Here is a 72,089-nt window from a genome sequence, read left to right on the forward strand (position 1 = left end):
TCCCCCCCCCCCTTGGTGGCCGCAAGGAGCAGATAAAAAAACAAAGAAGAGTTTTTACTAATATGTTTATTCAATCATCACAGCGAGAGAGAAAGGAATGCAGTCTGCCTCCTGATTAATGGCGTTGCTCCAACTGAGCTCCTCCCTTCCTAGCAACAGCACTTCCCCTTACGGTGGCCTCCAGGGGCCAATTGTCTCTGGGTCCTTTGCTCTTGCACCCTCAATGAACGCCGAGTTCTGGGAGAAGGAGTGAGGGTCAGAAATACTCTCCAGTGATGGCATGTCAGCTGGCGGCTCTGTCTCTTCTCTCAGCTCATCCCAGCTCTTCCGTTCGTCTGTCTCTGAGCTGTGACTTTCCTCAACTCCCTGCTGTAATTCAATACTGCCTTCCTCTCCTCTGAAAGTGTCAGGAGAAGGGGGGGTGACCTCCGCCATTCCTCCTCCTCCTCAATATCATTCCCTTTCACCCAGGCCCTGACAGTTTCTTTGTTTGTTTGGTCAATAGTTTGTTTTTTATTGAACCCTACTGGAATATTATACATATGCCAATAAAGGGATGAGAATCTGAGAATGTGAGACATTGTCTGAAACCCTGAGAGCCACAGCTAATCAGAGTAGACAAAATTGAGCTAAATGGACCAATAGTCTGACAATCCAGTTCTATACATGTCTAACCAGAAGTCAGTCCCACCAAGCTCAGTAGAGATTACTCCCAATTAAGTGCACATAGGTGAAAGCGTCTTAGGCTGCAATCCTCTCTTTTTCAGTCATGACGATCAGCTACACATTTCATACCTCCAAGGTAATTACATGCCAGAAATTATTCTGTTACAGGTTTGTCTGTTTGTTAGCAATTAAAAAGCTTGCATAGGAGAATGTCTATATGACTGAAAGCTCATTTGCATAAACACATTAACTGTAGCTTGATTCTTGACACATTTACCGGGGGAAAATTCTCACTGAGCAGTAAAGAAACATCATACAGAGTATCTAATATGTATAAGCCCCAAGGAGAAAAAGCACTAGGGGACTATTTATTGGTCCGCCCTGAGGTTATCCCTCTGGGGTTTTCTATGAGGACCAGCAAACAACCACAAGAATGCTTCATCTCTAACTAGGTAATAAAGCCTGGTACCAACTGCCTAAATCCTATCTTTCCATGATAATACAATTTTGAGTATTCTTTTACAGTGGTACCTCAGGTTACAAACACCTCGGGTTACAATCACTTCGGGTTACAGACTCCGCTAACCCAGAAGCAGTACCTCAGGTTAAGAACTTTACCTCAGATTGAGAGCAGAAATTGTGCGGTGGCGGTGCAGTGACAGTGGGAGACCCCATTAGCTAAAGTGGTGCTTCAGGTTAAGAATGGTTTCAGGTTAAGAACAAACCTCCGGAACGAATTAAGTTTGTAATCAGAGGTACCACTGTATGAGGGTTTCCAAATATTATGCCTCCACCTACTAATCTCTCATATGCAAATTCAAAAGAAGGCATGTGAAATTGTTAGTTCCCTTAAGTAGCGGGAAAACCAGAGCAAAAAGATGTAAAGGACTGAAAGAAGAAAGAAAACAGCAGCTTTGGAAAGTTTGGTCCATTGTTTAAATGCTGTTAGAGGATGTATGCCAAAACGTACAGTTAAGAAAAGCTCTTACGAAACAAAATCCATTTGCTTTGATTTCCTTACAAGTTAATCAATAATCTGTTTAGGTTTTGTGCCCGCCTTATAATACGTGGCAAAATGGATAATCTATTCTGCCTTCCTCAAATACTTTGGATATCTTTATAACAATGTTGAAGATGAGAAAGATATGTATTGCAAGAGAAGGTTATGGCAAGACAAACTAGAATCAGGAGAGAATGGACCATCCCTGGGTAGCGGGTGAGAAGACAGACAGTGTGGTAAATACTTCGTGGCAAACTGACTCCAGATATTGGGACAAATTGCCTTGAAATATCTGTTGTCTTCCACTGTGGCAAATCTCAAATGGGAGAGATTATGGGAATTTAAGATGGAGACTACAGATACCCTGCTGTAAAAGTGCAAGCGATGCTTGGTTTATGGCAGATGATCATGGGGTGAGCTGCCTCAGGCTTGAATTGAAATGCTAAGCTAAGATGGACTTGATATGGAACATTACTGCACCAGTTCATTTTGAAGCCATATTGTTCCAAACCAGGTGTGTTGCACTCTCAATGGTGTCCCTACCTCTAACTGCACACCCACTGGGGCTGCCAATCCCCTTTCGAGCCCTCCCTGGTGCCTTTCCTCATAATTTACCTGGCAACAGCTGCAAGACAAATGACTGTGGTGGCTTTACTGCAACTACCACTTCCCCAGTGCCAGGCTACCCAGGGGGTTGAATCTCCCAGAACTTCTCTTGTGTGAATCCAGGAGTCCCGAAAAACAGCAGTTCCCAGAGATCCTGGGATACGAGGTGCAGCTGGCTGCTGAATACCAAGATTTCTGGGAAATGTAATATTTTAGTATTCCCGGGTCTTTGCTCAGAACCCAGAATCCCTGGGAAACCACATTTCCTAGGAGTCTTGCTACTCACAATGTGACTCTGGTGTCTAATGAAAATTGTACTTTCAACCCTTTTCATTGTTTAGGTGTCCAGCCACCATGGTTGTCTCCACCATGAGTGATCACATCTATATAGATTTCTGCATCTGATCTCCAGGAAGGACTGGGAGATACCCCAGCTGAAACCTTAGAAAGCCACTGCCACACTTTGTGGCTTAACTGAGATAATGGACCAATAATCTGACTTGGAACATGACTTGGAACCATGTTCCTGTGCTTGCAAGTGCTGTTCCTCCAAAGGGGTGAAACATCACTGGCATAGCATGCTGAGCTCACCATCTGGGCAGACATTCTTACTCAGATCCAGCCACAACAGCAACTGAGTTGGTCAGAACACATGTGCAAAGCAGTGGTGATAGGGGCTGGGTTTCCCCCACAAGGGTTCTGGCCAAACCATGAGATTTCCACTGCATATATCATTGTTGGGAGGTGGGCTTCCAACCAGACAGATGCTTTCCCCAACCCCTTGTGGCGATCACACAGGGTCTCCAGATGTTTCACCGTCTATTGATCCCTGTGCCACCACTTTATTTCTCACTGCCACAACCCTGCCCTACCTGGCACAATACTGAGTCCAGTCAGGGTTAAATCGGAACATAAACTTTTGTTTATTTATTGCAGTTTAACAAGCGTGTGGTTTCATAAACAGTATCGGTCAATTACAAACATGGGGTGCCTATCCAGACCTATAACTTCCGCTACCTGCTCTCACTCACTAAACCACCTCTCAGATTTTTACTTGTCTTCCTAGCCCCTACTATTCCTGACTCAGCTTATTTCGCTACACTAACTCAACCTACCCACAGACTCTATCCCAATTCACTCCCACTCCAACCAACCACCCAACTTCCAATGAACTCCTACCTTTGCCCCTCCCAGAGCTGGTTTTATAATCCCTCTGACTCCACCCCTGGGTCCTGATTGGGTAACCTGTTTAACTATTTCACCTCCAGCACTCTCACATGTTAACATCACACCCCTGTAGCCACATTGCCAAGGTCACTCATGCATACAGATACACTCCCATGTAAACATTGAGCACAAGACATTTAGTATCAAGAGAAAAGAGATGTTCAGAAGTCTCTCATTTACATATCCCTACACTGACAAAAAAAATGTTCCTGGTTGTTGTTTGCATCACGGTCTTCCTTGCCAGTGCACTTGCCGTGCATTTTCAGCTGTTTTTATTTATCTGTAGAAGGCGAGCATTAAAATGGGAATAATTTACATGTATTTCATCTCACATTTGAATCTGAAATATAATGAAAGTTGGGAAGTCATAGAATTCTCAGCAAGACACACAACAAGCTCTTAAGCTTTAGTTATGGAAAGCAATTCAGGTAGGACATCGAAATGCTCAGTTTTGTTTTGTTTTTAAAAATAAAAAAACCCAAAAACCCAACCCACATACTTTCAGCGTCAGTGAAGAAGAGCTTTTATACCAAAAAGCAGGCAAGGTCAGGCATGCTATTCCTCTTATTATGCAAGTTTCGAAGGTGAAAGAAGACCTCCCACGTTGATAAATTGGCTGTTTAGAACTTTGTAAGAGAAGTGACAAAACCTTTCAAAAGTTTAGGGAGAATATAATGTGTGACTCAGTGGAGAACAACAGGTCTGGTTTGTCTGTTCACTTCAGGAATGGGGTACCTGTGGCCTCCAACTCCCATAATCTCTGACCATTGGCCATGGTCCGGGAGTGGCTGATGGAAGTTATAATCCAACAATGTCTGGTTTTGGACCACAGGTTCCGTGGAAGGAAGGTGGTCTGGTACTAATAAGCTGCTGGCATGCAGATTACACCTCCAGAAAGTTGTATCTGATTTTTGCCAGTCCTGACTGCAAAACAGCTGTCCAGAAGTGGTAAAAGGGGTGTCTGAAGTAACATGTTGCAGTCTGCAAACACGAATTGCCTTGCTTCTCAGAGTATACAGCTCCACTCCAGCAGCGTCCAGAGCAAAGGAAGTAATAATACAGTGGTACCTCAGGTTACATACGCTTCAGGTTACATACGCTTCAGGTTACATACTCTGCTAACCCAGAAATAGTGCTTCAGGTTAAGAACTTTGCTTCAGCAAGAAAATTGGCTTCCAGGTGGAAAAATCAAAATTAGAAACAGAACTGTTAGAACCCAAAACTAAGATTTTGTCAAAGATGTATAACTTGCTGTTGAAATGGAATACTCAGGATGAAACGGTGAAATCTGCTATGATTAAATGGGCACAAGATGTTGGACATAACATTATGTTTGCTGACTGGGAACAGTTATGGACCACAGGTATGAAGTTTACGGCATGCAATGCCTTAAGAGAGAATATTATGGAGATGATATACAGGTGGTACATGACACCAGTCAAGCTTGCAAAAATCTATCATTTGCCCGATAATAAATGTTGGAAATGTAAAGAAACTGAAGGTACATTCTTTCACCTTTGGTGGACGTGCCCAAGGATTAAGGCTTTCTGGGAAATGATCTATAATGAAATGAAAAAGGTATTTAAATATACCTTCCTGAAGAAACCAGAGGCCTTTCTTCTGGGCATAGTCGGCCAATTGGTGCCAAAGAAGGACAGAACTTTTTTTATGTACGCTACAACAGCAGCAAGAATACTCATTGCAAAGTATTGGAAGACACAAGATCTACCCACTTTGGAAGAATGGCAGACGAAGGTGATGGACTATATGGGATTGGCAGAAATGACTGGCAGAATCCGAGACCAGGGAGAAGAGTCGGTGGAAGAAGATTGGAAGAAATTTAAAGACTATCTACAGAAATATTGTAAAATTAATGAATGTTAGAATGATGTTGGATAGAAATTAAGTGGTTTCCAGCTGTAATGCTTTAAGAGAATATGAAAAAAGTGTTATAAATAGGTAAAAATCTAATGGTAAGGATTTGCTGAACCAACCATTTGAAGTGGAATACAAAAAAGGGAGGTATGAGGAGGTCCGGGAAACAAGCTAAAGGAAAATAAGCAATGGAAAATCTGTGTGTTTTTAACTATTTTTATTTTGTATTTTTGTTATTTTTTCATTTTTATTGTAATACTTTAAAAAATCTTAATAAATATCTTATTTTTAAAAAAAAGAACTTTGCTTCAGGATGAGAACACAAATCGTTCTCCGGCGGCGCGGTGACAGCAGGAGGCTAAAGTGGTGCTTCAGGTTAAGAACAGTTTCAGGTTAAGAACGGACCTCCGAAACGAATTAAGTACTTAACACGAGGTACCACTCTATTCTGCCTTGCTCAGATCACACCTGAAATACTGTGTCCCATTCTGGGCAACACAATTTAAGAAGGATGCTGATAAGCTGGAACATGTATGATATGAATGACATGATATGAAGATACATACAGAGAAAAGATTGATAGAAGAGGTCTGTGTGAGAGGCAGAGTAGAGTGGTTTTTCTCAGGGTGTAGGGCAGAAAAAGATGGGAGTGGTCCCAGGTGGGAGCTGGGAAAATGTGGAACTTTGTGAACTAAAGATTAAGATAGAAGATTGACAGAATATAAAATTTTGTGTTTGTTTGGGTGTATTTCTTTTTGTCTTTGTTTCTCCTCTCCATTTTCTTTTCTTTATTAGTATTTTGTTCTCTTTAGACATTAGCTTTGTTTGGTTTTTATTGTATTATACGTTGAAAACCTTTAATAATATTGGTTAATGTTGTTGTTGTTGTTGTTTAAAAAAGAATGAGCAGAGAGGAAGGGGGGAATTCATTGTGACTGACAGGACCAGCTATTTTACCTGACCTTTCCCATTCTAGTCCTCTGGGGGAGAAAAGTGAACCCCTCTTCTCTTCTCCTGATCAACTTTAAGCATGCTTCTTTAACAAAAATCTTTTTTCAAGGGTGCCCAGCACACACAAAAACACTTAGACCAATTTGCCCACGATTTGACAAATTTGATCCACTCTGGAGGGGCTAGCATGCCTGTACATTCATCCACTTCTGTCAAGGGGGGGGGGGACCTTAGAGTTTGTTTTTGTTTCCCAATACTAGACTCGGCCTCAGGCTTGAAGCCAAAGTGCATTGATCCAAGGTAGGTGGTTTTCCGAAGCTTTCAAACCAAAGTCCAAACCGATTCTTCTGATCTGGGCAAACCTCTGGTTCTTGGTGTTAAAAAAGGACCTGAGAAGTATAAAGCAAAACTGTGGTTTGTGTTTGGGAATGGATCAAGCTGTGTATTGATAAAATAAGGTGGGGGGGGTGGAAATGATGTGGTCTCGAGAAAGAATGAAGAATGCCAGGATGGCATGTGTGCAGAATATCGATATACGGTAGAAGTCTGAGAAGAATGAGCAATGAAAACAGTTGGTGACTGTCTGCAAAAATGACATCTAAGTGTTCACAACTGTTGTATGAGAGAAAGAAGTGTTACAGACCAAATGACAAGCCAATTGCTGAGACAGGGCAAAAATATAGCAATGATAAGTGACAGTGATATAAGACAATTCTCCATAGGGAGGAATAAAAATGGGGACAGAGATGAGCATTTTAAAAGAAATAAAGACAAAAATATTGTACACTGAAATAAATAAATAAAACAAAACAGAAAAATATACATAAAGCATCCAAAATTTTGAGAGGACAAAAATATGCAGTTTTCCTCTCAGAATTCAATTCAAATCGATATATTTCTATTTAGTTTCCTCCTAGTTAATTTATGTTTCTTTTACCTGGAAATGCAAATAAAATAATAGGGAGAGATGAAATATAAATATATGAAATAGAACTTTTAAAATATGCTGACAGCAGTGTTTGCAGCAAAGAAAAAGGAAACTTGCCAGTGTTGAAAGTTAATAGACTTAAAAAGCACAAAAAGGAACTCACACTCATTCAGAAGGGTAATCTATGAAACAAAAGCAGAGAGAAGAAAAAAATATTTTGAATCTAAGTTCAAGTTTCCACTGCTAATACTGATAATAGACCAATAAAATCAGATCTATAGGTGGGGAAGGGGAAAATGGAGGAACTGCGGGGAGAATCTCTTGAATATTTCTAAAATAGAAAAATCGGAGTACAATGGTACTTGGGTTATATATGCTTCAGGTTACATACGCTTCAGGTTACAGACTCCGCTAACCCAGAAATAGTACCTCAGGTTAAGAACTTTGCCTCAGGATGAGAACAGAAATATCGCGGCGGCGGCAGGAGGCCCCATTAGCTAAAGTGGTGCTTCAGGTTAAGAACAGTTTCAGGTTAAGAACGGACCTCCGGAACAAATTAAGTACTTAACCCGAGGTACCACTGTATGTTGTAAGTCAGACAAAAACAAAATCCACCATAGACTGTTCATAAAGCAAAGTTAACTGATCCAGAAGGAAGCATTGCATAAATATAGCATGAAAAGAGATGTGGAGGAAACTATAAGCAGTTCTGCAAAGCAATGCCAAAGTAGGTCTCACCACACACAAAAAAGGAGAGAGCAGAAGGACATTTTTGAGGAGAAAATAACATCAGACGTACTTCAAGTTAAGATACTAGGCATTAATAACACCCCAAGCAAAGTGACATAAAGGGGTATGGGAATATATATATATAAACAAAGGTGAAGGGCTTGAAGGAATGTTTCGAAAATAGAGCAAAGAAAAACTTTTGTCACATAGACGATAAAGATGAATAGCTTTATACAATGGACTGAGGGCAGCTGAGGGAGTTAGGATGGCATATATAAATAAATCAGAGCTAAAAGGAAGCACAACTAAGGTATGTATATGTACATATATGAATAAGCAGAATACAATAGAGGAAGCTTGTGAAAGAAAGGGGAAATGTTTTCTTTGCAAGAACAGCAGAACAGATGTGTATTTATTACATAAATACCAGAAACAATATCTAGGGCAATATTCAGCATTAGTTATAATCTGAGTGGGAAACATCCCCCCCCCCCAAATAAACAGAAACCCATAGAAAACAGCAGTGTCAGAGTTATAATTAGACATGTCTTTGAGGTGCTGAAGACAAGCAAGCAAACAAAACCGGAATTTTTCAGATCGCACAAACACATGGTGAATTTTCAGATAGGCGTATATTTACAAGTGCGTGTCGCTATTGCTCAGCCAAATATTTGCAGGGTGAGAAAAATAGGGACCACTGCAGGAAAAAAAGAGTAGTTTTTATGATTGCCAACCAACTAGAAAATTACAAGCGAGCCCATTGGGGGTTCTTCCCCTCCACCACTACCCATGCTGGGTAAAAAAGATGTGGGAGTCAATTATCCTACTATCCTAGGGCTTTTTGTTTTTATCTTAAACATTTTGCATATGCATGCAGAACATGCACACTACGGACCCATCTGCACTTCACACTTAAAGTTGGGTTGATACAGGAACAGGGTGTTGCCATTGGTTAGACTGACAATGCAACCAAAGAGCGAAGCAGACCTAAACATGTATCCCAAAGCTTAAGTAACAGCCTAATGAAGACAGGAGGTATTGTAACACTCTACAAATGGGAATAATAGCACATGATGTCAGACCCTCCAAATGTCCCTGTTTTCCAGGGGCTCTCCCAGATTTACAGGAGCCATCACGGTTTCTGATTTGGTCCTGGAATGTCCTTCTTTTCCTTAGGACGTCCCTACTTTCATTGGAGAAATGTTGGGGTGTCCCGATTTTCATGGTAGAAACGTTGGAGGTTATGGTAGGGTGGGACATCCCTGTTTTCATCAAAGAAATGTTGAAGAGCCTGGAATAGGAAATCCTTATTTTCATCATTGAAATGTTGGAGGATATGGTGGGTGTCAGGGAATGGTCTGAAGCAGAGGAGGGGGGGAATGCAGTCTCAGACAGATCAGCTTCCCTCAGAAGAGGAGATGGAGGGGGAAGATTTGCCCTCCTCATTTCCAGAGGTCTCAGAAGCAGACACAGACACTTCTTCTTTTCTTCTTTGGCGATCACTCATAGCCGAGTAAGATTGTCTTCTTATGGTTTTAATGACGAGTCCGTAAGTGACTATAGAGGCCAATTCTGGACCACACATCCTTCCACAGTGGGGACACTGGCTCCCAGGCGGGAGTTGATCACGGTGTGGATTTGCCAAGCATGCCTTCCTCTTAGCACTTTTTCCCTTTGCATTCTAAGTTTGAGTGTCTTCAAAGTCCATGACACCTTTGATAAAGGCTGTCCTCCAACTGGAGCGCTCTCAGGCCAGTATTTCCCAGTTGTCTGTGTTTATACTACATTTTTAAAGATTTGCCTTGAGACAGTCTTTAAACCTCTTTTGTTGACCACCAGGATTGCATTGTTAGGCGTTATTAGCCATGGTAATCTGGTACCTATGGAAAATGTTGAAGGTGAAATTGGAACCAAATTAAAATTTATGAGTATGCACATGGTATTGGTAGTGGAGCAAATGAAAGGGTAGAAGAAGAAATTATTATAAATACCAAAGCGTCTTGGATTAAGAGTTAGTAAAGAAAAACAAAAGCATGAGGATGTAAATCAAATTCAGTGAGTGCAAATATCTTGGGTCTCTTCTAACTGAGTGTAATAAAAAGAATACAGAAATAAAAGCTCATTTACAAGGCAGTAATCAATCCTATTATGCCCTGCAGATATTTTTTGCCATTAAAAATTCTTAACAAGGAGAATAAAACTGCAATCTATTTTGCTAGTATTTTGCCAGCACTTGTTTGGCAGAAAAATGTTGGACAACAGCACGGAAACAGAGTGGATTCACTGAGAATTGAAAATTCGTGATATTCACATTTGATTAAAAAGAGGGGTTTTTTATTCAATATTTTCCAAGCATGATTTCCCAGCAAATAGTGACATGAACCCTCCAGACCCCTGCACTTCCCCTCCTCAAATTTCATTAGGATCACAAATTACAAGCTCCCTCCAAAAACATTTCTCCAAAATTCACAATGTATCGGTGTGGGCCATAGTCAGGCGTAGCACTTTTCGTTTGGGTCGTCTCCCAGGGAATGCCATGGTGGAGCTACTGCTCTACCACAAGTGAGCCATGTCAAGGCTGCACAAAGCCACTTTCTTTTTGAGACGTGAGGGTGTGCCTGGGTACACCCACAATACCCTCTACGCAACCCCTCTGGTATATGCATATTCTCACAGTACCATTTGGGTAGCATGGCTTAAGCAACTGTGTGGCATGCCTGTGTTCATATATCCTGATGCCTTAAATTTGGATTGGTTGCCTAAATACAGAACAAGAACGAGAGCCAGTAAGTCCAATGGCATTAGTGGCAGCAGTCTCTAGATCACGAGTGGAGAATCCTTGGCCCTCATGATGTTGCTGAACTACAACTCCCATCATCCCTACCAAGCATGGCCAATACCCAAGGATGATGGGGGTTGTAGTTCAACAACTTATCCAAATGTCCATGAACTACTACAATATGTAATAAAGAAGCCATCATTTGAGCAGGTACTTATGTACCTGTTATACACATTGACGGTATGTACAACTTCTGGATTTTTCAATACTTAATAATATTTGTGTACCATATTTTTCAGTAACGATACAGCAGATATCTTATTCATTATTATTGTGCCTTGGATACCGAATTTTGTATTACCATGCATTCATATTTATATTGTACAGATCTAACATCAGCTAAGGAAGCTCTTTGGGGTGAAACAGGGGAGATATCTGGAAACCTTGTTCTGCCCAACTTAGCAGTTTGCACCATCTTTCCTGAGTCAGCAGTCTCTGCCCGGGTTAGCAGCCTGCACCAGCCAGCTTGTGCCAGTCAGCTATGTTGTTCTCGATCCCTTGGGGACTTTTCTATTCTTACCTAAGGATTGTGTTATACAGGAACGTACAAGGAGAAGCAGTAAGAAAAGATAAGAAATGTATTAATATTGTAATTAGCCCCATAGGTTATGCACCGTACATATGAACTGCATGTGTTGCACATACTGGACTAGACCTTTACAATAGGAAATAACCAGTAAAATTTTCACAGGTATTATCATTCAATATGTTGCGCTTTGTGTATTGTGTGAACTACAACTCCCATCATCCCTAGCAAGCATGGCCAATAGCCAGGGATGGTGGGGGTTGTAGTTCAACAACTTATCCAAATGTCCATGAACTACTACGATATGTAATAAAGAAGCCATCATTTGAGCAGTTGCTCGTGATTGCACATGATTGAGTTGCTCAATAGTGCCAGCTTCTCAGTCATGTTGAAGTCAGTGTGCAAGCAGTTGCTTATGTATAAGCTTTTTCACTGAGGACCATCACATGAATGCACAGACCTCTGGAGGCAGATGTGCAAAGTCCTCAGTGGTAGGGGAAGTCCGCGAGTGCAGCTCTGCTCCCCAGTGATTATTGAGATTTCCATTCCACCTTAAGGAGCAGACATGGAACTGTTGAGTGTTAAATGTCTGTTTACATTCCAGCACAGCTTGCTGGGAACTTCCGTTGTGTGTCTGGCTTTTGCTTTTCCCGGTCTCTCTGAGAAGAAGAAGAAGAAGAAGAAGAAGAAGAAGAAGAAGAAGAAGAAGAAGAAGAAGAAGAGAGACGACATGTTTCTTTGTCCTGATTTATGATTAATAAATCTGTAGTTGTAGTATGCTTTCACAAGCCTCACGCCTATTCTGTGTGCGTAGTTCGATCTGCTTATAGTGTGCCCTGGCTTTGAAGCCTGGGTCACTGGGTCAGAGCAGAGGCTGATGGGTCTTCGCAGTGGGACAGCTGGAAGGAGACGGCCCAGCTGGGGCTAGCCAGCTGGCCTCCCAGCCCTCTGCATGTCGACAGTGATTGCATGTCCATAATGTGTACAGTGGGCTAAAAAATGGACTGAAAGGGGACTACAGTGGTACCTCTGGATGTGCACACCTCTTGTTGCATATCCTGCAGGATGCAAACGGATCAAACCCAGAAATATTTTTCCAAGTTTCGCCATGTGTGCATGCGCAGAAGCGCTCTACCTCGCCACGCGCATGCGCAGAACAGGCACCTCTGGTTGCTAATTCCTCGGGATCCAACCAGAGCTCCAGAATGGATCCCATGCGCAACCAGAGGTACCACTGTATCAGGAAGCAAGGACTGTTGTTCATGAAGACCAAGTATTGGGTTGATGTCATTAAACTCTGAATATGCACTAACGGTGCCAATTGTTTTAGATGTTTACCCCCATGGCATGAAAATGAGGGTGATATCTGTTTACATACCAAAGACACTCAATGAGTTGGCCTTGAGACTTATTGGTAAATATCAAAAATGCTTCTGCCATTATACTTTTTTTTAGAGCAGACATTTACGGATGGCTCACAGTAAATGTTGATGTTGTGTTGATATTTGACATTGTTAGCTATTCTGCCCTGAAAGCTACGTTTGAGTAAAGGCAAGGTTTAGAGATTCTTTTATTAAATGAAAATGATTAAAATAATATTTTCAGGAGTTATCCCTTTTTTCATAAATAGCCACAAACCAAAATATGATATTCCAGAAGTTTTGTGGCTGTAATTTTCAGGCACAAGTGCATAGTATGTGCTTTGAGTTTACTTTTTCAGTTGGGAAAATAGGAAATTTCCTTAATACAGCGGTACCTCGGGTTAAGTACTTAATTCGTTCCGGAGGTCCATTCTTAACCTGAAACTGTTCTTAACCTGAAGCACCACTTTAGCTAATGGGGCCTCCTGCTGCCGCCACGCCGCCGGAGCACGATTTCCATTCTCATCCTGAAGCAAAGTTCTTAACCCGAGGTAATATTTCTGGGTTAGCAGAGTCTGTAACCTGAAGCATATGTAACCCGAGGTACCACTGTACATGGATTACAAAATTGCACACAAGGGATGGTTTGAAAGCACATGAGGCAGCCACCTTGCTGAACCCAAGTATGGATGGGTGTAACTGAAATGATCAAGGGGGGGCACAACCCCCTATGAGGAACGGTTGCTGCATTTGGGACTCCTTAGTGGTTAAGATTCTGTAGTGGTTAAGAGCGGTGGACTCGTAATCTGGTCAACCGGGTTCGCGTCTCCGCTTCTCCACATGCAGCTGCTGGGTGACCTTGGGCTAGTCACACTTCTCTGAAGTCTCTCAGCCCCACTCACCTCACAGAGTGTCTGTTGTGGGGGAGGAAGGGAAAGGAGAATGTTAGCCGCTTTGAGACTCCTTCGGGTAGTGATAAAGCGGGATATCAAATCCAAACTCTTCTTCTTCTTCTTCTTCTTCTTTAGTAAGAGAAAATGTAAAAGGTGACATGAAAGAAGCTTATAAAATATGGCACAGTGTGGAGCATAGGAGCTAACGCCTAAGAGTTGATGCCTCTTCAGCCCCCCCCCCCCGCAATAATATGTTTGAGGGGGTCAGCCCCCCCCCAAGTGGATTGGCATTGCCATTCAAATGGTGCAATGTGCTGCATCTTGTGATTGATTATGCAGGACGGAACATACCTCCCCCCCCCCATTTTATTCAAGTTGGTAACCCTGGTATGGAGAAAATAGATAGAGAAAAGTGTCTTGTTTTTCCATTCTTCAGTTCTTATACATTTTCAGATCAGTTTGCCTTTTTTTAAAATAAAAAAGGCCCACATGAAAATTCATCAGCATCTTAGTGTGAATTTTTCTTACTATACATGTCTGTGTGCCTAATGTATTTATTTATTTATTTATACATACATACATACATACATACATACATACATACATACTCCGCCCATCTGGCTGGGTTTCCCCAGCCACTCTGGGCAGCTTCCAACAAAATATTAAAATACAATAGTCTGTTAAACATTAAAAGCTTCCCTAAATAGGGCTGCCTTCAGATGTCTAATATACCGTCTGCCAAAGAATTTATCCAATATAATGCATTTTATATATGCATTTTTGTGTGTACTTCACCTCTGTACATTGATTTTTCTGCACACTGCTTGGCTGGAGAACTTCACTGAAAAATTCAGAGAAGTGTGAATGTCAAAGGGCAGCCGTGTTTCACTTGTATTCTTTTAAAAAGTCTGAATCGGGTAGGTTCACCTTTAGATGCAAATTGAATCAAATTTCCCCCTCAGCCCTGTCGCTGAAGCATGGTGCTTCTCCTTTCAGGATCTCTGGTGCTTTGCAGTATTTTGGTCATTTTAAAAGTAGGTTGTTTTTAAAAAAAGAAGTCTCACTTTGAAGTTCAAGTAACTGAACTTAGAAATGCTTTAGGCTTTATTCTTTTCATGCTTCAAAAAACAGAATTTAGAAGATTTGTGAAAGGCATGTCACTCTCCTAAGATATTTAAGTTTAAAAAATTAGAAAGAAAGTGCCGTTTCATTTGTTACACCACCATATCAAGGTAAATCAACATTTCATATTCTAAATACTTTTTTTGACTATTCCATTATAACTTTTTAGTCGCTGGGATGTAGAAGAGAGCTTAGCAAAATGATTTGGGAAGAGCTCCCTCTTCACATTGCAACAATTCTCAAGAGTACTGAGAGTACACATAATAACCACATATTTCTGGAACAATCTGCAGAAAAAAAACTTTTGCTTTCTCCTTGCTTGCAAAAGAAAATAAAACAGCAAAAAGAAAACCAAAGGTTGTGGTATACAGAGCATTTCAATTATTGCAGAAAATACGTTTTTGTGACAGAACCTGCACAAATAAATAGAGAAGCCTTTAGAATAATGGCAGTCACTAAATAAGAAACAGTACAATGGAATGAAGTAGAGAAGGCAATGTCCATCAAAGGGACTCTCTTTTGGGGACTTCTATGGTAGAGCTGGGAGAAAAGGGCCCCCCCTCCAATATGTGTCTAGTATTTGTGCAATTGCTATTGTTGATTAAAAAAAAAAATTGCAAAATCTTTTGTGTTCATAATTAACTCCCTCAGGTGCTTTTTTTATCCATTTTGTCCTTTGTCTGTTTTCATTTGTGTCGTGCTGAACGGAGACATGCTATGATATGGCTTTCTGACCGTAGAGTAGCATCAGACAGTCACAGCTGACTCATATGCTTGTTCTGAGGCGCTGAAGCTCTCACACCCGGTTATCCCCTGAGAGAAAAATGCTAGTTTTGCAGAAGTTTTCTCCCTGTTGAAACTTTAACCCTTTTCGGACGAATGCTCATGTGACAAACGCCCCCCTCTCTCTGTGTATGCTTGTTTTGATACCTGAAGCAAGCCAAAGATGTCAGCGCACAGTCTCTTGTCATGTGCCGCAGCTCAATGGTAGAGCATCTGCAGAAAATGCAATATTCTTTATTGATTTTCATTTACATACTCCACATACACATATTGTATTACATTTTACATTTACCGTTTTTTTTGCCCTATAGGACGCACCTTTCCCCCTCCAAAAATGAAGGGGAAATGTGTGTGTATCCTATGGGGCGAATGCAGGCTTTCGCTGAAGCCTGGAGAGCAAGAGGGGTCGCTGCACACCGACCCCTCCCACTCTCCAGGCTTCAGGAAGCTATCCGCAAGCCTTGGGAGCCCGGCGGGCTTTGGGCAGATATCCGCAAGCCTGGGGAGCCTGGCGGGAGTTCCCACCGGGCTCCCTAGGCTTGTGGATAGCAGCCTGTTCTGAGGGCTGGGGTCCGGGGAAGCTCGGGCTTCCCCCGCCCCAGCCCCGTGCCTGGGGGGGAAATAATTTTTTTTCTTTATTCCCCCTCCCCAAAAAAAAACCTAGGTGCGCCCTATGGGCTGGTGCGCCCTATAGGGCGCAAAAATACGGTATATTTGCTCCTAAGAGCTGACTTCCTTCCTTCTTCTGGCTTTTTATATCACATCTAAATTTTTCACATTGTTTTCATCCACTTTGTATATTATTGTTCTTCTTTCATATTTGTCTATAGCCAAATAAATCCTCCTGTATATGCAATTCTTATTGTCTGACTGTATTCATTTACAACTACCATTGGTTAGATTAATCACATTATACATTTTACTTTTTATTATTTTCTTTATCCAGAAATTTTCTTTGTATTTCACATTATGAGGTTTATTTCAGTTCTAATAGTGAAACCAGGAGAACAGAAGTTTCAGTGCCCAGCATCGCCAAGCACCGCCTTGTCTAAAATCCTAGAGAGTCCCTGCCAATCAGGGACAATACTGAGCTAAATGGATCAACGGTCCAATTCAGTAGAACACAGGTTCCTGTGTTCCTCAATGAACGTGTATTGGTCAAAGACAGGGACAGCCACCAAGATGCCTCCCACCAGCCAAGGCATGTTCCTTCTACATGGAACAAACGTCCAAAAGTCCGTTTTCCCCATTGCAAGGGTGAACTCTCCACTTGGGAATTTTCTTCTGACTACCATGCCTTCCTGTTGTCTTTGTCCATGGAGTTTTCTTGGCAGGGATACTAGAGTGGCTTGCCGGTTCCTCCTCCAGGTGGATCACGTTTGGTCAAAACTCTCCACTATGACCTGTTCATCTTGGGTGCCCTGCTCGGCATAGCTCATAGCTTCTCTGAGTTATTCAAGCCCCTTCACCACTACAAGGCAGTGATCCATGAACGGGTTTTCCCAGTAGTGATGTATGGAAGTGAAAGCTGGACCATAAAGAAGGCTGATTGGCAAAGAATTGATGCTTTTGAATTATGGTGCTGGAGGAGACTCTTGAGAGTCCCATGGACTGCAAGAAGATCAAACCTATCCATTCTGAAGGAAATCAGCCCTGAGTGCTCACTGGAAGGACAGATCCTGAAGCTGAGACTCCAATACTTTGGCCACCTCATGAGAAGAGAAGACTCCCTGGAAAAGACCCTGATGTTGGGAAAGATGGAGGGCACAAGGAGAAGGGGACGTCAGAGGACGAGATGGTTGGATAGTGTTCTTGAAGCTACCAGCATGAGTTTGACCAAACTGCAGGAGGCAGTGGAAGACAGAAGTGCCTGGCGTGCTCTGGTCCATGGGGTCATGAAGAGTCGGACATGACTAAATGACTAAACAACAACAACAACAACACCATGCCTTCCAATGGCTATGAGATAATGCCTTCTGTTTTGGGGAAGGGTATAAAGGTGCCTACATTAACTGAGCATTGGGGAAAATGTTGGTAGCTGTAACTGGCGCATCCCCTCCATTTCCCCAAGAATCTTGTACGGGTGTGAAGATGTCACACTGTCGAAAAGGGGAAGGGTGGAAGCTGTGTGGTTAGGAACATGCTTTGCATACAAAAAGTCCTAATTTCAATCGCAAGCGTCTCCAGGTAGAAAGTTCATTCTGCAAGTGACAGAAGAGACCTGAGGCCCTAGAGAGCTACTGTGGCGTATGCACGTGTTTTGAATAGGAAATGTTTTTCATGAGAGTAAAATGCAGGAGTGGCTAACCTGCGACCTTCCAGATGCAGCTTGAAGTATGACCAATGGCAGGGTTGATGGGATTCCAAGTCTGGAGGACCATAGGTTAGCCAGCCCTGAAAGGATAGGACTGATGGATTTATGGCACATTTCATTTTATAGGTAAAAAACAAAACAAGCTGTCATTACCTGCATCATCTGTTCAGAGGTAATGGTCCATCTTGCAACTACATTTTATTAACCAGAGAAATCAGAGTGTTCACTTCTTTCTTTCTGTCAGTTTTCATCCTGTTTATATGCAAAGCATGGCTTCCTTTTTCTCCCAGGGCTCATTAACCTCTGCCATTCCCAGAGGTATAAACAATTTCACTTAGGGCAAGTGGATATATTTCTCTTGGAGTCAATGGCAGCTGGCTCAGAGCCTTAGTGCCCCCGCCATTAATCTTAGATTTCTTTTTCCCTCCAATAAATCCCCTCTTATCTATTTATGAATTATTAGCAAATTTCCAGTGTAGCACTTTTGGCAAGAAAGAGAGCAGATTGTGAGAGCGGCCTTAGAAAGTGACACTCGCTCTGATTTTTAGACTCTGCTTGAGTTCTAATTAAGGGATGCTTTTGTTTTCAAAGCAGGAAATTTCCTTTCCTCTGTCTTTCACTTCATTTCTCCGTCTGCTGTCCGCACGATAAACACAAATTGACATGTTATTAGATATACCAGCAAAGGTTAAGTACGGATTCACTATCAGTACATGCTTTTAAAACAAGCAATTATTGAAAATAAAATTTTGTATAATGCTGAATTGTTTTGTAATGGGGTGGTGAAGCTTTTGCAGCCCAAAGGCCAAATTACCTCAGCAGTTGGCAGGGAGGGCCAAATTCAAAAATGAGGAGGACCAGACACACAAACACACTGTACTAGTGCTGTACCAAAACCTGTCCTCCAATTTCTCAAAAGTTTACTTCACCTATGGAAGAAGCTTCCATTTTTTCTGCCTCATTTGCACAGCAGTTTAGAATATCTTTATCATTTTGGCGAGTGCAGGACTGAATTTACTTTATAGTTGTGGGGGGCTACAAAGGAAAGGTGGCTACAAATTGCCTACGTTTGGTGTATTTGCTGATTTTGTTTTAAAGGAAGTTCTTCCTTTTGCCGAAAATCTTTGGGGCATGGATTTCTTTAAAAGTAAAAATGCTTCACCTTTTTTTTAAAAAAACAACAACCAATGAATAATATCCAGGCACACACTAGGTAGAATCGCTACCTTCTACCCTTACCAGAAAGCCAATCCACAGGGTGGATTTGTGACCTTCTTTCCAATACTGTCAGGAACAAACTTTCTGGTGTTGACATGTTCCATTTGTTGAAGCTTAAATAGCCAGAAACTACCTTTGGTTCACACATAGAATCGAAGCTTTACTCACAAACTTCTTTCTCTCATTCTTTGTTCCAGAAATCTTAAACACTTTCCCCAGTAGCTTTGGCGTTTATAAGTGGTCCGTGTTTCACAAGCATATAGTAAGGTTGGTAGTACAATAACTTTGTAAACTTGCTATGCCACACTCAATACATATACCAGGGGATCTGTACTGTGAATCTCTAGGTCTGTGCTGTATTTACATCCCTTTTCTCCATTCAGTAGTTCATTTCTCTTTTCTGGAACTGATTTTGTTGTTTTAATGGCAGAAGGATGGATAAATGGGTGAGTAAGCTTCTCCGGTTATTATTAGGTCTGTTCCGTCTCTGGCCTGTTCTCATTTGCTTACTTGTCTAAATAGCAAGCTCCGTTTACAGATGGTCAAAGCAAATACCATATGGCCACCAGCTTTCTTCCAGGGCTGTGATCTGTAGCTTCAATTGATGACTTATTTTTGGAAAACAAACAGGGAAAATACATCAGAAATCTCACTTGCAGGCAGGATAAAGTATAGTACTTGAGAATAGGAGTTGACCAAATGGAGACTGAAGTGGTTTCCCATTGTGGGTTTCCCATTGTGGGGCAGATATCCACTCCAGCGGTCATGTCTGGTGAGTGTAAAACTCCCTACAACAACTCAATAGCAGAGAGTTCCAATCACATTCACAGCTGTAAGGGGAATGAATCAGGTGTCATTCTTAAGAAACTTTGCTGCCTGAAGGGAAAGGCAAGACTACCGCCACCCTTTCAATGTACTGAAGATAACAAGATTTGCAGCTGAATTTTACTGCAGTACTGGTAATAGGGCAACACTCTCAATTGGCTCTGTCTCTGTAGCCTTATTGGAGTTCAGGGATTGGGTCTGTGTTGCTCCCAGACAGGAGGAAGGAAGTCAAATGACACCGAGGGTCGGTTCAGAGAAAGAGTTCTTTATTTCTGCTCTCCGGAACAGCAGAAAGGCACTTGCGTGGTCAGTCCACAGCAAGTCCAAAGAAATGAGAAATTTCATGCAGTATATATATCTTCCAGGCACCCTCTCCCTCCTTCCCCAGGAATCCAACCACATCAGCCTATACACGTAGGTTGACATCACATATGTTCCTGCTCCAGTATTCTTAACCATAAAAGGGTATTCCTTCCTGTACTTCTGACCATAAAAGGATATTCCTGTTCTTATACTCTTATCTTGGAGCAAGAGGTCACCAACTCCAAGAACACACTCTGGCACTGTTCCCGGACTAGGTCTGCGCGTCTTTGTGGTCTTTGTGGTCAGGATGTAAGATAAGGCCCAGAGTGTCATCCCTGTTCCACTTTGGAATGGACAAAGCCATCCGTCATTACCGGCCTTCATGGACTGATAAGGGAGAGAGCTTTGAGCACTTGTTTATACAGCTGGGTTTTGACTCAAGAGCTCAAGTTAAAGCATTTTAGCTAAGGAAAAATAGGGATTTTGGTGCAGTTTCAAACTGCCTGCACAGTCAGTTTTGGGATGGGGAAACCCATTCCTTCATCTCCCAACACTTCACCACCACTCACCATGCCCTGGTTTCCAACACCTGAGGCAGTCACTTCACTCTCACTAAGGTTAGGGCTGGTTCTGAAATTAGAACACTAGTAACCTGTGAGACTGGGTGATTTGGGGCATATGCTAGGGTTGCCATATTTTGGAGAGCAAAAAAGAAGACGCTATAACAACTCTCGTTTTACATACCCCTACTATATGTGGGCTATAGAAGCTGTGATATATTGCTGAGGGGGGCAGAAGAAGAGAAGAGGCAAGCAAGTCTCCAGCCATCAGTTATGTCTATGTCTCATCCAGAAAGTATAGCCAGAGACATTTTGGTAAATGTTAAAAATCCATCCAGACAGAAATTTTACCCCTGGAAAGGAGGACATGTCCTGGAAAAAGAGGACACGTGGCAACCATATAATGCATTTGTAAGCATGAGTAAACATATATGTTTGATATTTATGACTAAGCAATAAACACAGGACAAGATGGCAATCTAATTAGAGCCTCATTTTGTAACACTTTCCACAGGTTTTTTGCTTGATCCATTGGCCCATATTTACTTCCTTTTAAAAAACTCAGTATTATTATTATTATTATTATTATTATTATTATTATTATTATTATTAAATACCCTGCTCATCTGGCTGAGTTTCCCCAGCCACTCTGGGCAGCTCCCAACACAAATAATAATAATAATAATAATAATAATAATAATAATAATGTGATAAAACATCAGACAGTAAAAACTTCCCCAAAGAGGGAAGATGTCTTCTAAAAGATAGATAGTGGTTTATTTCCTTGACATCTGGTGGGAGGGCATTGCACAGGGTGGGCGCCACTACCGAGAAGGCCCTCGGCCTGGTCCCTGTAATCTCGCTTCTTGCAGTAAGGAAACCGCCAGAAGGCCCTTGGAGCTGGACCTCAGTGTCTGGGCTGAATGATAGGAGTGGAGACACTCCTTCAGGTATACTGGACCGAAGCTGTTTAGGGCTTTAAAGGTCAGCACCAACACTTTGAGTTGTGCTCAGAAATGTACTGGGAGCCTGTTCTGGCATCATTTTTATTCATTCTGAATATGGCACACATGTCCAGTAGTACATGTGAAAAGGATATAGGGGTCTTAGTAGACCACAAGCTTAACATGAGCAAACAGTGTGATGTTGATGCTGCAGCAACAGCAGCAAAAAAGAAAAAGCTAATGCTATTCTGGGCTGCAGAAGTATAGTGTCCAGATCAAGGGAGGTCATAGTACCACTCTATTCTACCATGGTCAGACCGCACCAAGAGTAAAGTGGTACCTCGGGTTAAGAACTTAATTCGTTCTGGAGATCCATTCTTAACCTGAAATTGTTCTTAACCTGAGGTACCACTTTAGCTAATGGGGCCTCCCGCTGCCACCACGCTGCCACCGCACAATTTCTGTTCTCATCCTGAAGCAAAGTTCTTAACCTATTTCTGGGTTAGCAGAGTCTGTAACCTGAAGCGTCTGTAACCCGAGGTACCACTGTATTGTGTTTGGTTCTTGGCACCACAATTTAGTATATTGACAAGGTGGAACATGTGTAGAGGAGCATGACCGAGAGGATCAAGGGTCTGGAAACCAAGCCTTATGAGGAACAGTTGAGGGAGTTGGGTATGTTTAGTCAAGAAAAGAGGAGATTGAGAGGAGATATGAGAGCCATCTTCAAATATCTCAAGTAGGGTCACAAGGAAGATGGAGCAAGCTCATTTTCTCCTGCTCCAGAGGCTAGGAGCTGAACCAATAGCTTCAAGTTACAGGAAAGGAGATTCCAACTAAACATCAGGAAGGACTTTCTGACATTAAAAGCTGTGGAATGGACTCCTTCAGAAAGTGGTAGACACTTCTTCCTTGAAGGTTGTTAAGCAGAGGTCATGGATGCTTTAGTGTAGATTCCTGCATAGCAGAAGGTTGGACAAGATGACCCTCAGGGTCCCTTCCAACTCTACAATTCTATGGTTGTATGAGTCTATGCTCTTTAACACCACAATCAGTCAACATTTAGAGTAGGCTGTAAAATATTCTCTCGTTTTTTTATATGAAAAGAAAGCGGTGTTTGCCTTCTGGATTGCAGGGAGATTTTAACTGTTTGACACAAAGGCACTTTCAAACAAAGGCGCATTTTGAAGTGGAACGGTTCCTCAATGAACGTATGACAAAGATGGCATTTGCTTTTGTAGTCTTCCGGTTGCCTTTGTGCTTCCTTGATAGAAATATTGCATAAAATTACAGTGCTCAATGGAAGGTTTATAGTATAAGCCAATTCTGCGTTGGTTTGAGAGTGTTTGTGGAAAAGAAAGCTGTTTGAAACCAAATGCTTATTCTAAGGGACATTTGCAATTATATACCCCATGACAGGTAGTTTAACAGTGAATTTTAGTGATGAGTAGATCCCATACTCGGGACGCGGGTGGCGCTGTGGGTAAAACCTCAGTGCCTAGGACTTGCTGATCGTAAGGTCGGCGGTTCGAATCCCCACGGCGGGGTTCAGTCCCAGCTCCTGCCCGCCTAGCAGTTCGAAAGCACCCCTAAGTGCAAGTAGATAAATAGGTACCGCTTTATAGCAGGAAGGTAAACGGCGTTTCCGTGTGCTGCACTGGTGCTGGCTCACCAGTTGCAGCTTCGTCACGCTGGCCACGTGACCCGGAAGTGTCTTCGGACGGCGCCGGCTCCCGGCCTCTTGAGCGAGATGAGCGCGCAACCGTAGAGTCGGTCACGACTGGCCCGTATGGGCAGGGGTACCTTAGATCCCATACTTCTGGTTTTAAATGGATCCTATGAAATAGGATTAATCAAGAGAGAGAGAGAGAGAGAGAGAGAGAGAGAGAGAGAGAGAGCACATTCTGAGAGCCTTTCTGAGACCTTCTATATGCTGCTGACAGTACTGAGATTGCCAGACTGAATTTGCGGCTGGTTTCAATGAAAAACGGAAAAATCTACAGTATTACCTTTTTGGACAGAAATCATGTTCAGGTGCTAAGATCCTTATGGGCTGAACCCACAGCTGCACCTGGGCTTGTCTCTCCCCCTCCACCAGAGCTTTCCAAACTTTTCAGGTTGGTGACACACTTTTTCGACATGCGTTATTTCGTGACACAGTAATTCAGTTTCACTAGCAAACTGGAGGTTAAACTAACCCCTCTCCAACCCTGGGAAGAGCACAGGGAGTGTTCACGAGAGTCCCATGGACTGCAAGAAGATCAAACCTATCCCTTTTTAGGGAAATAAGCCCTGAGTGCTCACTGGAAGGACAGATCGTGAAGCTGAGGCTCCAATACTTTGGCCACCTCATGAGAAGAGAAGACTCGCTGGAAAAGACCCTGATGTTGGGAAAGATGGAGGGCACAAGGAGAAGGGGGTGACAGAGGATGAGATGGTTGGACAGTGTTACAGAAGCGACCAACATGAGTTTGACCAAACTTTGGGAGGCAGTGGAAGACAGGAGTGCCTGGCTTGCTCTGGTCCATGGAGTCACGAAGAGTCAGACTCGACTAAACGACTAAACAACAACAACAACACTCTCTGAAAATCATTTTTGAGGATCAGGGGATGTTTAGGGAGGACATATGATGTGGCATATGGAGTTGTAGTCAGTGAAGCTTCAGTTATTTCCCCACTCCACCCCACACACATATGAGCATGGATGTACTGTGTGCTTAGAGCACAGGGTCATTGCATCATGTTCTACATGAAAACAAAGCAGTTTTAAATGCCCCGTCAAAAGAAAATAATGTTTTCATTGACTAGGGGGGATTATCTTTAACTAAAGCAAAGCATTGTTTCCCTGTGTTGCAAACATATTAGAGAGATCAGACTTCTTATATTTGGTGATTTATGCATAAAGACCTGCTATTGGTCATTTTAAGAATTATGCGTAAAGAGTTTGCTGAATATGTTTGATGACTTTTATTTCAAAATTACTATCTCTCTGCTTTATGGTGGTGAAGCTCCCTGTGTACATTTTGCATCTTTATGCTCTATGTTTTATTGCAGCAGGAGATTTACGATTTTTTTTTTATATTTTAATTTCATGTAATTCCTTTGTGATGGTAAAAGCAGAACAATAAAGACTTGCTGAACAAGCCACACATAAGAGACCTGGAAGTGCAGGAAAATACGCAGAACAGAATAATTTCAAGTAGTGGAACTTCACTGTGCACTGAAAAGAAGTCCATGCATTTTGGGCTTCAAAATCCATCAGTTTTGCTTCTGAAAAAGAGTGAAAAACAGAACTTTGCATGGACTGAATACGGCACAATTGAATGGGTGCTTGAATGATTACAGCAGCTGTAATAATAATAATAATAATAATAATAATAATAATAATAATAATAATAATTGTACTTTGCCTATCCAACTGGGTTGCCCCAGTTACTCTGGATGGTTTCCAACATATATAAAAACTGAAATAGATTGTTCGCCTCTTCTTCCCTTTGGCAAATGACTGTACTGTTTAAATGGTGATGAGATCGCACTGGCCTATTTTCTGAATGTTTGTAAGTGATGCCAATAAAGGTATGATGATGATGATATATAAAAACGTAATAAAACATTACACATTAAACAATGTCCCTATACAAGGCTGCTGTCAGGTTTCAGAGAACCAGATCCCTCCCCCAGTGGCAGTAAATAAGCAGATCAAACGAAAGGAACATTCTTACCAGTTAGTTTCTTTAATAATCACAGCAAGAGACAAAGGAATGCATATCTCTCTAGAAATGGCACTGCTCCCAGTAAAGGCTCACCTACTCCGTCCCCATTAATTTGCATCACTCCTACGTCAGGTAATCTGAGCTTGTTGCCTCCACGCTCTCTGTTCTATCACTCTCAAAGCCCATCTAGTCTTAGGCGAGGGGGGGGTCAGGAATGCTGTCCAAGGACACTGAATCTGCCAGCTGTGTCTCTAGCTGCTGTGTCCTCTTCTAGCTGCTCCTCACCCAGTATTTCCCAGCTTTCCCCCTCTGGACTATGCCCCTCTGCAAACCACTGTTCTAAATCAATACTGTCCTCCTGCCCTTGGAAGGTTCAGGAGAAGGTGGGAGGGACAACTCCCACCATTCCTCCTCAGTCCAGCCCCTGACATCTGCCTTTAGATGTTCAGAACATTTAGAACAGATTTATGAGAACTGGCCTTTAGGCAGAACCCAGATTCATGTGGAAGAAGAAAACCGATATGCTGTGTGATTTGCAATCCCAATCACTGCCGATGCTTAGTGTGAGGAAAAAGTGAGGAGTTAGGCAGTGGGGAGATCAACACTGTACAGGTTCCTCCTCCGCTGAGGCCCCCATACAGGACCAACCTCCTTATTGCCTAAACCCTCACAGTAGCGACATTGGGAGTCAAGATCTTCATCCTGCACCACCTGCCTCTCCTGGCTGCATAGCCCATACTGAGGTAGAAGGACCAATAGCCTGCCTTGGTAGAAAACACCTTCCTTTGTATGTGTATTTGTAAGTAAGTGCCACTGTGTTTTAGAAGATAGAAAGCTGTGTTATAAAACATCAGACCACTGGTAGATCTAGCTCAGTAATAAGCTTATTTTTCTATTACAGTAGAACCTCAACTTACCACCGCCCCTACTCACAAACAATTCGACTCACGACCATGGCAAACCCGGAAGTAAATACCAGGTTTGCAGCGATTCGCACACGCACAGAAGCCATAGCTGTCAACTTTTCCCTTTTCTTGCGAGGAATCCTACTCAGAATAAGGGAATTTCCCTTAAAAAAGGGAAAACGTTGACACTTATGGCAGAAGCGGCTTCTGCCGTCTGCACATGCGCAAAACGGTGCTGTCGCTGAATGCGCATGCGCAGAACGGCACTTCTACTAGTGACCCAGATCGATTCATGAACGGACCTCTGAAACAGATTCCGTACGTGAGTAGAGGTTCCACTGTAATTATTTAGCTAAGTAGACAATGTCTGGATCCCAATGCTCTCCGAGCATGAAATCTCAGACTTAAGTGTAATGATCCATCTGATTTCTTACTTGATTTTTGATAACTGTCCAGAGTAAAGGTGCTGTTTGCAGAGCATCCAAAGAAGTCGTCCATTCTAATCGCTCTGGCATGCTTTGATTACCTGTTGCCCATGAACTGTATGCTGCTAGGTTTATTCTTAGATATTACATTTATTCCTTTTGGAATCCAGGAGAAAATCTTGGAGGCACATTACTCAAGGCTGTGAAATCGCTTTTGAAAAGCTCATCTCATTAAAACATAATGAAAGAAGGGAGAAGATTGAAGCAATAAAACTGAACTTTGATCAATCCTTTCTCCTTAATACTGTGTTTCAAATTTCCTAGAAATGCAAATAGCAGGTGATCTGCTCCCTATTTGTTTGTTTTTCAGGGTAGACAAATAAGTTGGTGCTGTATTCAGTTATTAAATAAAAGATCTGATCAAACCTGAGGCCTATCATTTCCAATGATACGATTCACAATTCTAAAATGAAGAATGCAGCGTGCAGCGCAACAACTAAAACTTTGCTACCTGACACCAGGTCTGTTACTTCAGTGTAGGAATTAACCCAGTTCACCTCCTTAACTACCAAACCAAAACACAGCTCTCATTTGATATCTGCATTTTTACAAATATTTGTAGAATATTTGAGATGCAGCTCTTATATTGAGGAAATTTGAGCATAAAACACGTACATTGATGAAAATAACATTATAGTAGAGAAAATTTGCTTGCAAAAAAGAGGAATGCTAAAATAAATGCATATAAATTTTCAAGCAGGTTTAAAGAAATGTTTGCAAACTGATGCAGAAATGGGGGAGAGAACTGAATTTAAGACTGGGAAAAATGAGAAATCAGTGTTGGTGGAGTGATTCCTCCCTATGTCAGTGTTCTTCATTTAAATGAGATTTAATAACCAGTTTTGGAACCAGCTAGGTTAACAATTCATCTTTCATCTACCCAATTGGTTTTTCCTGTTAAAGGACAGGAATCTGGTTCCTTAGCAGGTTCCTGCTTGAATGGAAAGCTACTGTAATGAGATATTGCTTTCTCATCTTTTGTTGCCTCTAAGAACAAGCGTTGGGCATAAAGGTAAGTGGTTGCCCTTCTAGACCCTAACCAGAAAATAGACAATTATCTTATAGTCTCCTGAAACTGCTGGTATGAACATTGTCCCTTTTATCAAATGAAGCCAACAAAAGTCTGTGTGTTTTTTGTTTACAGGAATACAGTAACTTTCTTTCTTGTATATTTGGTTGCCATGTGATTCCCTTAAGCTAAATCAATACTCTTTCTAACTGCATCGCTGTGACTTGGATTTACCCTCAATGCTTAGCGATGCTGAAATGCCATTTGTATTCTCTGTTCCTGATAAACCAGATCTTTAAACCAGGGAATTTAAAAGAAATGCAGAGAAATTTTACTCCACTGGGTAGGATGGAAGAAGAGAGACCACCAGAACTGTTGCAGTGCAAACCAGACTCTAAGGATTTCACTGAGAACACACCATGCTTATGTCAGTCCCACTCTAGAAGTTGTAGGAGGGAGCAGAAACACACATGGTTATGTCACAGGTTGGACTTGGACCAGGGCGGCCTGGGTTCACAACCTGGGAAAGAGGAGACTGAGAGGAGATATGATAGCCACCTTCAAATATCTAAAGGGCTGTCACATGGAAGATGGAGCAAGCTTGTTTTCTCCTGCTCTGGAAGCTAGGACCCAAACCACTGGATGTGACATTAACATATGAGAGTGCTGGAGGTGAAATAGTTAAACGGGTTACCCAATCAGGACCCAGGGGGTGGAGTCAGAGGGACTATAAAATCAGCTCTGGGAGGGGTGAGGGAGGAGTTCGTTGGGAGTTGGTTGGAGTGGGAGTGAATTGGGATAGAGTTTGTGGGTAGGTTGAGTTAGTGTAGAGAAATAATCTGAGTCAGAAATAGGGGCTAGGAAGACAAGTAAATATCTGAGAGGTGGTTTAGTGAGTGAGAGCAGGTAGCGGAAGTTATAGGTCTGGATAGGCACCTCATGATTGTAATTGACCGATACCGTTTATGAAACCACACGCTTGTTAAACTGCAATAAATAAACAGAAGTTTATGTTCCAATTTAACCCTGACTGGACTCAGTATTGTACCAGGTAGGGCCTGGGTGGTGGCAGCAAGATATAAGGTGGAGGCACAGGGATCATTAGACGGTGAAACGTCCGGGGACCCTGTGTGATCGCCACACTGGATTCAAGTTACAAGAAAGGAGATTCTGACTAAACATCAGGAAGGACTTTCTGACAGTAGGCATGGAGTCCCTCAGGAGGTGGTGGACTCTCCTTCCTGAGAGGTTTATAAGCAGAGGTTGGAAGCCATCTGTCATGGATGCTTTAGTTGAGATTTCTTCATTGAAGGTGATTGCATTAGATGACTGTGGCATTCGTATGGAGCCCCCGGTCATCTCACGGACTATTGAGCCGTACACCACTAATCCACTGCCACCAACCAGGTCCTCCCCGGTAAATCACTTAGTCTCAGTCAGGTTCTTAAGTTAACAAAGAAGAGTGTAGTTTATTGCAGACACAAATAATCTTTAACTGCATTCAAAACGTTGTTACTCTTTACCTTCTTAGTCTTATTTTTATCCTGTCTCTAACTCTAACTCTTCCTCCTCCCCTCACACAAGAACCCACTCCCCTAACTGTCTCTCTAATTCCAACTGCCTGCCAACTGCTTTTCCAACTGCCTTTCCCAACCAACCAACCCACTGAAACCAACCAACTGCCCACCATCAACTAACTCAAAACTCGGGCTAAGCCCTTTTATAAACAGGTAGGCTCCGCCTCCGGCTTTCCTATTGGTCTACATTTTTAACCCTTTCTCTCTCCCCCTGTACAGACAGTTTCTAAATGAAGGGGCAAACGCCACAATGACCTACAATCTATGATTCTGTGGTTTCTGTCTAAACTTTTTGGATTGGTCTTCACATAATAAGACAGGCCTGAATGTTTTTGTCAAACCTTGATAGGATTGAAACCACTACATTGTAGCAATTGGCACAATCCTCCAAAAAAAGGAAACCTTCCAAAAAAGAATCCTGTAATCTGTACATTACCTGCAGCATATCATTATTGATATCATTATCGATGCAGTCCATGGACTCCCGCAAACTACAGGATGAGAGCATTACCCGATGAATACTGTGTTGTTCTGTAGTTAGTAGGATATAAAAACCATACAACAATAATTACGAACTGCTGCCGTACCCCCACCCCCAAAAAGGGGCGAGATTGCTACATTAGAAAGGGGAAATAAAGTCAAATGAGCATATGCAGAAGGAGAAAAATCTCTATCCTTTCTCATTACCACTGTAGTTTGCTAAGGATGAAACTAATGGGCCATGGAAATCATGCTGGAATGAGATTGTTAAAAAAAGAAATTGACTGAATCAGGAAGGACCAGGAGTTCTACTATTACATCCTGCTCTAAAATTTTATGTCTCGTTTCTGTTCCCCAAGTCTCTTTCCATATTTTATGTTCCCAAAGAGTTTTCGTCAGCCGCTGGTCTTAACCAATAACCAGACTTCAACTGCATTTTGCCACAGCTATTCCCTGAGCCATTGCATTACAAAAGCAGATAAGAAGAGTCTTGCTGGATCAGACTAGAGGTTCACCAAAATCCAAGGTTCTGCTTACGACAGGGGCCAACTTCCAGGAAGCCCAGGAAGGAGGGAAGGCAGCGGTCCTGAGCCACTGATGCTCCCCAACAACTGATATTCAGTGGTATATGTTAAGTTGTGGGTGAACATATCAGATGACACAGCGATTCTTCAAACAGCTCTTGTTTATTCACAGGCCAGCACAGAACTGAACTGAAGGGTTCAGCCAGCCTGCTTATATAGAGCTCCACTACAACGCAACAGTAACCATTTTCTGTAACTATCCAATCACTGAATGCCACTTTCAATCCCTTATTTGCGTATGTGGACCTGAGTGAAAACTATCTACAGTATCCCCCTGCCGGCCCAGGGTGAGAACTTCAGTACATAACAGTATACTAGCTCAGCATTTGGAAGTTCCATAAATCCATCATGAGTAATAGAAAATTATATTCCATGAATTTGTCCAGGGCTTCTTTTTCAGCTGCAACCTGCTGGAACTCAGTTCTGGCACCTCTCAGGTGGGTGCCATTGCCATTCTAAGAGAACAAGGGACATATTCACGGTGAGTTCTGGCATCTCTTTTTCTAGAAAAATAGCACTGAATTTGTCTAATGAAAATAATAATATAACAATAATAATAATTTATTATTTATACCCGGCCCATCTGGCTGGGTTTCCCCAGCCACTCTGGGCGGCTTCCAACAAAATATTAAAATACAATAACCTATTAAACACTAAAAGCTTCCCTAAGCAGGGCTGCCTTCAGATGTCTTCTAAAAGTCTGGTAGTTGTTTTTCTCTTGACATCTGGTGGGACGGCATTCCACAGGGCAGGCGCTACTACCGAGAAGGCTTCTCACAGCGAGGGAACTGCCAGAAGGCCCTCGGCGCTGGACCTCAGTGTCCGGGTAGAATGATGGGGGTGGAGATGCTCCTTCAGGTATACTGGGCCGAGGCCGTTTAGGGCTTTCAAAGTCAGCACCAACACTTTGAATTGTGCTCAGAAACATACTGGGAGTCAATGAAGGTTTTTCAAGACCGGTGTTATGTGGTTTCGGCGGCCGCTCCCAGTCTCCAGTCTAGCTGCCTCATTCTGGATTAGCTGAAGTTTCAGGGTTAGCCGCCACCACATACTCTAGGGAGCCTTCCTAACTGTATTCCATGAAGTGTGAACAATAATAATCACGTTCTGCACACATTTAAGTTAATAAAAAACAACAGCAACTAGTCCAAACTCTTCATCAGGCAAGGGGAGGAAATGCTGGGTATCTCAAGAGCTTTTGTACACTAATGGCACTCCCATCACCTCAGAACCTCCAAGTGTTCCTTTTTCCAGAGATGGTTCTGAATTTACAGAAGCCATCCCAGCTTCTGATTTGATCCTGGAATGTCCTGCTTTTCCTTAGGATGTCCCTATTTTCATCAGAGAAAAGTTGGAGAGTGTGGAGTTATCAGACCACCAAGCCATCTAAAGGCAGCCCTGTATAGGGAAGTTTCTTAATGTTTAATGTTTTATTATTACTATGTGTTGTAAGCAGCTCAGAGTGGCTAGGGCAACCCAGTCAGATGGGAGGGATATAAATAGTAAAATTATTATTATGAAATAGGACATCCCTATTTTCATGGGGATGCAGGTGGCGCTGTGGGTTAAACCACAGAGCCTAGGACTTGCTGATCGGAAGGTCGGTGGTTCGAATCCCTGCGACGGGGTGAGCTCCCGTTGCTCGGTCCCAGCTCCTGCCAACCTAGCAGTTCAAAAGCACGTCAAAGTGCAAGTAGATAAATAGGTACTGCTCCGGTGGGAAGGTAAACGGCATTTCCGTGCACTGCTCTGGTTTGCCAGAAGTGGCTTAGTCATGCTGGCCACATGACCCGGAAGCTGTACGCCAGCTCCCTCGGCCAATAAAGCGAGATGAGCGCCGCAACCCCAGAGTCGGTCATGACTGGACCTAATGGTCAGGGGTCCCTTTACCTTTACCTATTTTCATGAGAGAAATGTTGGAGGGTATGTCATCCCTGACCACAGACCATGTTGCCTGGAGCTGATCAAAGTTGTTATCCAGTACATATAGAGGGCACCAGGTTTGGGAAAGCTGGTCCGTAGGATTATAGCCTCATTCTGCAGATGGGCAGAATCTTGTTTACAGATTGTGCAAATGAAGGCTGCTGACCTCTGCTTCAGGAAACTAAATTAAGTTTCATTGCTAGCAAAGCCCTTTTCTTAAAATGTTACACGTGAGTCTCTTAGTTTAGGGCAACACCACTGTATGAGAGAAATCTAAAGTAGTGGATTATTGAGACGTGAACGATTTGGAAAGAGTTCTTTTGAAACGTAGAGGTCACATGAGCATTGTCAATAGCTAACTATAGATCTGTCGCTTAGAAGTAGAGAGGTGCTTTGTTACTCCAAAGGATGTCAGGAGCAAAGTTTCTCTCACACTGAGGGACCCAAGTCATTCTTCATTGACTTCAATAGATATTGGATCAACTATGCAGGAAGGGGAGGAATTGTGGAGTGGGGAAAAAAAGACTGAACTTCTTTGGGGAGGAAAAAGGAGTATTCTGTAAAGAAACAGAGTTGTTTTCGTGCCGGCTGCTATGAATACAACTGAGGAATCCTCATCTATGCTCTAGTCCCACTGTTGCTGAACCACCCTTTTCTCTGCTGACTTCCCACAGAAAGTGTTTTTCTCTCACCACTTAAATTCTGTCAGTCACACAACAGGAGACGTTGACCTCCCTATTCCCTTCTTTCAGCCTGAATCTTTACTTCTAATGACAAATGAATGACAAAAATCAATCCCCTTCTGGTTCTGATAATCTGCACATTTATTTTTTTGGGGAAAGAAAGCTTGGAATTAAAATGTTTAAGAAGCCAAACTAGAGGAAAGGAAATAAGAAGCTCTATTCTTTCTTTCTTTCTTTCTTTCTTTCTTTCTTTCTTTCTTTCTTTCTTTCTTTCTTTCTGAATCATCTTTTTCGTAAAGGATGATAAGAATTAGATAATGGGGCATGCACAAACACACAAGTAAATTATTATTTTATAATATCGCCACAAGCCATGGAATAAAAATGTGTTGCTTAATGACATGTTCCCTAATCTGCAAATAGCAGTTGGGAATTTCTTGATAACCAAAATCCGTTCATTATAAACACATTTCTTGGGCTGGGGTATTGTTTAGGGGTTTTTGTTGGTGGGTGGCTGTTGTTGATGTTATTTTTTCAATTTTTATTTTGGATCTTACGCTTTATGGGGAAATTGTTCAATTTGGTTGTGTACTTTTTGATGTTTATAACTGCACTTGTTATGTTTGTAGTTATGCATTTTCTTTTATGTTGTTAGCGACCTTGAGCATGGTTTTAACTTTAGAAAGGAAGCATTCAAATACAATGGTACCTCGGGTTAAGAATTTAATTCGTTCTGGAGGTCTGTTCTTAACCTGAAACTGTTCTTAAACTGAGGTACCACTTTAGCTAATGGGGCCTCCCACTGCCACTGTGCCACTGGAGCACGGTTTCTGTTTTCGTCCTGAAGCAAAGTTCTTAACCCAAGGTACTATTTCTGGGTTAGCGGAGTCTGTAACCTGAAGCGTCTGTAACCCGAGGTACCACTGTACTGTAAAAAGGATTGATTGACTGACCTTTGCATACATGCTTAGTCCAAGGAAATATCTGTCCCGGTAATCAACATTCTTTGCAGCACCTCATTTTAGGTTTCAGTGGATATCAGCAAAGGCCCTGGGCGGTTTGTGGACAGACAATTTCTAAGTTCTGCTTTCAAAAAGATTTCAAATTAAACAGCAGCAAAGCCATTTAAGAGCATTTATGGATGGATGTCCCCCCCCACACACATTTGGGGCAGATGGTATGGGACACCATACATTTAATTTAAGGGTGCAGGGAATTATAGATCTGCATGGGGGAAACAACAGATGAGAAATGTTGATCTTTCTCCCCATCTCCCCCACTAGTTCCTGATGTGGATCTTCCCTCACCCCTTCTTCCCTGGCCAGGAGGGTGATACCATTTTGAGGTCCATCTCAGGTGGCAAAATGACTTGGACCGGCTCTGATGCATAGGAATGTGTTACATGCCTGTGGTGTAAACAGTCCTTAGAAACTGCAATCTTCATCAGTCACTAGACATCCAGTAGATGAGAAATGTAACACGTTGCTTATTGGGGAGGGGGGAGTCTATAACGCTTTCAAAGTGAGTGTCACATTTTCTTTTAACAGCCGCTGTTCACGCCAGAAAGTCCTGCCAATTAGTTCTTCTTCAAATTATGTTGCCAGTTGTTCCCACCACTTTCAAATCTAACTTTTGCACAGACTTTTGAATATGGTTACCAGATTTTTTCAATGAACCCGGGGACATTTTTTTTTTTTTTTAAGCTGAGTAGCAACAGGGAGTCAGTAGTGGGGATGGTGAGGCAAAACACAATGGGCCCAAGCATACATGCATATTGTATAAAGGTGCAAAGCCCTTCTTTCGCAGCCTGTGAAACATAAATGCAGAGTTTTTTAAAAAACTGGGCAATGGCCGCCCGCAACTCCCGAGCCTCCCCTGATCAGTCAAAACAAAGGGGGAAGGGAACAGGAGATCACGCAAGACACATCATATGTGCACAAGACACATCATATGGGGACTTCCAGTGAGGAAAAATGGCGGGTGCCACAACAGCAAGCAGCTCCTGAAGCCAGCCAGAGCCAACTGCACTACCAGGCTGCTGAAGCTGCCGCTGCCACGTTTCCCGGGGACAAATTTGCATATCTGGGGACATTCCGGGGACGGAATTTGTCTGGGGACAGATTTGCATATCTGGGGACATTCCGGGGATGGAATTTGTCCGGGGACAGATTTGCAAATCTGGGGACTGTCCCCAGGAACCGAGGACGTCTGGTAACCCTACTTTAGAACTCTTTCCCTTTCTTCTCATCAACACAACACTTACAGTAATAATAATACATCGACACAGAACTTGATAGGCCACAATAAATTGCATCTGTTGGATAATTGCTGAAAGGTTATATGCCACAAGTTTGGCGGCCTTAAAGGCAACACCTCAGCACAAATATGAGATCCAGAACTCATAACAGCCGGAGGCAATCGTTTCTCCAGTCTTCTTGTCATCATCATGATGTAGCTTCGCTCGTTGAGGTAGAGCATTTGGATTCATGCTGCACTGCCAGGCTCTGTCCATCAAATGCACTTACTATTAAGTAAGTACACTCCAGAATGGATTCGCTTCTGCTGCTACACACTAAAAAAACATGAGACCTGCAGTCAGGGGAGTGAAAAGGAAGGGGGAAAGCAAAGCGGAAGGGGGAAGTAAATTGACAGCATTGTACGTTGCATTATTGCACTCCTTGGCATATTCAATTCCATCCGTAAAAGATGTGTGAAATTCAAGTGCTGGCAGTGTGCCGTATTGCTCCCACAATATGAGAGATATAGAATTTCTGAGTGATAGCTGTCATGGGCACAGAGGAGGTTGTTAGAGAACACTTTCTTTGTTACCCTTCCAAAAGGATGCTGGTGTAAAATACATTGTAATGTAAAATACATTGGCTCCTTTGTTCTTTTGTGCACACAAATCCGCCTTCCTCAGGCTCTCCTTTACATAGATCAATGTGCCTGCAAACCTATTTCTGTGCACACAGTTCTGCACACACAGCTGGGGAACGTGGAGACGAGGTGTGCGCTGGGATGAAAGCCCTCTTGTGTGCATGTAAATGCCATTGTTCACATGCAGGGAACTGGAGAGAAGGATTGGATTGTTACATTCAGAAGGATTGGATTGTTACATTCAGAGAAGGATTGGATTGTTACATTCAGAGCTTGTAGGGCAGCAGCTGAAGAAGGAGGAAAAAGGGTTTTCTTGTGTGTGTGTTTCTTGTGGCTGATTAGCTGCTCTCCCTGTGCAAAGGTCAGAGGGGGCAGGGCTTCTGTTGAAGTAGGTGATTAGCTGTGGGAGGAGCTTATCAGAGCTTGTAGGGCAGCAGCTGAAGAAGGAGGAAAAAGGGTTTTCTTGTGTGTGTGTTTCTTGTGGCTGATTAGCTGCTCTCCCTGTGCAAAGGTCAGAGGGGGCAGGGCTTCTGTTGAAGTAGGTGATTAGCTGTGGGAGGAGCTTATCAGAGCTTGTAGGGCAGCAGCTGAAGAAGGAGGAAAAAGGGTTTTCTTGTGTGTGTGTTTCTTGTGGCTGATTAGCTGCTCTCCCTGTGCAAAGGTCAGAGGGGGCAGGGCTTCTGTTGAAGTAGGTGATTAGCTGTGGGAGGAGCTTATCAGAGCTTGTAGGGCAGCAGCTGAAGAAGGAGGAAAAAGGGTTTTCTTGTGTGTGTGTTTCTTGTGGCTGATTAGCTGCTCTCCCTGTGCAAAGGTCAGAGGGGGCAGGGCTTCTGTTGAAGTAGGTGATTAGCTGTGGGAGGAGCTTATCAGAGCTTGTAGGGCAGCAGCTGAAGAAGGAGGAAAAAGGGTTTTCTTGTGTGTGTGTTTCTTGTGGCTGATTAGCTGCTCTCCCTGTGCAAAGGTCAGAGGGGGCAGGGCTTCTGTTGAAGTAGGTGATTAGCTGTGGGAGGAGCTTATCAGAGCTTGTAGGGCAGCAGCTGAAGAAGGAGGAAAAAGGGTTTTCTTGTGTGTGTGTTTCTTGTGGCTGATTAGCTGCTCTCCCTGTGCAAAGGTCAGAGGGGGCAGGGCTTCTGTTGAAGTAGGTGATTAGCTGTGGGAGGAGCTTATCAGAGCTTGTAGGGCAGCAGCTGAAGAAGGAGGGAAAAGGGTTTTCTTGTGTGTGTGTTTCTTGTGGCTGATTAGCTGCTCTCCCTGTGCAAAGGTCAGAGGGGGCAGGGCTTCTGTTGAAGTAGGTGATTAGCTGTGGGAGGAGCTTATCAGAGCTTGTAGGGCAGCAGCTGAAGAAGGAGGGAAAAGGGTTTTCTTGTGTGTGTGTTTCTTGTGGCTGATTAGCTGCTCTCCCTGTGCAAAGGTCAGAGGGGGCAGGGCTTCTGTTGAAGTAGGTGATTAGCTGTGGGAGGAGCTTATCAGAGCTTGTAGGGCAGCAGCTGAAGAAGGAGGAAAAAGGGTTTTCTTGTGTGTGTGTTTCTTGTGGCTGATTAGCTGCTCTCCCTGTGCAAAGGTCAGAGGGGGCAGGGCTTCTGTTGAAGTAGGTGATTAGCTGTGGGAGGAGCTTATCAGAGCTTGTAGGGCAGCAGCTGAAGAAGGAGGAAAAAGGGTTTTCTTGTGTGTGTGTTTCTTGTGGCTGATTAGCTGCTCTCCCTGTGCAAAGGTCAGAGGGGGCAGGGCTTCTGTTGAAGTAGGTGATTAGCTGTGGGAGGAGCTTATCAGAGCTTGTAGGGCAGCAGCTGAAGAAGGAGGAAAAAGGGTTTTCTTGTGTGTGTGTTTCTTGTGGCTGATTAGCTGCTCTCCCTGTGCAAAGGTCAGAGGGGGCAGGGCTTCTGTTGAAGTAGGTGATTAGCTGTGGGAGGAGCTTATCAGAGCTTGTAGGGCAGCAGCTGAAGAAGGAGGAAAAAGGGTTTTCTTGTGTGTGTGTTTCTTGTGGCTGATTAGCTGCTCTCCCTGTGCAAAGGTCAGAGGGGGCAGGGCTTCTGTTGAAGTAGGTGATTAGCTGTGGGAGGAGCTTATCAGAGCTTGTAGGGCAGCAGCTGAAGAAGGAGGAAAAAGGGTTTTCTTGTGTGTGTGTTTCTTGTGGCTGATTAGCTGCTCTCCCTGTGCAAAGGTCAGAGGGGGCAGGGCTTCTGTTGAAGTAGGTGATTAGCTGTGGGAGGAGCTTATCAGAGCTTGTAGGGCAGCAGTTTGATCCATCTTTTAGATTTAGGGGAGCTAGTCTTAAACGTTTGTTGGGGGAGACCTAGGTTTTTTGGGGGGATTTATTTGTCCTGTCTTCACGCTTTTTATCATGGAGGACCGCTGTAGTCAGCCCCAACGACACGTTCTCAAGATGGAGGGTGAGGGAACAGCTGCAGTCGCCTGTGGTTCCTGCGCAATGTTTGCCATCTTGCCAAAGGTTGCAGGCAGCTTTACGTGCAGCAATTGCATGTTGATTGCCCTCTTAAAAGACAAAGTCCAGCAACTGGAGGAACGTGTAGCTACGCTTCAAAGAATTAGAGAGCTGGAGCTCTTTTTGGAAGCAACAGAGCACACCGTCTCCACCAAGGAGGAGACAGGGGACTCCCCTGAGAAGGAGGCTAGTTCACCAACACAGGAGCCAGATATATGGAGAAACGTGACTCAAAGAAGTAGGAGGGCCAGGGTTCGCTCGGATTGTTTAGAAATACACAATCGCTTTGAGGTCCTCTCCCCTAGCATGGAAGTCGAAGAGCAGACTCCATTTGAGGATCTCTCCCTCATTACAGTCGATCAGGTATATGAAGACGAGAAGCAAAGTCAGTCCTCAGGGAATGTGCAGGTGACCTTGGAACGGACAGCTCACGGAAGAACCCCGACCAGACCTAAGAGGAGGCGTGTAGTGGTGATAGGGGATTCCCTACTGAGGGGAACAGAAGCAGTTATCTGTGGGCCTGACAAGATGTCTCGGGAAGTGTGCTTTCTCCCCGGGGCTAAGATCCAAGATGTAACTGAACGACTGCAAGGAATCATAAAACCCACTGACAAATACCCCTTCCTCTTGGTTCATGTGGGAACCAATGACACTGCAAGCAATAGCCTCCAGAAGATCAAAAGAGATTACGAGGCTCTGGGCAGGAAATTGAAGCAATTAAATGCACAAATTGTCATCTCATCTGTCCTCCCAGTTGAACGACGTGGCCCAGGGAGAGAGGGAAAAATAGTGGAAGTGAACAACTGGCTTCGCAAATGGTGTAAACAGGAACGGTTTGGATTCTTAGATCACGGAATGCAGTTTCTTGAAGATGGACTTCTGGCAAGCGATGGGCTGCACCTCACAACGGTTGGGAGGAATGTTTTTGCAAAAAATCTCAGAAACCTCATCAGGAGGGCTTTAAACTGACTAATGTGGGGGAGGGAGACAGTGGTCCTGAAGGTAGGAGTCTATCAATTGATGAAGATGATCATCCAAATGTCATAGACCGAATGGAGCAAACAGCACGCAGACCTAGTGGTGGGAGGAAAAAATCCTTAAATAAGAGACACGGGGGAATGATTAATGGACTTCAATGTCTGTACACTAATGCGCAAAGCATGGGAAATAAACAAGATGAGCTTGAGCTCTTGGTGCAGCAAACTAAATATGACATAATAGGAATCACTGAAACCTGGTGGGATAAGTCCCACGATTGGAATGTAATAATGGAGGGATACAATCTATTTCAGAGAAACAGACCAGACAAGAAAGGAGGAGGAGTGGCATTATATGTCAGGGATGTGTATACCTGTGAAGAGATCCAAGATTTAGAACCTCAAAGCCAAAGTGAGAGCATTTGGGTCAAAATTAAGGGAGAGAAGAATAACAGAGACCTCATTGTGGGAGTTTACTATAGATCCCCAAGCCAAACGGAGGACATAGATGATGCCTTCCTGGAACAGATGGCCAAGCATGCAAAAGGAAGGGAGATAGTAGTAATGGGGGACTTCAATTACCCGGATATTTGTTGGATGTCAAACTCAGCCAAGAGCATAAGGTCAAACAGATTCCTCACTGGCCTTGCAGACAACTTCATTGTCCAGAAAGTGGGAGAAGCAACAAGAGGAACAGCCATTTTAGATCTGGTCCTAACCAATGTTGATGACCTGGTTAGTGGGGTAGAAGTGGAAGGATCATTAGGCGCGAGTGATCATGCTCTTCTGAAGTTTACTATACAGCGGAAAAGAGCAGCCAAGCATACTAGGACACAATTTCTTGACTTTAAGAAAGCCGACTTCATAAAACTTAGGGAAGTGCTGGGTGAGATCCCATGGACAGTAATACTAAAAGGAAAGGGAGTTCATGATGGCTGGGAGTTTGTTAAGAGGGAGATAGTAAAAGCACAACTTCAGGCAATACCAATGAGACGGAAACATGGAAGGTGCCTAAAGAAGCCAGGGTGGCTATCTAAAGAACTTTTAACTGAGTTAAGATTAAAAAAGGATGTGTACAAAAAATGGAAAAGGGGGGAAACCACCAAAGAGGAATTCAAACAAATAGCCAGCACGTGTAGACACAAAGTCAGAAAAGCTAAAGCACAGAATGAACTCAGGCTTGCTAGAGAGGTTAAAAGCAACAAAAAAGGCTTTTATGGGTATGTTCGTAGCAAAAGGAAGAACAAAGAAACAGTGGGGTCACTCAGAGGAGAAGATGGTGAAATGCAAACAGGGGACACAGAAAGGGCTGAACTCCTCAATGCCTTCTTTGCCTCAGTCTTCTCCGATAAAGAAAACAATGCCCGACCTGAAGAATTTGGAGCAAATGATTCAGCAGAGGAAACACAGCCCAGAATAACTAAGGAGATAGTACAAGAATACTTGGCTAGTCTAGATGTATTCAAGTCTCCAGGGCCAGATGAACTGCATCCAAGAGTATTAAAAGAACTGGCAGATGTGATTTCAGAACCACTGGCAGTCATCTTTGAGAATTCCTGGAGAACAGGCGAAGTCCCGGCAGACTGGAGGAGGGCAAATGTTGTCCCTATTTTCAAAAAGGGGAAAAGAGAGGACCCAAATAATTACCGCCCAGTCAGTCTGACATCAATACCAGGGAAGATTCTGGAGCAGATCATTAAGCAAACAGTCTGTGAGCACCTAGAAAGGAATGCTGTGATCACCAATAGTCAGCATGGATTTCTGAAAAATAAGTCATGTCAGACTAACCTGATCTCATTTTTTGACAGAATTACAAGCCTGGTAGATGAAGGGAACGCAGTGGATGTAGCCTACCTTGATTTCAGCAAGGCATTTGACAAGGTGCCCCATGATATTCTTGTAAAGAAGCTGGTAAAATGCGGTCTTGACTATGCTACCACTCAGTGGATTTGTAACTGGCTGACTGACCGAACCCAAAGGGTGCTCATCAATGGTTCCTCTTCATCCTGGAGAAGAGTGACTAGTGGGGTGCCACAGGGTTCTGTCTTGGGCCCGGTCTTATTCAACATCTTTATCAACGACTTGGATGATGGACTCAAGGGCATCCTGATCAAATTTGCAGATGACACCAAACTGGGAGGGGTGGCTAACACCCCAGAGGACAGGATCACACTTCAAAACGACCTTCACAGATTAGAGAACTGGGCCAAAACAAACAAGATGAATTTTAACAGGGAGAAATGTAAAGTATTGCACCTGGGCAAAAAAAATGAGAGGCACAAATACAAGATGGGTGACACCTGGCTTGAGAGCAGTACATGTGAAAAGGATCTAGGAGTCTTGGTTGACCACAAACTTGACATGAGCCAACAGTGTGACGCGGCAGCTAAAAAAGCCAATGCAATTCTGGGCTGCATCAATAGGAGTATAGCATCTAGATCAAGGGAAGTAATAGTGCCACTGTATTCTGCTCTGGTCAGACCTCACCTGGAGTACTGTGTCCAGTTCTGGGCACCACAGTTCAAGAAGGACACTGACAAACTGGAACGTGTCCAGAGGAGGGCAACCAAAATGGTCAAAGGCCTGGAAACGATGCCTTATGAGGAACGGCTAAAGGAGCTGGGCATGTTTAGCCTGGAGAAGAGGAGGTTAAGGGGTGATATGATAGCCATGTTCAAATATATAAAAGGATGTCACATAGAGGAGGGAGAAAGGTTGTTTTCTGCTGCTCCAGAGAAGCGGACACGGAGCAATGGATCCAAACTACAAGAAAGAAGATTCCACCTAAACATTAGGAAGAACTTCCTGACAGTAAGAGCTGTTCGACAGTGGAATTTGCTGCCAAGGAGTGTGGTGGAGTCTCCTTCTTTGGAGGTCTTTAAGCAGAGGCTTGACAACCATATGTCAGGAGTGCTCTGATGGTGTTTCCTGCTTGGCAGGGGGTTGGACTCGATGGCCCTTGTGGTCTCTTCCAACTCTATGATTCTATGATTCTATGATTTTTACTTTGTGAACAAATTGTATTTCTGGCAGACAGTGTCGTGGGTAGGAATATAGGAAGCTACAATGGTGCATTGGGTTAAGTACTTAATTCGTTCCGGAGGTCTGTTCTTAACCTGAAACTCTTCTTAACCTGAAGCACCACTTTAGCTAATGGGGCCTCCTGCTGCTGCCGCGCCTCTGTTCTCATCCTGAAGCAAAGTTCTTAACCTTAGGTACTATTTCTGGGTTAGCGGAGTCTGTAACCTGAAGTGTATGTTACCTGAAGCGTATGCAACCCGAGGTACCACTGTACTTTATACTGAATCAGATTGGTCCATCTGGGCGGTGATGTGCGGTGAAATTTTTCGTAGGGGCACAGTTAGGGCCAGAGGCACCAGCTTGTGAGGGCGATTGGGCAGAGGGACGTCCTGACGTAATGTGCGTGAGCATCGTGCCTCCTTCTCTAAGCCAGGCAGAAGCTTCCCAGGCTTTGGGAAGGTGGCCCCTGGGGAACCGATAGGGAACTAGCTTAGTCCCCCTAGTCCACTAACCTGGTTCATCTAGCTCAGTATTGTCTCAACAGGTCTCCAAGGTTTGGGGCAGGAAGTTCTTCCCTGCCCTACCCAGAAAGCTCAAGGATTCAACCTGGGAGCTTCTGAATGCAAATCAGGTGCTCTGCTAATCAGCTATCTGCCTCTGCTAAACGTCACGGTACTCCATGTGCCAGAATCGGTTTAGTCATGCTGGCCACATGACCTGGAAAACTGTCTGTGGACAAACGCCGGCTCCCTCGGCCTGAAAGCAAGATGAGTGCTGGAGCCCCATAGTTGCCTTTGACTGGACTTAACCGTCCAGGGGTCCTTTACCTTTTTACCTTTATGGCCATGATATTATTCAGGTGGATTTGATCTGCAAAGCAGTCACTCATGGTTCATACATTGTGCTTTTCTGAGGACCAGGGAGACAAGTGAAACTGCGTCACTTTGAAATCAGTCCCAATTCTTAGTCTCAGTTTCAGTTAGAATGCCCAAGCAGCGATGGGCAAGCCTTTCCTCTGTCCTGATTTGGAATGGGCTAAAACAAGATTTTGGGCATCACATAGCAGATATTGGGCATCGCATAGATGATACTCATAGTCCATTCCAATTCTATGATTCTATTATTCTATTCTAAGACTTCCACATTTTAAAGATATTATAATGAAAAATATAGTTTAAATGTAGTCCAAACTACAGGGAAAGACCCATTCTATTGCAGACAATGGAAATTTAGCTTCATAACTGCACATATTCTTGTAATATTTCTCCATATATCAGGAAGAATGGATGGCCAGTCCCTTTCTAAACACATTCATTTTTAATTATAACAAAATCAGGAGACAGCCTTTCTTTGTGAGAGTAGGAATTCTTATCCATTAATACCTCCATTTCCTCAAGGCTGGATCATTCCTTGTCACCATAAAACCCAAATTAATAAATTAGTCAATTATTAATAATAATTTGCAAATTAATAATAGCTAAGAAAGAAGAAATAATGTTATACAGTATGGGGAAGAATATACATTTGTTTGCAAGTTGGTTGGTGAATATAATAACATAGAGATATAGATAAAGGCATAAAGTAATGAATATATATAAAGTATATCACAAGGGAAAGGGGACAATGTCTAAATTATGTACATAATCTACTACAAGAATGGGCAACCTATGGGCCTCCATTCATTACTGCACTACAATTCCCATAATCCCATACCACTTATCTTGTTTAATGGAGTTTCATGATAGGAGTTGAGTTCAACAACTTCTATAGGGTCACAGGTCTTCCCTCCTGATCTACACAGCTAGAGTCTATTTAAATGATGTATTGCTTTAACAATTCTGCAGTGTATTATTTATTCATTCCCAATATCATCAATATGAATGATATATACAACCACATCAGGTTTTAATTATTCAACACTTCAATCTTTGAGAGTGATACGATTGATAATATTTGGCATTAGGACACAGAAAAGGTCATTTAATTGTACAAGTAGAAAATTAAATGTTGCACTGAAACTTTAGTATGCTAGTGATTTGCCCACAATACCATAGGTGAGCTACATATTTCTGGGACAATGTGATGTGACGGAACCATTATGCTATCACATAGTCAATGTGGTATCTTGAGAATATGCCAACATGGAGATTGCCAAAGAAATAGCAACCCACAATTTAAGTTAATGCAGAAGATGCATCAGTCCACTCACAAGACTGGTCACCATGCCAGAATACGGGATAAAATTAGGGCGATTTCCAAACATCACCACAACACTACGCTTGTCACTGCACCTCAGAAAACTGATTTTACTGACAGTCATTAAAGGACTTAGTCAAAATGACCTGCATGGGGGACATTTTGACTAATGAGGGCAGAATAATCTCACTGGTTTCTAGCCAGTGACTGACATATTTTTCCTAGATTGCCCTCAATATGGTGTTGTTCCAGGCCTTTCTGGGAGTAAGGATCGCACGGTGGGATCCACTTTTGTGGAACAAGGCCATGCCTAGAGCATTCTGGGGAGGAAAAAAGACAAAATGCTGCCATCCCACCAAATTTTTCAAGTAATTTACTGCCCTCTACCAAATTCCTCCTGGTTTTCAGACCACTTTTTGGCCCTGTCAGAATTTAAGCTGGAAGATTGAACTTTTGACTCAGCCCTATAACATAGAATCATAGAACTGTAGAGTTGGAAAGGAGTCCAAGGTTCATCTCATCCAAAACCCTGCAATGCAGAAATCTCAACTGGATTGTACATGGCAAATGGCCAACCAATTTCTGCTTGCATTTTAGTATACATGTTATAGGGGGCGCGGGTGGCGCTGTGGTCTAAACCACTGAGCCTCTTGGGCTTCCAGACTGGAAGGTCGCAGTTCAAATCCCTGCGAAAGGGTGAGCTCCTGTTGCTCTGTCCCAGCTTCTGCCAACCTAGCAGTTCGAAAGCACACCAGTGCAAGCAGATAAATAGGTACCGCTGCAGTGGGAAGGTAAACAGCGTTTCTGTTAAGTTGTGGGTGAACATATCAGACGACACAGTGATTCTTCAAACAGCTCTTGTTTATTCACAGGCCAGAACAGAACTGAACTGAAGGGTTCAGCCAGCCTGCTTATATAGAGCTCCACTAGAACGCAACAGTAACCATTTTCTGTAACTATCCAATCACTGAACGTCACTTTCGATCCCTTATTTGCATATGTGGACCTGAACTATCTACAGTATCCCCCTGCTGGCCCAGGGTGAGAACTTCAGTACATAACAGTTTCCATGCACTCTGGTTTCCATCACGGTGTTCCGTTGCGCCAGAAGCAGTTTAGTCAGGCTGGCCACATGACCCGGAAAAGCTGTCTGTGTGGACAAACGCCGGCTCCCTCGGCCTGAAAGTGAGATCAGCGCTGCAACCTCATAGTCACCTTGGACTGGACTTAACTGTCCAGGAGTCCTTCACCTTTTACCATATATGTTAGTATAGCATGGAGATAGTAAAGATTTCACTGACTTCTGAACCCAGTTTGGAGCTCATTGTGCTCCCAGTGACATCATCAGGCTTGCAAAGTCTGCCCACCCTAAGGAATCCCACCCCCAAGTTCCCATGAGCTCTCATTCCTACAACATGGTGGTGGAAAAATCTTCTGCCGGTAGTCCTTCTATTTTTGTTTATGATTTCTACATGAGTTCCTCCTGGATTTGAGAACTAGCATCTGGAAACATGTATAGGATCTGAGCTGACTGTAGCAGCATACTGTAGATCCTGAGCTCTAAAACTTCCTTTAAAATTCAGAATAGATTTCTTGATCTAACTGTGTCCTACACCTGAAATATAGGCAAAAAATGAGCAGTGCTATAGAATTCCATGGCAGGAAAAAGAAAGAATCAATAGGATAAAATTAAAAATGATATATAGCCTCTCACACTGAGCATGTTCAAACTGTTTTCTTGAATTTAGAGTAAGCCTAAGTAACTGTGACCGGCTTTCAATATTTTCAGCTCCAGGGGAAAACAAAGCAATTCTTTAGCATTTCCAAGTCTTCGGCTGTAATTTGTCTGCATTTTTTTCCTGAATGCCATTCAGCAAAGAAGGCTTATTAATAGAGCTCCATCTTCTGGTACCTAATAAAAAGATGATTGGTTCATAGACTAGGAAGAAGAGTCTTCAAATCATTGGGGAAATATAATGAAAAATTGATCTTTCCCTGACAAGTGTTTTAGAGCTGACCTTTCCAGAGGCCATGCAGAATACTAATAATTCTCATAATTTTGCCTCCCCTTTTGCATCTTTATCCCACGGGAGATGCTGAATTCAAATTAGGATGCAAATATTTAGCAAAAACAAGGGTGAGTTCTGTGGCAATTTGAAGACTAAAAAAATATCTGCGGTAGCATGACTTTGGACAGTTTTCACCAAGATATTTCACCATGCAGATATTTTGGACTAAAATTCCGATCAGCCCCAGCAATGGTAGCTATAGCAAAAAAAGTTAGAAAAATGCAACCTGTGCTACTGACTCATGCAACACGTTGGCGACTAATATACACACAATAATTACCAAAATAATTATACATTATTTATCAATCTTCTGAGAGAAATATACAAAACCTTGTGCAAAGCCACAGAGACTTACGAACTACCCAACCTAAGATGAACTTAAAATGTCTGGTTTCAATGGATTTTTCAAATGCTTAACTCAGCCTTTTGTTTTCTTTATCTTTTTAGGTAAGTTCATGAAGATACCAACAAAGGATAAGTTCGGTGTTGTTCACAGTACTGAGAGATGCTAGTGAAGTTGTAGATGGATGCTAATGAAGTTGTAGACAGGGTGCCGGCGTTTTGCACCTGTTTCGCCCTGGCAGTCCAAGTAAGGCTGCTGTTCACCCCCGATGGGGCCCTTTTACTGGGGCTTGCAGATAGCACACTCCCAAGGTAGTTTCCCAGGCTTCTTCAGTGGTCTAATCTCAAAGCCTTGATACGTATATTGATATTCAATTTCATAAAGAATACTATTTCTTGGCTTAAGCTTAAGAGACTGATTTCTACAATATACGAAGTGGTCACCAAGTGGGTAGGCATATATCTTGTAAAGACAGGGAAGTAACTAAAATACTAGGTTTTTTCTTAAGGCGCAAATGATATGGAAAATTAGTAGGTGTAGTTTTTCAGACAACATGGCTTCATTGTCATGTGGAAGGTAAAGGTAAAGGGACCCCTGACTATTAGGTCCAGTCGTGGCCGACTCTGGGGTTGCGGTGCTCATCTCGCTTTATTGGCCAAGGGAGCTGGCGTACAGCTTCCAGGTCATGTGGTCAGCATGACTAAGCCGCTTCTGGCAAAACTAGAGCAGCACATGGAAACGCCGTTTACCTTCCAACCGGAGCGGTACCTATTTATCTACTTGCACTTTGATGTGCTTTTGAACTGCTAGGTTGGCAGGAGCAGGGACCAAGCAACAGGAGTTCACCCCGTTGCGGGATTCGAACCACTGACCTTCTGATTGGCAAGCCCTAGGCTCCGTGGTTTAACCCACAGCGCCACCCGCATCCCTTCTGGCCCATAGTAGCTACCCAAATTGATTTTGAAGCCAAAGTTGAAACACGGTTATACAGTTCTCTCCAGGTGAAACATATACAGTTCAGAGAACCTAAGAAGAGCTTGCTGGATCAGGGCAGAAGCCCATCAAGCTGTTGGAAGCTAGTGCTGAGCCCTTGTGCTCAAATAACATCGTTCCTTGTTTCCTTCCAGGATTCTCTCTGGGCCTGGCAGGAGAAGTTCTTCCAGGACCTCTTTGAGTGGCCTCCTAGGCCACATTCAAGTCTGAGAAGGCCATGAAGAAGCTGGTGGAGGAGGAGCTCCACGTCGTGAGGCAGCCCCAGAAGCTCCCTGAAGCAGTGGGCAGAGATGGTGATTTGTTGACAGATGGAGGTTCGTGTAGGCTGTTTATGCTGGCCAGATTTAACATGTTTCCCTCGGTGGTAGTGAGAGGAAGATACTTAGCTATCCCAGAATCAGAGCGTCTCTGCAAGTGCGGAAGGCGGGAACCTGATACTCTGGAGCATATATTCTTTTCCTGTGATTTTGGCAGTTATGCCAGAGGACAATTGTTTGAGGCCCTAGAATTTAATAGACAGATTTTTACACAACCAACTGTTCAGGACCTGCTGGCGGACAGCGATGATCAGGTTACTATTGTGGTGGCTGAATTTTTGAGTGCTGTCCATGGAGAAAGAGTGGGCCATGATGAGGAGACTTAGTGGTTCTTAATGGTAGGTGATGTTGCTGTGTTGTATTATATTATCTATGTACATCAATTTATTTTTGGAGTTAAGAATAGGACTGGGATAAATTGTGTTCGCTGAGCCCGTATTTTATACAGTTTGTATATGATGTTTGTTTGTTTGATATTGTGTGGTGTGCTATGCCTAATAAATGATTTTGCATTGAATTGAATTGAATTGACAGATGGAGGTTGAGTTTGCAAACTGAATTTTGGGGAAGGGGGGAACAATCAATCAAAATTTTTAGATCAGTTAATTCTTGGTCCAACTCCAAATCCACTTCAGACCCCCCTAGCCCCTCACAATCTAGGCATAATTCCTGCAACATCACATCTCCAAGGTGTCTGGTATTCATATAACACCTGACATTCCCACAATTCCCCAGGGACTCCGGCACCAGTGATGAGGTTTTATTAATTTATATACCGCTTATAGGCCAAAATGATGCAGAAGCACTAAGGAGAGAGGGGGCTGCCCCACCCAAACAATAATTCCCTGCCTCTAGCCCCAGACTTGGTAGCCTTCCAGCCACTGGCCACCTTATAGATAAATGGGCAGATAGGAGGGAGAAGTTTTGACTCAGATTGCAACCCAGTCCGGAGGAGAACTCCAATGACCATCTTGGTTGCCTCAGGCAGAAGGCGAGCTATTCAAGCCATCAAAGTATGCATATGCTGGTGACATCGCGACAGCAGACGAATGTGCCAAATGAGTCTGAAAGCTCTGGAGAGTTTCACGATGTGCCTCAGCACAGGGTTTACCTTGCCTTTAATCCATCGCCGAAAGACATGTGTGAATAGAAATGGCGCACCTGAGGGGAAAAATGAAGATGTTGGAAGGGCATTCACGGAAACTGTCACTGATCTGTCGGAACCCCACACTTTTGCAGAAAGATCTCTGCCAGAAAACTCCCACAGCTCCCATAGAGAGGAATGCTGAAGTGAATTGATGTAGATCCCACTGCCCTCAGGCAGACACCATGGTGTCTTGACAATTAATTTCAGATTACTAGTTACTATACTGGGAGTAACATTAGCATATTAGCGCCTGCAGGTTTGCAGTCTGGTACCCTACTGCAGGAAATTTGAATTTAGTCTATTGATTTTTGTTAGCACTGCCATGTTGTTATTACTGGATTATTGCCCTTTCATCATTACAGACTAACTGCATGTAGTGACAAATTAAGCAAAAAGCATGTTTCAAAATAAGAAGTATTGATTATTCTGTTGATAATGCTATTGCAAACACCTAAAGCAAAATGCTACCTTGTTGATCTGCTTGTATTTGTTGTGTAGATGCTAATAATTTTCTGCGGTCGTGTCTGCAGCATTAATTAGTAGGTTTCCCCCAATAATATTTTTTTCACTGACCTTTCTGTGATCTTTTCTTTTCTTTTCTTCCACGAACAACCAGGCATCCAGACTTCTCTCCAAAGTAGCACTAAGTCAACCATACTTTCTAACAGGGTTCAAATGATGAACAATTTCCACAAGCATGTTTATTCATTCCTTCACTTACTTTCCTTAAATATGAGTTGAAAAAGACACCAAAAGCTGACACTTTTCCTAAATAGTCAAACGGTAGAAGCATCTTGTAAAAATACCTCCATTTACCACATTCTGAAAAATCCTTATCTTCTAAAAGGCTTGCCACATGTCCATTTTCCACCTGAACTCTTTCTGATGTCCAAGGCAATTTTTGACCCAACTTCCCAAAGTCTATGGCTGAGAGGCAATGACAAGCCCAAAGTCAAGCAGGGAGTTTTGTAGCTGAATGGGAGATTGAACCCTGGTCTCCCAAGTCCTAGTCCGATACTCTAACCCAGGGATCAGCAACCTTTTTCAGCCGTGGGTCAGCAACCATGTGGTGGGCCGGACTATTTTTTTTGGGGGGGGAATGAACGAATTCCTAAAAGGACACATTCTACTCATGTAAAAACATGCTGATTCCCGGACCGTCCATGGGCCAGATTGAGAAGGTGAATGGGCCACATCCGGCCCACGGGCCTTAGGTTGCCTACCCCTGCTCTAACCACTATGCCACATTGGTTCTATATTATCTAGTTAGGCTTGTATACTCTAGAACTTCTAAAATTGCACAATCATAGGTAACCTACTGTGTGTTCCTGGAGTTAAGTTCTTTGTGTGTAGAAGCTGCCTGAATTACTGAAATGGTGCAATAAAAGCAATGCAATCATCGTAAGCAGCTGCAGGGATCTTTTTCTTCCTCTTCATGCTGCTCTCCAACAATTATCTATTGAGAATGTGAGAATAGCTATATCCTTTGATGTGTCTACATGCAGAAAGAACCTCCAAGAGAAATACTGAGATCACTGAAAGACCTTGATTACAGAAAAGTGGCAAAAATAATAATATCAAATTGCCAGAGCATTTCATCCCTCACACACTTAAGAGTAAGCCATTTGAAGAAAGCTAATAAAGTATCAGCCAGAAGGTTGGAAATTTTTGACTATCCAGGATAGGAAGTGTGGGGGAAACTCCACATGGCATTAACCCTTCTACTTTAGTATTCATGCTTTCTCCTGCCCACCCCTCGCCTCTTTAAATCTGTGCAAAATTCACAATTGGAAGTCAATTGATTAGGAATACGACAGCTCTGTGAATGGGAAACTGACGTGCTGAACAAAATAAACATAAGACTCGAGCCAAGAGAAAATATTAATTTGTCAGTAAATGTGTTATTGCAGAAAGCCACACACTTGGCAAAGGAGCTAGCAAAACCGTCGCATGCTGGGAATGCATGCCAAGGAAAGGAAGCAACTGGCATAAATCAGACAAATTGCATGTGATCAGCAGAGAGGCCGGCTGCAGAAGCATCTCGAGCAGTGGCTACAGCAGGAACCCAGGACCAGTTACAGTTTATTCTGTTTTTTGTGACACAGCACTTAGACTAGGGATCCAATTAAATATAAAGAAGGAAGGTTGAAAGTTGAAGGAATAAAGTAGTCTGACCATAAATGTCACATGCATATGCAAGGTGTGACCGGAAAGTTCGGTGAATGGTCACAGAAATCAGACAGCGAGAAACATCCGAATATAAAATCAGCATCAGAAACCCATGAAATGCTCACAATTGTGTACAAAGATGAAGCTGTAAATCGAAAGATTGTGTGTGAGTGGTTTAAGCGTTTCCGTGAAGGGTGGCAAACCATCGAAGATGACCCTCCATCTGGCAGACCACTGACAATCAGAATGGCGGCAAAAGTTGGCTGAGTTTGTGAGTTATTGATGCGGGATTGTTGCTTGTCTGTCTGAATGATGGCGAAAAAAATGCATATTCCACGTGAAATCATTACTGAGGTTACTGGGTTGTCCCACCCTCCATATTCTCCCGATCTGGCCCCACCAGATTTAGGGGAGGGTGGGAGAAGCTCTGGAGCCGACTGCCACTTCGCAGGTAAGATTCACCTTCTGTTATATGGGCAGGACAGTCCCTCCCCTTACCTAGCCAATCCCCTGGCAACGCCTCTCCAGGTGGGATTGGGCGATTGGCTGAGGTAGGCAGAGACCTCCAGGTATCCAGCCTGGGGAGGATGAAGCCAGCCCGAACTACCAGGAATCGCACTGGGATCCGGGGTGTACGACCACACAAAAGGCATCCCCATTTGATGTGGGGAGCGGTCATTCCAAAACTGAAATCTGCGCTGAAAGGGCACAGATTTTCCAACATTTCACACATCCAAGCTGCTGTGATGAGGGAACTGAAAGCGGTACGAAAAGAGGACTTCTCCAGAAGCTTCCAACAGTTCTACGAACATTGTCAATGGTGCATTGTATCAGAGGGAGGCCTGTAAGGTATGCATGCTTGAATATTTCTCGCCGTTTGATTTCTGTGACCATTCACCGAACTTTCTGGTCACACCTTGTATATCTCCTTCCCTGTTTGGAGGAAATCATCTTGAGGAAGGTGAGTTTTGGATAAACTAGTTAAGCATACACCCTGTTCCTACAACCATATTAAGTGTCTTCTTGGCAATCAGAAGACACTCCATGTTCTCTTCTATGTCACATCTAGTTTGGCCCTTAGAATTACTGATCAGGCTTACGTATGTATATCTCATTTGGGGAAGGGCTGTAGGTCACCAACCATGACTTAGATGCAACAGGTCCTATGTTCAGTCCTCAGCATCTCCAGGTAAGATGCAGAAGGACCACTGGCTGAAGCCTGAAGACACAACCGAGTGAGATGGACCAACACTCTGAGTTGGTATAAGGATTTTCCTGAAGCCCCTACACGTAGGACCACCACCACGACACTCCCCACCACCATGCATATTCATGTTGAGCTCTTATAGTGCCTAGAAAGGCCTAATAGAACAGGGAGATATGTATTTTTATTTATATTATAAGATTTCTAACCCATCCTTCACCATAAGGTCCAAAGGCATTGTGTCTCATGTTGCAGACCAGAGGTAAAAGTGGATCCAAGGACTGGAAAAAAATTGTAGACAACTTGTGCAGAAGACTACATGCGTGTTTTCATCAGTTGAATGCACTTATCTTTTCATCTTTTGTTTTTTTTAAAAGAAATCAACCTCTCCCAAACAGGTATTCTGCCTTCTTACTCTGTGATGAATAAGAGGAAAGCGAGAAGGCATGGTATTGGTTAAAACCGATCAAATGTTGATCATTTGCTCTCCAAGCCAGGTGAAAAAGAGCTCAGAACCACCAGCCTCCCATGCAAATATTAGAGCTCAAGAGACTTTGGTCGTCACAAAAGTACTTTGTTGATGGCACTTATTTTAATTTAAAATAAGAAAGTTGCTTGGAGTGGGAGGCTAACCTTGAATGCTGGTCATTCATGTTCTTGAAAGGAAATCTCTGCTTTTTCCTTAGACGACTGCTCATGTTCTGAAATGAAAATGAAAGATTATGTTCTGGCATGAATAGAGATGCACAGTATGTAGAATGAAATGCAGTTTATTAACAGAACACTGGGTGGTGGGTGATGCCTGTTTCAGGATCTGCAAAACTCAAGCCATGCTGCAAGCCAGCCAATAGTGGATGACACTTGCTCTTCCCATCTTATGCCTTAGGAAGAATATTCGTTACTCAAGCATCCTTAATATGGTTTCTATTTCTGTCATATACAGTGGTACCTTGATTCCCAAACGCCTTGGTTCCCAAACGCCAAAAACACGGAAGTAAGTGTTCTGGTTTTCAAACGTTTTTCAGAAGCTGAACATCCGATGCAGCTGTCAGCTAATGTTTCCAGGGCACCTGCACCAATCAGAATCTGTTCATTCTGGAAGTCAAAAGAACTTCCGGAATGGATTAAGTTTGGCACTTTTGTTTTTGCTATTTATTTTATGTTTCTGAGGCTTTTTCGCTTAATTTGTTTTTGTGACTGTGTAGAAGAAGAGGAGTTTGGATTTGATATCCCGCTTTATCGCTACCCTAAGGAGTCTCAAAGCGGCTAACATTCTCCTTTCCCTTCCTCCCCCACAACAAACACACTGTGATGTGAGTAGGGCTGAGAGACTTCAAAGAAGTGTGACTGGCCCAAGGTCACCCAGCAGCTGCATGTGGAGGAGCGGAGACTGAGGAAATGGATAAAAGCCCCCCCCCCCCATCCAAACAATGACTATCATCAGTGCATGTAGGGAAAAAAATAATTTTAATTTTGATCATCTACAATACTGTCTTCTTTATTTTATAGTACAGTACATTGATTATTGCTTTCATTTTATGGATCAATGGTCTTGTTAGATAGTAAAATCCATGTTAAATTTCTGTTTTAGGGGTTGTTTTCTATGGGATAGCGTGCCTTGGTTTTGGAATGCTTTGGTTTTGGAATGGACTTCTGGAATGGATTAAGAAGGTACCACTGTACTACCATGACAAATGGCCATTTTGTATTTTGCAGTCACAATACAGTGGAATTCTACAAGCAGCATCAGACAAAATGTAGGTACTGTATCATATGCATTTGCATGTCAGGTGACTGACTCTTGTGTGATTCTTGTCCTTTATTAAATGGAAGTTGCAGAAGTCATGATCCAGAGCCATGTGAGATTGTATGTGCATGCGGACATTTGTGCCCAGTTGCACAAAAACTAGGTCAGTGTATTAACGTTAAATCTATTTTGACCCTGAGTTCCACCATAATAGCTAAATGCAAGCGCATCCCTATTTTGGACCACAATTTGATAGGTACAACTATTAGCACAGATCTAGGTTGAAGGCTCTAAATACAAAATGGCTGGGTGTTACTTGTAGTAATTTCAGGATCGTTTTTCTTACCAGAACAAAAATGGTGCTGTACTCTGCAGGGAGAACTTTGACTATAATGTGTTTTCCAGCTTATTTTCAGTATGGCATAGGAAGGATTTTTATTTTATGTGTTCAGAAGGCACTGAGATGCTTTTTTTTATATTCATCCAAAATCATGAATCAATATATGTTCTTTGGTACTCCAAATCCATTTGTTCCAGTTATCATTGTTATATATTTTCTTAAGAGATGAAATTGCTTGATGTTGCTTATTCTAAATTAAGAATCAGGTCAAGTTCTGGGCAAAGTTCTGGGTGTGTCTTCTTCTTTTAGTCCAATCATTTTATTCAAAAGAGAGAAACATGGTTTCTCCCCTAGATGTCAAACCCTTATTATCTCCTGAAATGACTATAAATTGATTTCAAATGCCTGGGCCCACAATGTATGAGGGAATTATTCTTTTCCAAGCCAGCGCTTGTTCTCTCCTTCTGAGTAGATTGGAGCCATAACTTCAGAATCATACAGTCATACCAAAAACCACTTGGATAGCTCGACTGACAGTATACATTTAGCATCACTATTCCTTAGGCGTTAGCCAATAGATGCTTGAATATACCTGTCAGTGATGGAGCCTTAAATGTCTCCCTAGACAGATCCATACACTGTCCCAATTGCTGTAATCATTAAAGACTTTTCTTCTTCTTAATAGCTACCCGAGTCCTTTCCTTCTGTAGCTCCAGGCCATTGCATCTTGTCATACATCCTTCTGAGACTGAATAAATCCCAATCATTCATTCTTTTACTGTTACCTTGACTGTATTTATAGACTATGCTGATGCCTCCCATGAGCCTCCTCTCCTCTTTCTCTTCAGATCAGGGTAAGGTAATACTATTGTTGCTTTTCTTTATAGGTTTCTTTCTTTGTCTTTCCGAGCTGTGGGGCTAGAAATGAATGGCTCGCAGCAAAGTGCCATTGTGAAGTCCATTTACTCTTTATCTATTGCTCTTTCTGAGGTATATATACCAACGCTCACAGTCTATTTTCCCTGCAAAGCCTTTGTCTTGCTGTGATGATTGGTGCTGGTGACAGCACAGGCATATGGATGGGTGAATTTTAGGTATGTTGTTTTACAGTCTCCTGCAAGATGGTATTGGAATGGGTTAGAGAACTAAGAGAACTCAGCCCCTCCATGGGAAAGGTGACTTGAGTAACGAAAGATGATGCCAGCAATGAGTTTTAAAAAAGAGTATTCCAGGTATTCTGTTTGCCAGATAGCATGATCTAAGAAATCCTCCAGTTAGAGGAGACCTGGTGAAGGAATGGGTTTCCCAAACCCAAAACTGACTGTGCAGGCAGTTTGAAATAGGCACCAAAATCCCTATTTTTCCTTAGCGAAAATCCATTAACTTGAGCTCTGAGTCAATGTATAAACAAAAACCCGGCTGTATAAACAAGTGCTCAGAGCCCTCTCCTTTATAAGTTTGTGACAGCAAGGATGGCCTTGACTGTACCAGTAGAACAGGGAAGACACGTCAGTGCCTTATCTTATATCCTGACCACAAAAGACGCACAGACCTAGTCTGGGAACAGCGCCATAGGGTGTTCTTGGAGATGGTGACCTCTTGCTCCAAGATAAGAGTAGGAACAGGAAGATCCTTTTATGGTCAGAAATATAGGAAGGAATACCCTTTTATGGTTAAGAGTGCCGGAGGAGGAACATCTGTGATGTCAGCCTGCGTGTACAAGCTGACATGGCTGGATTCCTGGGGAAGGGGGGAGAGGGTGCCTGGAAGATAGATATACTGCATGTAATCTCTCGTTTCTTTGGACTTGCTGTGGACTGACCGCGCAAGTGCCTTCTGCTATCCAGAGAGCAGAATAAACTCTTTCTTTCAACCAACCTCGGTGTCATTTGACTTGCTTCCTCCTGTCCGGGAGCAACGCAGACCCAATCGGTGAACTCCAATAAGGCTACACTGGTAGGTCATCGAGTTAATGGCGGATGGTCCATTAATGTACGGTGGTACCTCGGGTTACAGACGCTTCAGGTTGTTAGGATTTTTATCCACTCATGCTGCTCAGTAGTAGCACTATGGTTGTTTATATCTTGTGAGTGTCTGAGAGTGTGAGACCCAGGAAGTTTTAGTACTGTTGGAGTATTGTTGGAGAGTTTGGTTTCACTTCTGTGTGATGCTTTTCTGTACTGCTGCTGAGAGAGCACAGACATGCTGGTGGATTCTTTGTATATAGACTGTAAATAAAGTAGTTTAGAGCTACTGATTGTCTCTTTCTTCTGCTATCAGATGCCAGGAGACGAGTGTGCTCCTCTCAGGAGGGAGGGGTCACTTATCACCGGTCTCTCTGGACTGAGGAATATTTACAGCAGAGAGTGATCGTCGGAGAGATGCCCCAATGTCTTGGGAAGGTGGTGGCCTTCCCGGGCGTTTTTCCAACACAGGTTACAGACGCTTCAGGTTACAGACTCCGCTAACCCAGAAATAGTACCTTGGGTACTGGTTAAGAACAGTTTCAGGTTAAGAACGGACCTCCAGAACAAATTAAGTTCTTAGCCCAAGGTACCACTGTAATGGACTGGCTGGATGCAGAGGGATGGCGAGAGGCAGAAGCAGAGGAACTCCAAAGCAAAGACAGCTCAGAGCCAGGGGATTGGTGGTGGGACAATGATGAGCGGTCAGAGGGAGAAGAGGGAGCAGACTGACAGGAGGAGGTGGTGGAAGCTGAAGAGGTAGCAGGGTTTCATGAGCAGGAAAGGTCTGTGGCAGAGAGCAGTCCAGAACCAGAGTCAGAAGAGGCAGCTGGAGAGTTGATTCTTTATTCACAGAGACAAAACACAAGCAGAGAACTCCACGGACAGGTCTAGCCCATGAAGCAGTTGCCAGAATTGAGGATCTGAGGCTCCTACTTCCTCCTAAAGCTCCTCAGCAGCTAGCTGCAATCCCCACAGTCACAAAGTCCTTTGGTTCCTGTCAGGAGTGCGTGCAGGAGCCAGGCCCTGTGACCAGTAGGGCTTCACAGGACTGGGGCTTTCCTAAGTTTGTTCTGAAGAGGCAAGGCGTGGCCGCACAGGTGAGGCCAGCTGGTAACTCACAGCACCTGGTGGCAACAGCCGGGAAGGGATATAAGATCAGCATTTCCCTTTGGCTCTTTGCCATAGCAACATGCTTCCTGCCTTGGGCTTCTTGACTCCTTGTTTCCTGACCCTCAGACCCTTGGCTTCTTGACTCCCAGCTCTCTGACCTTTGGACCCTTGGCTTCTGGACTCCTGGCTTCTGGACTTCCGTTCCTGCTCCTACTACATCATCTTGCCCCTGGTCATGACATCCTCAGCCAGGACTACAACCGTCCATAAACCAGACCGTGACAGTTCTGCTAAATGTATCGCCCTCCTCATTCTTGGAGACAGGGGAGGAGGGAAGAGGATAACAATGGAACTGACAGGTTGCTGTGGATCCGTCACAGCCTCAGCCTCCTCCTCTGCTTCCTCATACCTGTTGCTTGCTCAGCCTCCAACCATTCTGCACCTCCTCCTTCCTCTGACCTGTCTCCTGCATCCCACCACCATTCTCCTGGCTTGGGGCCTTCCCACGCTGATGCTTCCCTGATCCCCAGCTTAGCCTTGCCCCATTCCTTCTTCATCTAGCCAGTCCCTTTCATTTATCCAGTTTCAATGCACCATTTCTACACTTCCTTTGGCCGCTAGAGAAAATGCCATTCCCAGGATTGATCCCTGGGTAGGTTTGGAGGTCTTTTCCCATTAACACTCTCCCTCCATAGTGCACAAGATCAATTTCTAATCTATGCTAAAGTATTTTTATTCGGCTGGTATTTATAAATTTACTATATGGCACACTATCAAATGCCGTGCTGGAAGGCCGTTATTGAGCCACTCGGCTCCTGTTATCAAATAAATCAGTAATTTGTTGAGGATATTACTAGGCGATAGATCTGCTTGCCAGGACTTGTTTGTAATAAACGTGCACTGTTGGTTAGCCATTTGTCCTCCTCCCCCTCAAATGTATACATAGTTGAATCACTTTGCATCAAATTTGCTGCTCTGTTCTGGAATGAAAATTCATTTGATGTTTTCGTCCCAGTCATTATGGAAGGCTTGCTCTGCATTACTTCCATGGAGGTCCAAGGCAATGCAGCACTATGAAACTTGCGGTGAACCTATGGTCCTCTAGAAGTCATTGGACTCCAGCTCCCATCCTTAACCACTGGCTGTGGCGACCACACAGGGTCCCCGGATGTTTAACGGTCTATTGATCCCTGTGCCACCACTGTGCTCGCTTCCCCACTGCCACCAATCCATTACTCCTGGGTAAAACACTGAGTCCAGACAGTTGTTAAAATTGAACCAAATAAACAAGTTTATTTTATAAGCCTTAACAAGTTTATGGTTTCTCAGATAATATTCCTGTCAGTTTCTTAACTTTAGTTTCTTTACCGGCCTATACCTTCCTAATACCTTCTGACTGATTATACCAACTGACTGACTCCTCTTCACAGATTCTCTCACTCTCTCACACCCACAGACTTATCCTCTCAGTTCCTTCTCTAACTCCAGACTCACTTCTCAACCACCCTAACTCTAACTCCTCCCCTTGGGTTCCCATTGGTTAGTCATTTTACAATTAGTTAACCCTTTCCTTATGAACCCAGTATGATGTCACACACCTAGAAGAGCAAATGCCACACTGACCCTGCTGGTTAAGGAGGTTAAGGCAGGAGCTCGGCTGCAACAGCATCTGCACCCAAGGTTGCAGATCCAAGAAGCTGGTAGAAGGGGGCATCAGGGTCTACAGGAACTATGAACACCTAGCCAAATATGTAAGGAATAAAAGAAGAAATTGCCAGACCAGAAAGGTCATCGGAACATGAGAAGTTGCCTTATACATAATGGCAGTCGCTCTCCAGGATTTGGGGCAAAGCACATTCTCAGTCTTTCTTGGAAATGCCAGGAATTGAACTAGCGACCTTCTGCATGTAAAACTGTTGTTCTGCTACTGAGCTACAGCATACACCTCGACTGTCCCGGTAAAACTGGGAAATCCCATTTTTTTTCTCACTAGAGGATGGCGGCCATTTTGGGGACCATGATCTTGCGCTGCAATCTCGGCAAGAAAAAAATGAGTCTTTCAGGGCCATGATCTTGTGCGGTTCCACATGGCTCATGTCAGCGAAGCTCAGATGCTGACAGGAGAAGAAGAAGCAGACACAGAGAGAAAACAGTTAAAAGTGGAAGAGGAGGGGGAGAGCTGCTGTAATCTGAGCTCTGAACAAAGGGGAGACAAAAGACAAGGCCAGAGTGACAGGCTGCTGCGTGAGAGCTCTAATAGTGAGTCAGCCGTTGGAATGCAGGAAGCATTGTCTCCCAAATCTCATAAGATCTCAAAAGTGGCAGAGACACGTGAAAGATATGGGAAAAGAAGATGGGGGCTTCCGTGTTTGGGAAGGGGGAGGAGCTCAGTCCGGGCAACTCCATCTTCTGGGGAGGACGATGAATAGAGGAGCTCCGTCCTAGTTTGTTGTTTTAGCAATAAATCTGAAATAATTAACAGCCAGAGTTGTCTCGTGTTTGTGAAAGAGACCAAACCATAACAGCTCGTGTGGGAAGATGCATGTCCAGAGTGAAGTAGAAAAGAGGAATGCTGGAAAGAAGGCAAAAATTTTCAGTGTGCAACTTCCTGGAGACAAAGGCATCTCTCCCAGCCTACCTTCAGCCAACCTGCCCAAGATGGAGCTCTCCCTTTGTTCTCTCCTTCTTTAGCACACATAGCTAAAGACTGTTCTCCTGTCACCTCACACCCATTTACCCTGGCAATCTTTCAAATCCCCAGTCTCTGTTTATACCTAAGGGTGGAAGGTAAGGACAGTTCTCCTGTGTTGCTAATGGCCCTGTATTATTTTTTAAATGGTCCTAGCTTGGCTGGGTCATTTTGCATAGGCTGGCTCAGGAATTCCTCTGCAGCTTGTATTCCTCCCTTCACACCCCAAATAATCAAAATCCTACCATTTATCCATTCCTAGGGTTTAGGAGGGTCCCCTCTCAAACTTATTTGTAGCTCAAGCTCACTTGGAGGGCACCATGTTGGCTATATTTGCTATTTAGTTAAAGAAGAAGAAGCATGGGAAATGTATAGTGTGGTAGAATCAAGGCCTTATGAAACAGTGGACAGATTGGCACCATTGTTTAGGACAGGGGTCAGCAACCTAAGGCCCATGGGCCACAAGCGGCCCACAGAGGTCATTTGACTGGCCCACAAGCCGCCCCCGAACTGAGTTGCCCACTCGTGCGCTACGCTAAACCGGCGCAGCACGGCGCAGCACAGGGACTCGCTTCCAACAATCGTGTCTGCATGCGTGCAGATGCCAAAAATCATGGGCGCAGGCGCAATCCGGCCCATGGAGGGATCTCCATGGGACCAATCCAGCCCAGGCAAGATAAACTTTGCTGACTCCTGGTTTAGGACATACGGGCAGCTTGATTTAAATTGGCCCTTTTACTTGCTGATTTAAATCATGCCCATTTCCAAACCTTGAGTTGCGCCTCATCATTCATAGCCAGAACAAGCGGCGAGGAAGTGCTGGAAATAAGGTAGTGGGGATTCTGTTTTGTATAGGCCTGTTCTCTGCAGGTGCCCTGAAAGAAACAGCTTATGGTAGCATTGGTTAAACTATGGGCTGGATTTATTATCCTGGCCAGTAAACATTGGCTGCACTAAACCACATCCAAAGGGAAAGATTTCCAAAATGCCCAAGTTATTTAAGGGCGCAAGTATTCCTATTCAATCAGGTAGCTATCTGAATGCAAGCCATCCCACTGAGACCACTGTAATAGGCTGCCCAATTTCATGTCTCAGCCGTGAAAGCCATGTTGCCTTGCCACAAAATGTTACACTGGAATATGAATAAAGACAGAGAGAAAAGGACCTGCAAACTGCCATCGACTAATTAACTCACCAGGGAAATACTAAGCCAGATTCCATTTCCACTGGTTGCTGCTGGGAACTCTGACAACCGGCTGAAGAGGCAAGGTCAACGACTGATTTCCATTTCCCCCAGAAATCGAGGAGGCAAAAATGGCTCAGAGCTATTCGACACAGCATGTTTCTTGCAGCAAATTCTAAATCTGCAGCATCTCTTTTATTCTGCCTCTTTGACTAGAATGTAGGGCTTGGATATTAGAGATCCCATGTCTAATTCCTGTTCTGTCACGATGTTCATTGGGTGGTCTCGGACAAGTTGCTGTCTTTTTGCTGAGCTTAACTTCTAGGATTGTTTTGAGGCAAAAGCTTTGTTTTAAGCTTCATGTAAAAGCTGCAAGTTACAAGATATGTGGTTCAAGCAATCCGACATCATTTGCAACAGAGCAGCAATAGGTAGACTTCAAACTTGTTGCCTCTCCTTTATTTCATTTTTTTTACTAGGACCCCCAAGATTTATTTAAAACATGCACACACACACACCAGAGCCAGGTGAAAAAGACATTCAGTTGGAATTAATGAGAGCAGTGTCTCTGGACACCTTTCTGTGCTTAAGAATTTGTTTTTGGACCTAGAACTGAGCCACAATTCTTTCATACAAAGCCCATTCCTAGTCAGCTCTGGTCATTTCAGTAGCTTAACATTGGCATTAGGACACTCACTTTGCTTTCTGTTGTTAAACACTTGTGAGTCAGAAACCTTTGCTGACCCATACCCTCCAACATTTCTCTAATAACAATACTTTATTATTTATACCCTGCCCATCTGGCTGGATTTCCCCAGCCACTCTGGGCGGCTCCCAACAGAATATTAAAAACACGATAAAACATCAAACATTAAAAACCTCTCTAAACAGGGCTGCCTTCAGATGTCTTCTAAAAGTCAGATAGCTGTTTATTTCCTTGACATCTGATGGGAGGGCGTTCCACAGGGCAGGCGCTACTACCAAGAAGGCCCTTTGCCTGGTTCCCTATAACCTCACTTCTCACAGGGAGGGAACTGCCAGAAGGCCCTTGGAGCTGGACCTCAGTGTCTGGGCTGAACGATGGGGGTGGAGACGCTCCTTCAGGTATACATTTTCAATGAAAATAGGGGTGCCCTGTTCCATGATAATAATAATTTTATTATTTATACCCCACTCATCTGATTGGGTTGCCCCAGCCACTCTGGGTGGCTTCCATCATATATAAAAACATAATACAGTACTATACTGGGCTACCTTCAGATGTCTCCTGTATAGTTATTTATCTTCTTGGCATGAGGGGTCACATAACTCCATACCCTCCAACATTTCTCCGATGGAAATAAGGACATCCTAAGGAAAAGCAGGACATTCTGGGATCAAATCAGAAACTGGGACAGCTTCTGTGAATCTGTAAATCCAAGACTGTCCCTGGAAAATAGGGACACTTGGAGGATCTGCAGATTGACTGCTGGTAGAGCCCAATCGTCTACCTGCCCCTCAGAGAACTCAGAGCTGTTATACCAAGGGGCTTATTACAACCACATTTAGAGGGACGCAGTGGGGATAAGGGAAGGTGACAGTGACCTACAGCAAGGCTAGGGTGCAGGAGAATCACAGGAGCAATGGCCCAACTAGACCACTATCCTGTTTTCCACAGTGGCCAACTACATAGATGCATCTGGGAAGCCTGCAAACTTGACACGAGCGCAACATGCACCACTGTCCCATTGTCATTGGTGGTGCTTGAAATAAAATTGGCCAAAGTAGGGCTGAATTATGCCCAATCTGAGTTCAAAGTACCCACTTATAGCCATTGGTATAGGCAAGTTTTCCCTGTGATGTTGTCAGCTTCTGTACCATATAGACTCTCATTAGCCGGTGTTAATGAAAGTGTTGGCATGAAATCCTGTCTCTGGTCCTCTGTCTTCTGTTCTTCATTTAAAATGAGACATTGTGGCACTTTTAAAAACTTATCTACCCCCACCCTTACCAGTCCAGTCCATGCAAATAGTTTCTGGGATTATTCTTGCCGTACGAACCGAACTTGCTAGTTTCAGGTGAAATTTATTGCTGAGAGAGAAAGCTGCCCTTCAGAACACCAGATCAATTCCTACAATGTGAGGAATTGCATTTACTTCAAGCTACTTGAATTATTTCATTAACTTTTGGCTTTGCTTTGAACAAATCAAGGTTGATTTGGGGCCTATCTGAGAGGTTTAATCTCCTCTCTTGTCTCTGTCTCTGTCTGTCTGTCTGTCTGTCTCTTTCTCTCTCATATAATCATAGCCCAACATGGGGCTTGAACCCATGGTTTGTATGAAGAACTCTCTCGCAAACATTACTCTTTGTCTCCCTTCCTCACCTCTTTCCTTAGGGGAAGGCAATATTTGGAAACCTTTTGACTGAAAGCAAACACACGTTCCCAAGTTTGGCTCATATTTATATCTGTTTTTTCTCCCTTCAGTTCCTGTCTGACTTTTCCATTTTATTTTCTAGACTGAAGATGAGTGACTCCACTGCTCGCAAGTCATTATAATGTGCAAATGCTGGCGTCTCCAAGGAAGGCTGTTGTTAGAAATAACAAGGATCAAGTGCTTTTATTTGAAACACAGGATATTAAGAAAAGGAGTTGTGGGGATTAGCGAATTCACTTTCCCCTTTTAAAGTTGTCAGCCAAAAGGAAAATCAAACAGCACTCCCTTCTGTCACACACACACACATAAAAAATGAAAAATAAATATTCGCTTTAACCCAAACATATTTTTTTCTGTAAAAAAGGGAGGGGGAGAGCTCAGTAGGGACACCATTGGGCTTAATTATAAAGAGAGGCTTTGACACTTATGAGGGAGTGTAGGACATTTCACTCCAATATTTTACGTATCCCACTCTGCATGAAAGCGCATGAGGGACCCAGAAAATCTGACCCCAGGACCTTACAGCTGTTGAGGAGTCAGCAGTTGGATACCTGCGGTCCTAAAGATAGTAATTAGCAGTCTCTGTCTCTCGAAGCATCAGGTGAAGGTGTTTGACTTTGCGGTTTATGTCGGATGAAGAAAGGGGGGTAGGAAACAAAAGCAATCCTGTATGTTGTCAGCCCTGCCGATGTAGCTGCGCTCACAAAAATGTACCAGTGTCTGCAGAAAGATCATGGTCAAAATGAACAGATTTGCTGAGTCCCTCATGCACCTTCATGCTTTAAACCCTCAGTGCCCATGCCAAGGATCTGTACAGCAAATCTTCTCCACTTCCCAGGGGGGAGGAGTTGCAATGGAACGTGTGGCGTGGCCACCTACTCCCCACCGGGGCAGCGGACTTTGTCCCCCGTTGCCTGGAGGATCCCAGCCACATCATAGCCCGGCCAGCCAATCCACTGGCCAGGGGGCGTGGCCGGGGCAGTTTAAACTGAGGAGCGAGCCGGAGGACTTCCTCTTAGCTCGCTTCCTCAATCACCCACCATCCTTCCCTATTTGCAGGCTAGGCACTGGCCTTGCTATGGACTTTGGTTGGTCGCCTTGGTTGTCCGAGGGGCCTGGTAGAAATTTTTCCACTTGGCAAATTGGCACTGGCCACTTGGTTTTCGCCTACCCCCTTAGCAATCGTCACAACTTTGTTAGGGTTGCGGTTAGGCATTGTTTGATCTTATGTGGAGGAGGGGAGGTGTGGCTATCACCTGCCCCTCCATGCTTAAAGGTATTCCGTTAAAGGAATCCGGGGGTGTTGATCTTGTCTGAAGCCCGGTCAGAGGCTAGGGCCTTCACACGACCCCGATGGGAACACCAGGGGGAGCCCGAGTTGGTTTGCATCGACAGGGCTCCCCCTACCGGTGGTTTATCCTTACCAGATTTCCTGTGCAGCGGGCAGGAGTCAGATATAGTCAGGTCCAGTCAATGCCTAAGCCAATACCACTCACATCCTGTAATTCAATAAAGTTGTGGCCAAATTTGCCCAATAACATAAACTTAATATTTGTGTCCTTGTGTGAGTTATTTCCCAACAAGGGGGTGGCTGCAGGGTCTTGAGAGGCAATTAACAAGGGCTGATTAAGATTAAAAGAGGTGTGGGGAAAGGAGACCACAGGGCAGACAGATAGTCAAAGGTGGGGGGGAGTATGGGAGAAACGTCAGTTGAAAATGTTGTCTATAAGAATAAAAGAAAATTGTTATAAATTAGTTTGGAGACAGTATTTACCTCCACTCAGATTAAATCAAATAAACAAGGAATATTTGGTGTTTATGTTGGAGGGGATGCCAGGAAACAGGGAATTATGTTCACATGTGGTGGGGGTGTAAATATGTGTATATATATATATATATATATATATATATTTGGCAAAGGGTATTTAAGGAGATAACAGAAATCACTGGGTTAAAGCTGATCAAAAGTCCAGGGGTAGCATTATTAACAATTTACGATGGGGTGGAAGGTTTGTAGGCTATGAAGGACTTGCTCACAAATTTATTGACAGCTGCACGTATTAGTATGGCTAGGAAGTAGAAGGGGGAAGCAGAATATAAAATAGAAGAATGGTATAAAGTGGTGTGGTATATAACTATTAATGATAAATTGACATGTGTCATTAAGGTAAGATGGGGAATATGCAGGATAAATGATTTTGAGGAGATATGGAGGGTGTTTGTAGAATTTGTACTGTTAAAATGGAAAGGGGTCAAACCGTCGCAAGAGATGTTGAAATTTTGGGACACTGGATAGTTACAATGGAATGGTCTCAGTGGTGGGGTGCACATTTTTATCCTTATTTATTTATGGCTATTACTTTGTCAAAACAAACAAACAAAGGCTGATATTTGCCCCAGGGGCTTGCAATGAATGCCTACCTTGGGTTAAGAACTTTCCTTCAGGATGAGAACAGAAATCACATGGCGGCAGTGGGAGGCCCCATTAGCTAAAGTGGTGCTTCGGGTTAAGAACAGTTTGAGGTTAAGAACGGACCTCCAGAACGAATTAAGTTTTTAACACAAGGTACCACTTTATTTAGTTTGGAGCGGGGGGCGGGGAATAAGTGGAAGATATCGTAATGTTGTCACACACCTATGATGAGCCTGAAGAAGTTGCTCCTTCCTAAGCCACATCAAATCAGTTTCGTTATTTAAAAGTGGGCTTGTTGTGCTAGGGCGAAAGAACACTTACATCCACTTCAACTGCACAAGCCTAAACTTCTGACATGTTATTGAATCCCCCCCTGAAAAACAGCAGCAGCCTGAAGGCAGCCAATAATAACGGAGAAGGAACATTGAGAGATGATGGCAAGCACGCAGCAAGGCAGTAATGTTTACAGATTTATTTTATTTTTATTTTTTTTAAATCTAACTGTTTGCAAAGTTAATAGAAGGAGTGAACAGGCTTTAGGGTGAGTTTGTGTGATTGGGTTTATTTGTTCACAGGCAAAGAGCAAATACACAAATTTCACACCGTCTGCTTTCATGCTGATCATACTTCCCCCTCATACATTTCTTAAGTGGTTGGCAACTCTTCTGCCTGTGTATCATTTCCATTTCTTATTGGTTTGAATATTCTCTCTGAACTCACGCCGTGAGAAGGGCTAAGGGAAGCCACACATTCTCAGACGAAGCAGAAGGCAGGGGTTGATGATCATTACAACTCTGCTTTTATAGGCACTTGAAAACAGGGCACTGAAAGAGACTGAAAGAGCTTTCTTTAAATCACTTTTTTTTTTAAAAAAGGGGGGGATTTAGGGAACGTTTCACGAAAATATCTGTCTCCGACATTTATTATTTGAAATAACAAAAAGGATAAGTTTTAAATTCAGAGATGCAAGGACACTTATGCTCTCATTTAGAAACTCAATTTCTCCCCGCATGGCTGTGTTGCATGGTGAATTTAATCAACACATACAGTGGGTAGGGAGGCCAGGCGGCCGAGATGGTAAATTTTAAGGAACAAAAGAAAACGGATTATGGCAGAAAATAGTCAATCCAAACTGCATAGATTGGTTTCATTTTAATCTCGATGACACCATGACTGAGCAATGGTGTCACAGCACTTCAAAACGATTTCCGCATTGGCCAGTGTCTCTTGTGAGTCTGTGACTGGCCAAAGGTTTAAAGTAGCTATAGACTGGAATTTGATATGGAAAGTTAAAACACACACACACATGACTCTATAATAGCTATCGTTTTTTGCAGATGATAGAAGCCTGATGTTGCTTCAGATTTCAGCAGAGGTAGGAGCTGGGCAAGGATTTAAGTTCTGCTGCTGGATGAATTCAAGAACCCTTTGCATATGTGTGCACAGAAAGAGTGGGGAAAGATATAAATTAATGCAGTCACTGACTGGTGCCCATTGGGCTTGCTGGAGAAGATGTGCACCAGCTCTACGTGACCAGAACCTGTATCTTCCGTCTCCAAATGCAAACTTCTAAGTGCCACACCACACTGGTACCCTTGCCACATCTCCTGGACAGCGTTCAAACTAGAGATCCTCACCACTGCCTTCTGAAGTACTACCGTAACCGACATGTTCCCTGTATGCACCTATATCTTGAGGTAGGAATCTTATCAACAACTCCTGTAAAGTCAGCTGACCACCAACGAATTCTAAACAAGACAAAGCTCAGATCCACACTGAACATTTAAGGTCCATTTAAAGCACATGGCTTTCCCAATGAATCATGGGAACTGTAATCTGCCCCCACAGAGCTACAATTCCCAGCTCCCTTGAATTGCAGTGCCCGGGATTTTGGAGGGAAGCTGTGCGCTTTAAATATGTGTTAAATGTGCTTCAAAAGCTTTGTGTGGGTCAACCTGGGTTCTTTTTCCCTTTCACATTTACTGAAACTGTGTTGTGTCAGCAGTACGCAGACCTTCCAAGTGTTGCTATTTTCCAGTGCCATGTTTACGGAATCTGTCCCAGTTTCTTATTTGATGCTGGAACATCCCACTTTTGCTTAAGACGTCCTTGTTTCCATCAGAGAAATGTTGGGAGGTGTGGAGTTATCAGACCACCGAGCCATCTGAAGGCAAACCTGTATAGAATCATAGAATCATAGAGTTGGAAGAGACCACAAGGGCCATCGAGTCCAAGTGAAGGGGGGTTTTATGTTTAATGTTTTATTGTTTTTATATATGTCGGAAGCTGCCCAGACTGTCTAGGGCCGCCCAGCCAGGTGGGTGGGATATTATTATTATTATTATTATTATTATTATTATTATTATTATTATTAAATAAAAAGGTAAAGGGACCCCTGACCGTTAGGTCCAGTCACAGACGACTCTGGGGTTGCGCCCTCATCTCGCTCTATAGGCCGAGAGAGCCGGCGTTTGTTCGCAGACAGCTTCTGGGTCATGTGGCCAGCATGACAAAGCCACTTCTGGCAAACCAGATCAGGGCACGGAAATGGCATTTACCTTCCCGCAGAAGCGGTGCCTATTTATCTACTTGCACTTTGAAGTGCTTTCGAACTGCTAGGTGGGCAGGAGCTTGGACCGAGCCACGGGAACTCACCTTGTCTCGGGGATTCGAACCGCCGACCTTCTGATCGGCAAGCCCTAGGCTCTGTGGTTTAACCCACAGCACCACCCACGTCCCTATTATTATTAAATAGGATGGCCCTGTTTTCATTGGAGAAATGTTGAATGGTATGTGTACATTGACTAGTGAATTCAGGATCTGGTTGTTGACAATGCAGGACTGTTAATGTTGGCCTGCAATGTTGTTTCTTTTAGCCCAGGAGAGGAGAGGAATCAGGGAATCTGTACCTAAGATGACTGTGTGTATCTGAAGAAGTGTGCATGCACACGAAAGCTCATACCAAGAACTAACTTAGTTGGTCTTTAAGGTGCTACTGGAAGGAAAATTTTTTTTTGTTTTGACTATGGCAGACCAACACGGCTACCTATCTGTAAGATGACTGTGGACATCTATTTCACTGTGCCTGAAGAGGACATCTGTATGCACATAGCACATACACTTCATGTGCAGAAAAGCAAGAAACACTTGCCTTCTAAAGCTAAAGAGCTATTGAGAACAAAGTTGTCACAATTACATAGAGAGGCATACAGAAGAGCCTTTTCTGTTTTCTAAAAGAATTTTAAAAAAACAAACCCATGGACATAGAAACATAATATCATTTCTTTCTCCCATCTTTTTCATTTCGTTATCTTTCAGTAACTACCGCATTTCATCATTTAGCTGAGAAATTGGATGCCTTGGGGCTTGGCTTTTATCACGCACTAATAAAATGAAGAGAAACAGACCTTTTAAAAATAATCACCCAAATAGAGCCTGTCAGTAAGCATTAGATTCAGATGCTGCATCACCTCAAAAAGGTTATGTTGCATTAGAATACATTAAGCTTATCTCATTCGCTTCATGCAGGTAAAGTTGCCTATTGTTTACATATTTTCAGATTTCGGCAGGCACATTCTTGGTTATTTTGCACTTTTAGAAAAATGCTGATAGGCTGAGAGATACTTAAACACTAGTAAAATATATGTTCCTAAAATGCATGCACAATTGGTAGATGGTCAGAGCCGTTTTGATTACACAAGAGACTATTTATCTCCATAGCTTGCTTTCTAAAGTCACAATCCTATATATACTAATATATCCTATATGTACTAATGCATACTTACATGCCCTTAAAAGCTATAAGAGCTAAGCACAGGCTCTCCGTATTGCACCTTCAATTCGGAATGCATTCCTTTGACCAACGATTGCCAACGTGCTATAGATGCCTTATGTGAAGAGCCAGTGTGGTGTAGTGGTTAAGAGCGGTGGACTCGTAATCTGGTGAACCGGGTTCGTGTCCCCGCTCCTCCACATGCAGCTGCTGGGTGACCTTGGGCTAGTCACACTTCTCTGAAGTCTCTCAGCCCACTCACTTCGCAGAGTGTTTGTTGTGGGGGAGGAAGGGAAAGGAGATTGTTAGCCGCTTTGAGACTCCTTTGGGTAGTGATAAAGCGGGATATCAAATCCAAACTCTTCTTCTTCTTCCATATATTAATGGACTCTAACGCCTGTCAGGCCGACACAGCATGGCCAATGGTCAGGGAAGATGAAAGTTGTAGTCCAACATCATATGGAAAGCACTACATTGGGTATCCTTGACCCAGTGGTGTGGCATGGGCTGCTAGTGCCCGGGCAAGGTAAGTATTGTGCCCCGTAAGCTGTAGTTCCTGGTGGCAAGGGTGGCGAAGAAGGGTCTTCCGAGCAGAGAGAGGGAAGCTGGGGAGGGGACAGCAGCTGTGGTCGATTATATTATTTATTTATTTATTTAATGGAATTTTTACACCACCTCCTTCACACACACTTTTTAAAATGCACCATGTTCTGTATCTGATGGTGTGAGGCATCTCATTTGGTACTCTTGTGTGATACAGCCTGCATTTTTTTCATTTGTCAAATCACAAAGAAAATTATGTTCCTTGCTATTTAATAGTCATCCCAGTAATTATTTCAATGATTTTGGTGTACTTTTTGTTATGTATGTGTACATTGTATGCAGTCTTGGGTCATGCCTGAACCCATCTACACTTCACTTTTCACAGCTTGTCTCTTTCTCTCAGATGGATCTTCCCTTTTAAATACCAGACAGGTGGTGTGAGACCAAGTTAGGGTGGGGAAAAAACCTATTACACAGATGGATGTATCTATTTATTGCAAAGCACACAGGGTTTGTATTCCTCTGAACCACTGAGGATTGTTTGTTTTATAGGTCACAAGAAAAGACAGCGCAAGTCATCTTTCAGCTGCCCATAGTCTTAGAAGGATGCCAGAATAACCCCATTTGTTCCGATGCTCCAGTTTAAGGAATAAGTTGACTTAAGCATCATAAGGAAAGAAATGGGAGCTTTGGTTTTGGACAGATATCTCTGTTTGTTTGAATCCCAATTAACACAACACAACACAACACTGGAAGAACTGCAGTCATGAAACTGATTTTGGGCATGCAACAAAGCGGTAGCTCCTGCAACGTATGTCTTAGCCTAATTCTTATAACGTGTACAGATATTTTAATAGCTCATTTTAATATTTTAATAGAGCCAGTGTGGTGTAGTAGTTAAAAGCGGTAGTCTCATAATCTGGGGGTCCGGGTTCGCTTCCCTGCTCCTCCACATGCAGCTGCTGGGTGACCTTGGGCTAGTCACACTTCTCTGAAGTCTCTCAGCCCCACTCACCTCACAGAGTGTTTGTTGTGGGGGAGGAAGGGAAAGAAGAATGTTAACCGCTTTGAGACTCCTTCGGGTAGTGATAAAGCGGGATATCAAATCCAAACTCTTCTCTTCTTC

At 43.3% G+C, this 72,089-nt stretch overlaps 1 long non-coding RNA gene across 4 annotated transcripts; it reads left to right on the plus strand.

The window, feature by feature from the left end:
- The first annotated feature begins 29,407 nt into the window (after positions 1-29,407).
- On the plus strand, positions 29,408-49,017 carry LOC310743997. Of its 4 annotated transcripts, XR_014539319.1 has the most exons (4): positions 29,461-29,512; positions 30,199-30,904; positions 47,060-48,262; positions 48,806-49,017. It is a non-coding gene; the product is annotated as an uncharacterized lncRNA (long non-coding RNA). The 4 variants fall into 4 exon arrangements; XR_014539317.1 differs by having other exon boundaries at positions 29,408-30,904; XR_014539318.1 differs by having other exon boundaries at positions 29,408-30,463.
- The last annotated feature ends 23,072 nt before the right edge of the window (positions 49,018-72,089 follow it).

Source organism: Podarcis filfolensis, assembly GCF_964270895.1.
Source record: "Podarcis filfolensis genome assembly, chromosome: 10".
Classification (NCBI taxonomy): domain Eukaryota; kingdom Metazoa; phylum Chordata; class Lepidosauria; order Squamata; family Lacertidae; genus Podarcis; species Podarcis filfolensis.